The sequence below is a fragment of the Dermacentor silvarum genome, chromosome 1 (assembly GCF_013339745.2).
Source record: "Dermacentor silvarum isolate Dsil-2018 chromosome 1, BIME_Dsil_1.4, whole genome shotgun sequence".
Classification (NCBI taxonomy): Eukaryota; Metazoa; Arthropoda; class Arachnida; order Ixodida; family Ixodidae; genus Dermacentor; species Dermacentor silvarum.
In genome coordinates, this window is record NC_051154.1 from 269,111,182 (window position 1) to 269,183,270 (window position 72,089).

Here is a 72,089-nt window from a genome sequence, read left to right on the forward strand (position 1 = left end):
GGAAGCACGCAAAGAATGAGCACTGCTGAGTTGGGGCGCTTGTTTGCCCGTCTCGTCGTTGTCGGGCACTGTCGCCATCTGGGCGACGCTGATGAAAGGGCCTGCCTCGATGGGAAACAATCAAAGAATGCGCCCGGCCGATTCAGGACGCAACGCGCCCTTGAGAACAAAATGACGTCACTTCTGTTTTTAACGGATATGACCTCAAATTATTTTTTTCTTCCGCGGGAAGGGTTCCCTCCTCATACAGATGGCGCTAAGCCCCATGAACCACCGATGAACCGCCATGTTCGTATGGGCTTCTTGGAAGCTTCGCGTCCAGGTATATTTACCTTGCCCTTGCCACGGCGCCTTTATATCTTTCCTCCGCAATGCATTCCATCTGTCTTTTCACTTCTTTCATTTCTTTTCTAAACAATCAGGGCATCGTACTATCTGCATTTAAAATATACTCAAATTTGACTTGTAGCTCGTTCTTTGTTGTTTTTTTATTTTTTTTTTTGTACAGTATGATGCTTGACCTCTGAATTGCAGACATTATACCTTCACTTTCAAAATTCTCCCAAACCACGTTAAAACTTGTGGTATCATTAAGCAGAAACTCTTTACACTTTTGGCTCACCAGTTTAACAAACGTTTCGTCTTTCAACTGGTTTCCATTTAATTTCCATATATCCCAATTAAATGTGCTTGTTTTTCTTTTATTTCCTATTTGGAACACATCAAGACTATGGTCACTGAAGCTAACGTGTTTCACTATGTAGTTGCTGCATAAAGGCAGAATACTTCCGGACATGTACACGGGGTCTAATCTAGCGTTGCTTTGAAGCTGAAAGCAAGGTCGATCCGAATAGGTCGCGACGCTTCGGGCGAAAGGCGGTTCAGAACGAATTGTCACAGACATCAGCAAGGGTGGTTATGGCAGCAGCGATTGAAGCGCGGCTATGTTTGAAGGGAACACAGGGAAAGAAAGAAAAGGGAGACGTAGTTAGATTCATTCGACGAAAGTAAAATGTCTAATAAATTTTATGCACGCATGGCGAGAAAAGAAAGGACAACTGTATTTCACTTGATCCTTACAATAAATACCTTTTCTCACCGCCCACCGTAAGAGCGTCCACCGATAGCAGCGGGCGTTGACGCCGCTATGGCCATTATCACTTGCATTGCAATGCAGCTCTTGGAATGTGCGGAAAGACGCGCTCGTAAAGTTCACCTGTTACAATACGCCGCCCTCACATGTATTGTTTTGCTTGTCAACGTTTGTCTGTATTTGGTGACGCGGGTAGTTCTATTGTTTCTTAACCTATGCAGTGAAAAGTAGTGAGTTGCGACCGCCAGATACTTGTTTACTTTCGTTGTTTTCGCGCGACAGCGCTGGCCGACGGGCTTGGCGTCCTACGAAAGGACAAGCACTCTATGCAATCTACGCCCAAACGAGTTCGTCGGCCTCCAATGAAAGTATGTTCTGTGCAATGATGCGATCTCGACACCCGTACGGCTGACCTTTTTCTATCGCTTTCCGCGCTGAATGAAAGCTCGGGCATAGAGAAAGAAATTCAACAAGAGGGGACACTCGGCCAAAACTGGCAACAGGAAACACGTCACCATACGTCACGCTATAGTATTTATGCCGAACGTTAGCTGCCGCGAGCATCGAAAAAATGAAAGTGAAATTATATTCACAGACATTGATTTACTTCTTAAACTCTTTGCCGTGAAAACTAAAACGTTTTGCGTATAAATGAACTTAACCCTTTGTGGGACAGTGGTACAAATATGTACCACTTTTTTACCTTGATTAAAACGCCTATAACAAATAAATGGTTTGAATTGGCGCCACTGTTACAAGTGCTTCCATATACAGAAGTATTTTAGAAGCTTGTTTTGTGTTTTTTCTTCACTACGTCATGTGGCGCACATACTGAGTCTCTTTTCCGAAGTGCATTGTTGAATATTCACTACCAACTGTTCTGGCCTCAAGGAAACTCTCGAGAACGCTGCGTAAACATGCCTGGTAACTGTTTTATTGTACCGGCTTACTAAGTGAACCCCCGTGATTCGTTTGCAACCATTAACATAGAGTTTTGTTCCCCTATTTAGTCAGTGCTTTCAACGAACCTTTCTCAGGCTTGATTTGCTAGGCCTCGCTGTGTGGCTTTCGCACCGATTATGTCACCCAGGTTGAGTTTACGTGCGTGCCAACTCTCCCCAATTTTCCGGGAGACTCCTGATTGTTTACACCCCCCCCCCCCCCTGATCACACAGGCCCGGTTCGGTGCGTTATCGTTATCTCGACGAGGAACTTGTGATAACATCACACTGCGGTGCACACAGCTTCTCCGTCGTACAGCAGTGTTATGCGGTGAAACGTGTCAGGTGACAGAAGTGACACTTGCTATCGCGGGTTATAGCACATTTTGTCCTGCGTGCATGTGTAGTCAATTCCACAAGCGCACTATAATAACGAGTACCAGTATGATATCCCATGTCCAAAAGCTTTACTTATCATGCAGTGCCCTGTATGACGAGAGGCAGCCCTGAAAAGCAAGAAATAAAAACGTGCGCGAGTTTTCTTACGCGTCTTTTTTCGCGTTGAATGCTTCGGACCATACAAGTGAAGAGCACAATTGATTTGTAAATATTATGTCAGTTACACCTTTTTTTATTGTTACCGCCAGAGGACAGCGGTACAAATGTGTACCACTTTTCATACCCTGCAATAAAGACAGTGGTACATATATGTACCACTTTTTTTACGAGAACTGCCGTGCAGAATTTATTAAAAATTGTGTCAAACAATTTCTTAAGTCATCCTGAGTGTCGTTTTGCAGGTTTTAGGCGAAAAAAATGTAATGAAAAAATAGCGCCTCACAAAGGGTTAAACTTTGCGACTCATTTTTCTTGCCTTACCTAGCGACAGGCCAATGACGCGCCAGTTGCATGCGTCATCCTCCAGACACTCCCCCGAAGCCAGCGAGGACGGCTGCGCGCGGGTTTGAGCGCTCGCGCGCGGCGACCCGTCTGTCTCTCTCTCTTTCTCTCTTATTGCGATAGCAATTATATGGACACTTGAACCAGATTTCTGCCGTCGGCGTCGTCGTCGTCGTCGCCGTCGCCGTGAGGTTCCCTATAGATAAAATCTTCGCCGCGCGCCGTGTGCCCGAGAGGAAGCGTGCGGAGACGCGCGTTATCACGGAGAGCGAACGCACTCAATCTCCCACGCGCAAGCAAGGAAGCAGGAAGCCAGCGCCGGAGGGAGCAAGGGGGGGGGGGGGGGGGGGGGGCGCACTTCTCTGCCAACAACCGCGCTCGTCGCTCGCTCGCACCGTCTCTTATCTCCACACGGCTCTGACCTTTAAGTGCATTCGCCGCTCAGTTTCCGTTGAAGCGATAGACCGCACGTACCTTCGCCCGCTGCGGCGTATGCTTGCTGCCAGCGTTTTGACAGTCGTTGTCTGCTGTCATTCAGTGTGATCTCTTCGTGTTTGTGCGCGCTCACACCACGCTTGTTCATTCAGTTCGTAATAGTCGGGCCACATTTTCCAACGCACGCTACACACGCAATGCTGCCCGGATCGGCAGTGCAGCGCTACAGGTGTGTCCTTTCGCACGCGCTGCCCACGGCCGGGAAGCGCTTCTCATCAACATCACGGTTTCACACGCGCCTTCTCGTGGTCATCGAGTCTCTCTTCATGTCGGTCTACTTACGCCGCATCACACCTGCTTACTTAATCAGCTCATGTTTACTACAATTCATATTGCTACCAAAGCCGCTCACCTTACTTCGTATGACATTGCTGTGTTGCTATCGCATTCATTGCTTCGCCCTTAGGGCGAAACTGTGACATTTTTTTAATCTAACCCGGTTTATTGGGCTCTCGGCGTATTCTTGCGTTCCTTCTGCACTGGGACAAGACACTACTGGACTACGGCAAGGTGAGAAATCTTGTTTCACAGTCTACGACGCAATTAGGCTTACGGCACGGGACCGAGACTTAAGACGCAGTTAGCGAAAAACAGCTCGGCCATCCTGGCGCAGTTAATTTGAGTTAATGAATCGTGCTGGGACATGTTTCCGACGCTTCCTAGGGGATAATTGTAACTTATTTCGGTTTTTGAGCCACACTGGCCGCACAGGTCGCCGCGTCGCAGTTAGCGAGAACTAACTCGGCCGTGGTGCGCAGTCTAGTGCATCTTGCAGGAGAAGTTTGTGCCGCTTTCTCTGACGCCAGACATATTACTGAAAAGTAATTTCGTTACTTTCTGGGATACTTTTGAGGCACGCTGGCCGCACAGCGCGCTGTGACGCAATTAGCGATAAGCAGCTCGGCCGTGGTGATAAGTTAGTGTGGTGTGTAATGAATCTTAGAGGGTCAAGATTGTGACGTTTTTTGTGGCCCCGCAACAACATATACGTTCTTGCGGTAGTCACGCCTGTTGAAAACGCGATGGGCGATTGCCACGAGTGACAACATATGGTAGTGTGTTGCTGGCGCCGGACTACCCGCCGCGGTTGCTCAGTTAGCTAAGGCGTTGCGCTGCTGAGCACGAGGTCGCGGGATCGAATCCCGGCCGCGGCGGCCGCATTTCGATGGAGGTGAAATACAAAAACGCCCGTGTGCTTGCGTTGTAGTGCACGTTAAACAACCCCAGATGGTCATAATTATTCCGGAGCCCTCCACTACGGCGTGCCTCATAATCAGAACTGGTTTTAGAATAGAAGGTATTCTGCGAACGTCTAGCATGGTCCGGCTGGGAGCCTCTGTTGCGTCCGTCTCTGTGTATGTAGCGTAGCGTCGCGTCGCCCGTGGCCACGTTTTGGAAACGCGAAGTCGCCCGTGTATTTGTGCTGCCAAAGTGTAGGTAATGCCCGGAAATGGGGAAAGGCTTGGAAATCAGATGTTCTCAAATTTTATGGTATTGTTTGGGATGAGTCGGGTATTTTCTACGCCATGTATGTAAAAGCGAATTGCTTTTGTTTGTAATGCGGCCCATTCACCGCTTTCGCACATTTCACCTCTACACGCAGTATTCCTATGTTTAAATACCCAAATTACACATGCTTGTAACATGCTGTTACGTGCTTGTAAATGTAACGTGCTTCTAATTTACTTTTTTTTTCAACTGGTGCCGTCCGGTGGAGCTTCATACGGGAACTATACTGCTTACCTGGTGTTACAACGTTGGATGAAAGCACAAAGCACGGAACGAGCTTTTATATAGAGCAAAATAAATATTCCCACATTTCGCAAAAGTCTTGCGTCTACCTTGGCACAGATTCGATGGGACTTGACGAGATCGTTCGCAATCATTTTTACCAAATAATAAACCGATTCTGCACGAAGATGAAAAGGGGGGGGGGGGCGCTGCCGGCGTGCTAGCATGCTTCTGAGAATTCCGTCTGCGAAGCACCTTCTTAAAATCCGACACTACTTCGCCAAGTGCTGATGCCGTTTCACCCAGGGCGACCCGCTTAGGCCGTACTTACTCTGCCGCTAGCTAGGACAGTGACAATATGAGTCTCATATTTTCGGCTTCAAACTTTTTAAGCGCCGATTGATCACATTCAATAAAATGTTGCTGTGTAAATGCAACATTTGACAGTGATCATGCATGTGCACAGTGCTGTTGCCTTCAAGCGGTAAAAAAACATTTGAAGATTTTGGACAATAAAGGCCGCCTGCAGGAACTGAAAGTTGGGCGAGTTTGTACGAATGCATGATTGGACCTAACAGAGGTAGGAATACGAATACGGGCTGGTCGCAAGCAAGACGAATACGGTCCTGCTTCCAAAGCGGCATTTCTTCGGCTAAGTAGGGGAAGGCAAGAGGCGTTCCACAAGGGGCAGTGCTTTCTGCAGTCATATTTAATATTCTAAGGAACTCCATCCCATGTCATCACGACGTACATACTTACATGTATGCCGATGACATAGCAATTTTCTGGTCGGCAAATGACACCAGAAAACATCACAGTGTTGCGCGACTGCACGCTTGTGACGAGTGTAACCGTCAGCTACAAAGACATAACAGGGAAATTTTAACCGCGGCCCGAGGGCTTTTGCCCTCGGGCCCTAGTTTCTCTGGACCAAAATAAAGTTCTTGCTATGCCATGCCAGACAAACAAATGTACTATTGCCCATTCAGTTACCTACAAAAAAGAGTCGCAGTTTCTCTCTAAAGGTGAAGCATCTATTGCGATTGCAAATAAGTAGACAGCTATACGAAGTAGGGGTACTATTTTTATCTGCCATATAAACTTATTTGCAAGCATTCGCTTACTAAGTAAATTAACAAGCACGGTGTCACGTGCGCACGGGTAAACATGAACACATTTCGCTCGATGACTGCGGAAACTCGCTGTCAAAACCCTGGAGGGAGGAAGCACAGCAGCAGCAGCGAGCGAATTGACCTTCGTGCTATCTAGCGCATACGAAGCTACTGCCACTCCGCGTACTTTTTCCGCATCGCAGATCGCTTTGAAGATGAGGCCCGCGTGGGCGCGCGAAGTACTTCGTCCACGTCGCAGATCCCTTTCAAGGTACGGCGGCCGCGCCGTAAGCAGCAGCCGCCGGAGTCGAACGCCCCTCTCCCCTCCCTCGTCTCCCCGCTCCCGTACCTGGCGCGTCACAGAAGACGGCGTGCTTCCGCCCCGTCTTCCTCATTGGCGCGCGAGATTGAGCCGCGATCGCCGGCCGACCCTCGCAAGCTCTTACTCGCACATAAAGCGTACGGCGCGCGGCGACGATGTTGTCGTGTTTGTGCTTTATACGGAACATCGCGGCGACGGCGACGGCGATGGCAGAAATGCACTGGCACTGTCCATATAATTGCTATCACAATAAAATTACCGGAAATAACTCGGTAGGGTCTACAGGAGCTGTAAGCATGGTGGTTCAGCCGGCGTAGCAGTGATTAGTACACTGATTGCTCAAACTTCGTCCTTGTGGCTTCATGTGGCGTTGCCACTTTGGAAATTGATCATCTTCAACAACGTATTTCGTTGTAAATGACACAATTCATTGTGATTACGCGTGTGTGCGGAGACTGGTTGCCCTGCGGTGTTTATAGTAGTGCTAGGAAATTCAGACAGAAAGCGTTATAAATAACGTTACAAAAAGGTGTGAAGCCACAAGCAAGATGAGTAGACAAATCTATGTGCTGAGCACTCATGGTCCCCGAATGATCGCTGCGCCAATGTTCCCTCTAGTAACCTTTGTAAGAATATTAGATGATATTACCCGGTAGCGGAACCGCCATGCTTGAAGGTCCCATAAACACTTGCGCAAGATTTCTTTTGTAAATGTGGTAGGTTACAGGCAAGCAGAGACTCATCTTGCGAACGGTGAAACGTATCAGGGCACAGTGGAATGAAATATAAAAACTAATTGGAAAAAGAGAGTCTAAAAAAACGACTTTCGAAAATCAGTGGCGGCGGGGCATGTAGCCGACGCCACCTACACCAGCACACTCGAGGAGCCATCCGAAGCTGTTATGTAGGCAACCTTCACACGCAAGCCGAGACCCTCGACCGTGTGTGTATGAATACTTTGTATTGCTAGGTAATTGAAAGCACTATACACACCACACCTTGCGGAAGATAGTAACCAACAAGCCGGCAGAGCTGAGTAAAATTTTCGTCACAAAACAGCAATAATGAACAGCACACAAAGTAAAAAAATTCTCGGCCATGTGGTAACTGCTGGCGTTCCACGATCAGTAGTCCTCAACATCCAAGAGGCTGAGATATTTTCTGACTTCCAGCCAGCAATACTCGTTCAGGTTGACAAGTTGTGCCTTGCCGTCGCGCCGAGGAAAGCATTCAACTCCGTGCTTAACGACGCCGGCCATCTTCATGAATTCGTCAAGGCTGTTGTAGGTCTTAGTTGCGCGGCTGATCATCGCGGCTGCTTCGGCGCCGCCTACCCTTGCTTTGTTCTGGATCAACTCAGCGAAGTTCAGGTGGTCAGAGACTAGCGCCAGAGCGCGTGCACACTGCGGATCCCTGTGTCCCATAACAAAACGCGCTGCTCGGCTGAAGATGCTGTAGTTCCTTCTTGCGATGTTCCGTATGGCCACAGTAAGAGTCTCGTACCCTGGGATTCCGGGGAACTCAATGCGAAGCAAGGTGTAGTTTCTTGACATTCTCGGCGAAAGGTAGTATAAAAAGGCGATGTTGAAGTGGTGGCGACTGACCGGGAAAGAAAGCTCGCTAAGCAGTGTGCTGATCGAAACCGCCCCCGCTAGCCACTGGCAGTCTACCTTGCTGAGGCGCATATGTAGACTAACGCTTCTCAAACTGCAGTTTGAAGACAGAGCCATAATAACGGGACTCGCAGTTTCCCCGGGGTAAATCCCCAGTGAATCGTAGAATCGGCCTTGGAGAGAAAGCCTCAGATTCCGGAGTGTTCGTGACCGCATTATGTAAACGGCCATGGTCAACATCACAGTCTCGTCCATCACATCGAGGTGGTCTTTCACGTTAAGCGACGTGACGTGAGGGCACTCGGAGAGTACTATGAATGCGTGGTTTAACATTTCCCTGTTTGATATGTCTTCGTAGCTAACGGTTACACTCGTCACAAGCGTGCAGTCGCGCAACACTGTGATATTTCCGGGACTTAAGTGGTGGTCCTCAATGATGACCCTGTGCGTCATTCCTCCATCCTGGATCACGCTACAAGCCTCCCTAAGGCCATTCTCTGCCGGAATATTACAAAGGGAGACACATTGAAGCGACTTGTTTCGTCCCACTGCCCGGAGAAGTGCGCAACACTCTTCTGTTCCTAACCCTGACAGGTTCATCGACAGCGTCAGCATGGATAAGTTTTCCGCGATGACCGAGAGCCAAGGTCGTACTATTCTTCCACGTTGCTGTCTCAGGAGTACGGCTGTGCGTGGCTGCAGAAAACGTTCAGAGAATTTAACCCGTGCAATGTCAACTCTGCGCAGGCTCGCGTTCTTTAGTGTTTTGGCTAATAAAGACATGTCTTCTGGGAACACAAGCTCCAATTCCGCGGTCAAGTCTTCAAGTGTGTCCGCGGCCGAGATGGCTTCGACCAAGTTGGTCAAAGCGTTCCTGCCGACGAGTCCAAACGCCCTGAGGGTCAGGCTCTGTAGAGCAGAATTTTTCTTTACCAAATACTTTGCGAAGGCTTCTGCAGAGTTTGTAGGCCCGCAAGTGAAAATGCAAGAACTCACGGCAAGGGAAGTGATGCTAGTGTTCTCGATGAGGGCCTGTGTAAGCATCAGTGAGTAACTTTTGTTTGTCTCCAAGTGTCCAATGTCAAGACTGGTGAGAGTTGTACTGAGCCTTAATAAGGTCTGGACCGACCGCAACTCTAAGTACACCTCGTGACCTTTGTTGGCGATCTTCAGTTCTCTAATCTGTTTTAGGGATGCGACTGCGTCGCAGACGAGCTGCACGTCTGAAGTCTTAGTAGCTGACTGTCTGCTAACGCTTAGTCTCTTCAGTGCAGGCATGTTCTGAAGCACTACGCCCAGTGCACTAGCAGCGATGTAGTCAACATCGACGATCACAATGCATCTATGAGACTCAAGAATACTGATCAAGAAAGCGAGGGTGAAGCTCACCCCCGAGGCGCTCCATCCGTCCTCTTCAGCTCCGAAAAACTCTCCCGGAACACTCACTAGCTGCAGATTTCCTTGATCTCCATCGTCCTGCTCCTCAATCTGGATACCTAGCTCATAAAGGAGTATGTTACAAGTCGAAAGATGTCGCACCAATCGGCAAACGCGATTGTCCGTAGTTCTTGTACAAGGAAGATAGAAGTGTTCAGGAATGAGGCTCTCGATGACGGGCTCTCGCATCCAAGAATTCCCCATGACTCGATTCACGCCAGGGTCAAGTCCTCGTCTGGTCTGTGTACCACTGCCTGTAGAAATCTCACTTCGAACACGGCCGCTTGACTTGTGTTACTGATGTCCACTTGAAAGCCGTTGTAGACGGTCTTCCGGGGCGGGCAAAATTCCGGCTCGGAATGATAGTCGCATCACCATAAGCCTCATAAGCCGTTGAGCGGGACGCTTTCCAGCATGGAACGCTTAGATTCTGTCCGGCCTGGCAAAAGAAGAAGAAGCGACATGATGATGATGATGATGATGATGATGATGCCCATGCCGATGCCTTATTTAACGGCACAGACCGACTGTAGGGGATATGCCACGAACCGGGTTGTAATTTGATTTTTTTAAAATTCATGAGCCATTCCACTCTGTGAAGGTGGATGACCAGCGAAGCTGTTTAGCGCACGACACAGAGGTGACACAGAATTTTGAACAAAGGTGCGAACATATTTATTGTCCTTATCGGTGGTCATCATGACGATAAGTACGCACACACGTTCGCCTATGACCTCTGTTGTAAATCTGTCCGTCACGTTAGACAATTAATGGCTCCTACGGCCCCTTAAGCGATGGCTCATACCCCCGTAAACGCGGCCTCCATATTACGACGACAGAAGAGAAGTGACATTCTGCGCTGGAATGATAAGCGGCAACGGAGCCAGCTGTGGAAGAAGACGACGACGACGAAAGTGAAAGCAGGGGCACGAGCGCTTGCGCGCGGTTGAGCCCAGGGGCGCCAACGAGGCAGCTGTGGAAGAAGTACGATGACGCTCGAGCCATTGCTGATGATGATAGTTTCTGCGAACAGACACTGACGTTCAGGCTAGACATAAACAAGCTTCGCTTGTAAAAAATTCCCGCAGAACCCATCTCACGATGAGAATAACGACGTTATTGCAATTAGCTATAAAGCAATGCAGCGGTACAGTTCCTCGTCCTCCACCGCGGTGGGTATGCGTCAATTGGTGAGGTCAGCCGCAGCAGCAGCAGCACCAGCAACCAGGCGTACGAGCCTTCTTTAGCCTCCAAGCACCTTCAGACATTCTACACCCCGTCAACCAAGGAACACAGAGGCCATCTTCGTCAGCGAGCGGAACGCGGTGGAGGTTCCTCAATGTTGGCAAACAAGAAGGACAACATCCAGGCCCGGTCTCAGAGTGTGCGCCAGCCGCCATGGATGATCGACGCTTCGATACCGGCCGTGCCTCCCGCGCCTGCCGTCCCGGACCTGCAGCTGCCGCCGCTAATGCGCTCCTTCCCGGCCTTCAACGTTGAGAACGAGTACCGCGACTAGTCGCCTCTTCAACCTCAGCCTCCGCTGAACGTGGCGCCGACGCCCGAGTACCAGCTACCGGACAGACACGTTGACTTGAACGAAACAGGCAGATCAGTATACCGAATGTATGGCATAAAGCTGGGCTAGTTCGATTTCTGATAACTAATACATTTCTGGCGTTTCGAAAAAAATATAACCACCGCTTCCACTCTGTGAAGATGGTCTAATTAACAGCGAAGCTGCAGAAGGCGCTACTTGCAGGGGATGGGACACGTCAGCGTCCATGGGTGACGGCGTTCCTAGTGCGCTCCTGAGGCTTTCTTTAAGGCGTTCCCAGACAAGAGTCCTTGACCAAAGGTACGTATATACAACCAACGCTAACGCGAACTCTTCTCACCTCACTCCTCCGTTGACCTACTACTTTCCTGCACCGCCACTGGTTGGCACGCCTCACGCTCTCCCCCTCTAACGCAAATATTGGATGGCGCGACTTACGTCAACCCCCTTCCTCTTCAAGGTTACCAGACTAGCTTCAGTTGTAAAACTCGGCGGCGTTGCCCGGAACCGCAACCCGCCCGCGCCTTCATGGCGCTGCCGTCGCACCCACCTTCACTTCCCCTCTTGCCGGCTACGCGAACTGGCCGGACGGAACACGCAGTGCAGCGTTGGTGTATTCTGTGGTTGGTTGTTGACGGCGGATTTCAGGAAGCATGTCATCCGCGAAACTGTAGCCTTCACCGCGTTTGTTAAAAATATTAGCAGACGATGCCGACGTGCTGCGTTCCTTACTGCAACAAGCGGCTATCGAACGATGTAGCCGCCGCGGTTGCTTAGTGGCTATGGTGTTGGGCTGCTAAGCACGAAGTTGCGGGATCGAATCCCGGCCACGGCGGCCGCATTTCGATGGGGGCGAAATGCGAAAACACCCGTGTGCTAAGATTTAGGTGCACGCTAAAGAACCCCAGGTGGTCCAAATTACCGGAGTCCCCCACTACGGCGTGCCTCATAATCAGATCGTGTTTTTGGCGCGCGAAAACCCCATAATTTTTTTTATCGAACGATGTCGACAGTTTGGCGCGCCACATCTTGTGTGCTCCCAGCAATGCGATTCGCTCGGCGTTCAACAGAGCGATTTCTCATGCCGACCGGGAACTCTCTGCGAAATCCATCGTGTGCGATTTACACTTTTATGAGCAGGACACCTTAAAGTGTTTGTGCACATTATCAATAGACAGACGGTTGAGGTGCCATGCGACGAGTGGACACTTGCCGAGGGTGCGGTGCCGAAAGTGTTCCCGAACCTTCCCTCGTATCTGTCGAACCAACAGGGGCAAAAAAAAAAAAAAACGCAAACGAAGAGAGATGTTCGCTGACCTGTTCTGGGCCATTTTATAAGAGCTCTCAGAGAATACGCTGAGTCGTGTTGGGTGCCCCTTGCGCTTTCAGGAACTGAGTGCACGCATCATTAAATTTTTAACAGCGCAGCTGTTTAATCTTTTTGCTTCCCCGCGTAATGTTCGCAAAAACTCGCCTATCGAAGACTTCACTGCGCACACCTGCGCCTTGCATCACCTTGCGATAGCCAATCAATACATTATCGATCAATAAACAATAAATTCTGGAGAACGCCGGGGATGACTTGCTAGTGCTTAGTCTAGCCCAAATACGTGGCCAATACCTTGTGATAGCCTATCAATAGATAATCGATCAATAATCAAGAAATGCCGGGGATGACTTGGTATTGATTAGCCTAGCCCAAATACGTGGCCAACACTTCGCCATAGCCAATTAATAGGTAATCGATAATCGATCAATAATCAATAAATTCCGAAAAAGCACTACTCGTAAGGCCAGGACCAGCTACGTACCGATCAGCTCTGCTGTTTATTTATCCTTGCGCTGCTTGTGCAAGCTACGCTAATTTTTATTTAGTCATGCGCAAGCATACACGCATACCTTGCAGGAACCTTGCATAAAAATGCATTATTAGGCAAGGTTCCTGGAGCAGCGGCGGGGATCCAGTCTTGAAGTAAAGGCAGCGAGGAAACGTGCCAAGCTGCTGTAAGTGAGTTGGTTTCCGCGTAGGCCCAAATCATTTTCTAGATTATGTCCCTTCTGACAGTTTAAGTCTTAGCTATATATAGGGTCATACAGTTGTTTTTTACTTCGTTTTCTTTAACAGAGCATTCATTGGTTTACAAGAAAGTTGTGCTGTTGTTTTGTCGATAACAAATTGGGTCTCACTAGCTGGCGTAAACTGCCCCAGACCAAATGTTAAGCGAGTATGAATGAATGAACAACTTTATTTGTCAGGATTAAAACCTTGCAGGATCTGCGGGTGTGGGCGGCGACAGAGACATCTACTCGTGGTAGAGCCCCATCACCTCCACGGCCCAGCGCAGGACGTCGTCCTGCAGACCAGGCTCGGAGCTACCTAGGGCCCACAGCTCCACACTCTTAAGGCGGGGAGGAGGGGGGTGGTCGGGGCATTCTAGAAGTATGTGGTTATAGTTAGCATAAGGGGCTGTGCAATAATAGCAGCTGGGATCGAGACATTGATCGGGGTATAGTTTATTCAGCAGTGACGGAGTAGTGATGGCGTGTGTCTGCCAGTTGTCTCCATAAGATTTTCAATTACCTCGAGTGGGGACGAGTGAGAGGGGGTAAAGTGCGTCGAGATGACGTGTAGTGTTGGCAGATGTCGTGATATGTTATGAGTCTTTCACGCGAGGCGCCGACCTCAGCCTCCCCTTGTGTTGTCTGTGTCCGGTTCGTGAAACCTCGGGCACAGGCATGGGCGGCTTCGTTGCCTGGCAGGCCCTCGTGTGCAGGAGCCCAAACGAGTGTAACTTCTGATTGAACTAATGATTTGCATGCAATGATTTCAGCCAGTCTGCCGATACACCCGGCTCCATAGTCGTACACGGCTGATTTAGAATCGCTGATGACAGTGGCGGCTGAGGGGATAGTGAGAGCCAGCGCTATGGCGGCCTCTTCTGCCTCCTCTGAGAAAGGGGTGCATACAGATGCCGCAGCCACCAGCTGGCCTTGTGGAGTGACTGCCGTGATAGCGAATTTATGGGTGTTTGAGGGGTATTCTGCGGCGTCTACGTATAGTGTGCCGGGTAGTTTATCGTAGTGGCGGTGGAACGCTCGCACACGAGCCACTCTCCGCATGTGGTTATATTGTGGGTGCATGTTCCAGATAAGCGGTGGTACATACACTTTGGCTCGGAGCTCACTCCGCAGAGGAATTTTGCGTGTACATTGGAAGGGGGGGTTAATATTGTTACGAGACTGCACGCAATGGGACAAAGATGACGTTGACCATTTGGGTGAAGAAGACGACGGTTGAAGAGATTGTCTTTCGGCCATCTTGACAGTGCTACAGCTCGCTGTATATATTTTGTAAATATATTTTCAGTTATACTGTTTCCCGTGACATTTTGGTGGAAGTGCTCGGGTACTACTCAAGACGGAACTCCTTGGCGGACGTGTCCTGGCAAGTTCCACCATGTCAACAGGCGGGGATATTGCGTCAACCGCAACACCGGTACCCCAGCCAGTGATCTTGATCCAACCCCGCGACCCAGGATCTTTTTGCGGCACCGACAACGTCGACGTTGATGACTGGATTAGGAATTACGAGCACGTCGCAACCAACAATCGGTGGGACCCGACAGTGACACTCGCTAATGTCGGTTTCTACCTGAGTGGGACAGCACCCGTCTGGTTTCACACTCATGAAACGGAGCTGACCAGCTGGGATCTATGTAAGCAGAAGCTTCGTGACCTATTTGACAAACCAATTGGCCGCCAGAGCACCGCTTCGAAAGATCTCTCCGGTCGCGCCCAATCTCCCACGGGGTCGTACGTGTCGTACATCCTTGACGTTATCGCCCTTTGCCGCCGAGTTGATGCCACCATGACCGAGGCGGACAAAGTAGGTCACGTCCTAAAAGGCATTGCTGATGATGCTTTCAACTTGCTGGTCTTTAAGGACTGCTCGACCATTGAAGACATTATCAAGGAATGCCGGCGTTTTGAGGCACTGAAGAGTCGCCGCATCGCCCAACAATTCATGCGGCTTCCAAACACGGCCGCTACATCGTCCTGCGCGGACGTTCAGCCGCCCAATCAGCAACCGACCACCGATAGCCTTGTCCGCATCGTCCGTCGTGAAATTGAGGCGGCGTCGCCACCTTCCTATTTCGCACGCCCTCCCGACGATTCCCGACCGACAGCCTCTTTAATCCAAGCCGTCGTGAGGGAAGAGCTGGCTAACCCAGGACTCCAGCCTGTTGCATCCCTGCCTCACCCTCGGGTCAGTTCTGTTCTTCCGCCTTCCAGAAATGCAGCAACGTTGCGCCGCTATTGTGATCCGGCCCTGTGGAGAACCCAGGACGATAAGCCCATGTTTTCATTGCCACGGCGTTGGACATATTTCCCGTCACTGCCGGTATCGCCAACCTTCCTCCCCTCGCTCATTTTTTGACATTCGCCGCGACGACAATCAACCCCTGCAGTTTCCCGCTCGTAACGACTCACCGCTCCGAGACGCTCCTGTACCATCCCGCAGCTCCAGCCGTTCACCTTCTCCGCACGATCGTCGTTCCCGGTCCCCTCTGCCCCGCCGCTATTCATCGCTGCGCCCCTCTGGCCACTCTTCCCAGGAAAACTGAGCAATGCAGCTCCCGGAGGTGACGCTGCATTGGACCCACGACCTGCAAAGCCTCTTTTAACCTTGCCCACGCACGAGAACCAACTTGCCGTAGAAGTGGATGGCCTACCCGTTACTGCCCTTGTCGACACCGGTGCACATATTTGTATCATGAGCTCTGATCTCCGTGAACACTTACACAAAGTGCTCACACCTGCGGAGTCCCGCGTTGTGCGTGTCGCTGACGGCGGAACTCCGGCCGTGCTTGGAATGTGCACCGCACGCGTGAGCGTCGCTGGCCGCCACACTTCCGTGTTTCATGTTCTTCGCCACTGCCCTCATGACGTAATCCTTGGACTTCATTTCTTGACTGACCACTCCGCTGTAATTGACTGCTCGGCCGGTGTCGTTGAACTTGACTTCCCGGCTTCACTAGACGCTCCTGATGTAGTCCAGAGCCAGCTCTCTTGTGCCGAGTTTGTTCGTTTGCCGCCCCAAGCACTCACCTGTATTGTCGCTGTACCTTGCCCCAGTGTACTGGATGGTGACTATGTGGTTACTCCGTCCACCAGTGTCCTTTTGTCGCACATTTCCTTTCCCCACACTGTTGTAACTGTTGCGACAAACCAGACTTGTCTGCCCCTCTTGAACTTCGGACTCTGTCCTCAAGTTCTTCCCCAAGGCATAGTTTTGACCACCCTATCACCATCAGATGAGTGCCATATTTCATCAATGTCACCTGATCCTACGTCAGCAATTTTGTCCGCCGACGCGCCCACTTCTCCGTCGGTACAGAGCACTATCACAACGATGATTGCCCCGGACCTTTTGCCCTCCCAAGTCGACGACCTCCGTCATTTGCTCGTCACATACTCCGCCATCTTCGACTTTGACGGCCGTTCCTTAGGTCAAACCTCTCTCGTCAAACATCGCATACATACTGGCGATGCGCCTCCGATTCACCGGCGACCTTATCGCGTGTCACCATCCGAGCGCCAAGTTATTCAACAAGAGGTTGACAAGATGCTTTCAAAAGGCATTATTGAGCCGTCCGCGAGTCCATGGGCTTCCCCTGTTGTCTTAGTTAAAAAGAAAGACAACAGTTGGCAATTTTGCGTTGATTATCGGCATCTCAATGAGATCACCAAGAAGGATGTATATCCTCTTCCACGAATTGATGACGCTCTGGATTGCCTTCACGGCGCGACTTATTTTTCATCCGTCGACCTGCGCTCTGGTTACTGGCAGATCGCTGTGGACGACAGGGACCGTGAAAAGACAGCATTTGTTACAGCTGACGGCCTTTACCAGTTCAAAGTTATGCCATTTGGCTTGTGCAATGCCCCGGCCACATTCGAGCGAATAATGGACACGCTGTTGCACAGCTTTATATGGTCTATCTGCCTGTGCTACCTGGACGGCGTGATCGTGTTCTCCCCGACATTTGCCACACACCTCACACGTCTTTCATCAATCCTGTCGGTGTTTCGTTCGGCTGGGCTACAACTTAATTCTTCGAAATGCCACTTCGGTCGCCGCCAAATTACCATCCTGGGGCATCTCGTCGATTCAACTGGCGTCCGTCCCGACCCCGCCAAGTTTCGTGCTGTCATCGAGTTCCCTGTACCAACTTGTGCCAAGGATGTTCGGAGCTTTGTGGGCTTGTGCTCGTATTTCCGACGATTTGTCAGAAATTTTGCAGACATAACCCGTCCACTAACAGATCTTCTCAGGAAAGACGCTCCGTTTTCGTGGGGTTTCGCTCAAGCAACAGCCTTTTCACACCTTATCACGCTACTCCCCTTACGAAAATGTCAGATATGGACTGATATGAAAAAGGCCATATATGAGCATATTAAAAATTGGGCAGATATGGCCATATATGGCATATATGGCCATATCTGCCAAATTTTGAATATCCCCATATATGGCCCCCTTATATGCTATATATGGCCGTATCTGCCCAATTTTTAATATGCCCATATATGGGACCTTTCTATATAAGGCCACTTCTAAAATTAAGTTTTAGTATGTCCATATATGGCACTCTTATATACTATATATGGTCACATATCCCTGTGAACCACGAACCTCTCTTCAACGTCTATAATTGATCCAAACGTCAACGTCTTGAGGTGACGTACATATTACGTCTCGAGTACGTACCTTTTTTATAAGGAAATGCATGGATGTCTATAAGATGTACTATCTACATGAATGTTAGACTACCAGATAACGTACTATGGATGTACATAGGATATCATTCAGGCACCATAAAATAATTGGTACACATAGCACTTGAACCATACCTCCTACGTTTCGAAGGCGTGCAGGATGTATGTATGAATGTATGTATGTATGCACTTACATGGTGTGTACTGTTATTGTTATTGTTGGGTTTTTATTATTATTATTATTATTATTATTATTATTATTATTATTATTATTATTATTTAACTCACCCGAAGTTAGGGATATGACATTACCGATAGATTTACCCCGACATTAGGAAGTGCTATGAATGCATGAGATGTTTGAGTAATTAAGAACTACATTGAAATCTCGGGCAGCAAAAAAAAATATGGAGGTCGCTTAAGCTTCGCCGTTAAGAGTGGAACGCGATAGAGTTATCGGGCCCCGTTAGCATCGCATTTTTCTTTACGACTAGGCTTCACTGCAACACAGAATGTTGGAAATCCAGCTTAAAAGACCAAACTTACACCAATCCCCTTAAAGTGGGCTTCACTTTTAAACAGAAATGGGTTGCTGGGAAGACGTTTTTACAGGGGCAATATAAGTCGTCTTATATTAAAATGTGAAGGCCCTGGGACCTTTTTAATTATTTTATTAATTGTTTGCTATTTCCCCGACGCGCAAGCGTGTCCGATACGCATTAGGCAGGCTAAGTCCCAATTTGACCTTGTCGAGGATGCGAGCGACATCAGGATAGAATTTTCGCAAGTAAACTACCCGAGCGCACCACTGTTGGTATGGTAGAAATGCTGGAAAAGGGGTTTGTGTTTGCGTTTCCTCGTAACAGAATTGTTTTCTCGTACATTCAAATTACAATCCGATGCCACCATGGCTGTAGGCTGTGGTTTTTCTGACGGATTTTACTGTGAGAAATGCAATTTTTTGTTCACTAACACCTTGCGCCACACGGAGGGCCTGCGCGGTCGGGGTGGTTCGGGATCATTTTCTCCGCCACGGACGCCGACGCCTACGCCGCATTTTCTGCGACACGGGGCTCTTAACGCTGTCGTGTTAATAAATATAATTGACCTTCAAGGCTTATGTGCAATCCACTCCACAATGTAAGTATATTCCCAGTGCAGCCTCGTAATATTGCACACGACATTGTCTAAATCTCAATTATATAATTGCTGTGCTATTTTATTTTATTATTTTAATATCTCATGCACTATTTTAATATGATTGTGTTGGTTATTTTGTTGTTTTTGTATTGTTTAAATAATCTCAAGAAGTGACAGTTCCCTGAAATATAAACAATATTACATATTTGCAATCTTTTTGTTTCGACGCCCTATAAATCATTGCGTCCAAAGTTCGCCTTTATCTCTTGCCTACCCCAATTCGATAATTTTTGGTTGGTGCACGTGTAGGTATAGCAATCGGTATTAGTATTGTGCTAATTGCTTGTTTCTAAGAAATAACTTTTTCTAGCAAATGAACGTAAAATTTCAAATTTCGCGCCTACATCCTGAAAATTGTCCTTAACAAAATGGCGCCTACAGTTATCAACGGCCTTTTGTTTGTACTTTAAAGATAAACCCTTGTGAACGTTGCGTTTTTGTATAATTATTGTTACATATTATAACATTTAATATTATAAAATAATAACGTAAATATAGTAGTAATTTTAAAGAAGAATTGGCAAGAAGCAGTTTGGCGCAACGTCTCGGGTTTTCATTCTGCCTGCTTTGGCGGCGTAGTTGCGTTGCGATTGCATCATTCTTCTCGGAGCCGGAGTGAACTTGAAGTCGCGTGTTTGCATTAGTTTTTTGAAGTGCTGTTGGGGCTGGGGCTGCGTGATCGTCACTGGCGTCCTCCAGAGTGCCCACCGATCAGAAAGTCGTACGAACCGCAAGCTTTGAACGTCTGTTTATCGCACCATCGAAAGCGGCGGTACAGAAGGCGCGATGTGAGCTCCGGTGGGAACAGCAGCCCTTTGTCTCGTAACGGTAAGTAAACTTTTGTTAGCGTAGCCAGCATGCTTTTGTGTATTGATTATGAACAGTATGTTGAGAGATGTCAATAGCAGAGCACGCCGCGAGGTTGCCGAATTGTTTGAAGCGCTTGGCCAGCCTGTCGAGGCAGGCGACAGCCTTGCACACCGGCAGCTCAGTAAGCGTTCGCGACGGGCTAGCAGTAGCGTGCCCAAAAGTGAACCGCAAGTGAGCTACTCCGAAAGCGAGTATCCTAGCTTCAATGCAGTAAGTGCAATGCCTGTTAGCAGTAGCGCGGCTACAGGCCATTGTTCAGGGCTGGTATTTTGTAGCGATGCCTTTCCGATGCTAATGCCTCTTCGCGCTTTTCGCGCTTGGTCAGTGGTCAGAGCGACGGTCCGCTCACGTTATCCACGGTATCAGCCGTCGTGAGTGGTGGATGATAAGACTAGTAAATAAAGCATAAGGCATCGCTACAAAATACTGGCCCAGATTGGACAGTAAGCAGCTCAGATTGTTCAGATCGTAATGCGGCGGTTTTCGGTGACTCGTGTCTATCCGGAGCCAGTGAGGATTCAGAAGAACGGTTGTCCGATGTATTTAACGCTGACGTGCAGGAAACCGCAGAACGGGCAGGAAGCCAAAGCACTAGCAGCTAAAATTTCGCAGCTTCGCTTTCAAAGTGGGCTCTCCCATGTAACATTACCCACAGGTCCCTGATAACATTACCCACCGCTTCTCCGACTTCTAAGAGCACAGGGGTGTTTCCGGAATCTTCCAAAAGATGCTAGAACATTTCTGAAGACCCCCCGTGGGGCTGTCGAAGTATGTGCATGTGTAGCCTTAAACTAGCTTAAATTTCGTTGATGAATTTAAAGGAAGTTAGAGCACGCTTCCACTTCAAATTTACCTGCTACGTGTTTTGCATCTGCTGTTTGATAATGACAAGAGCAAATGTAGGTGGAACGTGGTTGGAGTGGCAGCATGCGTATTTTGCACATTGTATACATCAGAGCATTTGGAGCACCGCCAAAATTTTTTGTGATCTTTTTATTGGCTGAGTTGTTGAGGTGATAAAATAGTTTTGCTTCGAGGAAGTTCGAGATGTAGTAATTTGCTTACTGTGTCAATAAATAAATATGTTTGATTTGGAATGCTTTTTTTTTCATATAATGACAAAATCTTTATTTAACATAGGTGCCGTCCAGACTGGCCATGAGACCAGCGAGTTTGCTGTAGAAACAGCCATTTGGGAGTGGCTGCGTCACGCTTCTGCCAGGCACAGAACTGCCATTGCCAAGGTAATGCGTCTTCATATGTTTCGCAATGGTTTAAACATAATTCAAATTTGAAACCAGCTATGAAAGGCACTCCTAGGATACGAAAGCAGATTGGAAAAAAACGAGCCTTTCTGCATGTTCACTGCAGCAGCAATGGGGTATTTTTTTCTAACTGAGCAACATAGCATGAGTGAGGCTCACACTCGAGCTCTCCTGTATTGAAGAGGAAGCAACTGTCATACAATGAGGTAGGCAGGTAGGTGGTAAACTTCATTGATACAATTGGGTAACAGTAATTTTTTCTAGTTATAACAAAATAACTGTGTGAGCTTCTTAGCAAAATGTACACTTATTATCATTTACACTAGGCACTGTCGAGTGTAGCCGTGCATTTGAAGCACCTATTTACTATATTCTTTCACCGTAAACTTGAAGCGTAGGGAAAAATTTAAAGGGGGCTAAGTATCGTGCATTAAGCTGGGGAATGGACGAGTTTAGTGTGATGACATAGAAAGATCGCTTCACTATATATGCCAAGGTACGTTATATTTCAGTTTGGCAAGATGACTATAGAAGATTACGTGAAGTCATAAGTTGAAATATTAGCAAGCTGTACGGTGTGGATTCATTTAGAGCAACAATGATGCTAAAGATCATTAGGATAAATATTTGTCTAGCAGTGAACTGAGAGGTACGAGATTTCTGGCTTTGTATTTTCTGCTTTAGATGGAGGTTGTGGACATTTAAACCCTAAAAAAAGAACTCGTAAGCATCGTGGTGTCCTAAATAATATACTGCATAGGTTTTGTGTCAACCAGCCTACCAGAAACCAAGACTGGTTCTAGATAACCTCTATAGTGCATTATTCAGGGTGGTCTGTGGTCCAAGTCACCAAGTGCTCCAGTACTGTGTTAGGTGTTCCGCCGCTGTGCCGAGTGCTCTCAGTTTCTTCAGTATACCAAGTGCTCCTTTGCGTCTCCATTTTACCAAGTACTCCAATATTGTCAAATGCTTGACCACGTCTGCAATGTGCCATATTAATTTTCAGTGTCCTACGAAATGCATGGGCATTCTAGTTAACTTTGCTTCAGTGCATAAAACAGCATTTTCCTTTAAAAGTTCACTCAAACGCCCATGCATTTCGTAGGACACTTTGAAAATTAATATCTCAAGACTGGTTCAGTCCTGAGAATTCGTTCCAAGTGCATACGCCTTGCGAACTCAGCGGCTGTAATTTGTAGATTGAAAGATGTGCTGTAAAACAATTAAAAGGTTTATTAGAATAATTGTTAATTATTCACTTAGGCGTATTTCTTGCGAAAGTAATGGCCGCCTCCTCGAGTAGGTTAGATCAAGGATTATAATTGGGCTATTTGACACAGGCAATTTAAAAAAAATTTGTGCAGCTAAATTACAGGAAACTGCAGGACTGTGCCACTGAAGAGCCCGGATATGTGTGACATGGTTCCCTCAGCCTGTTGTACCTTTACCTATCACCCGCGGCATCTAGCTGCCAGTGTGATCTTGCTTTCTTCAGCGCTGTGCCACTGAACAGCCCGGACACGTCTGACATGGTCTCCTAGGCCTGCTGTACTTTCACCCATCACCCGTGGCGTCTAGATCCAGTGTGCCGAGTTGTCCAATACTGCCAAGTGCTTTATGATGTCACCAATGTGCCAAATGCTCTAGTACTGTTATATGCTCCGCCACTCTGCCATGCCCTCTCCACATCTCCAGTATATAAAGTGTCCCATGGCGTCTGCATTTGCGAACTGCATTACCAAGTCTCCAAGTGCTCCAGTACTGTGTTATGTGCTCCGCTGCTGTGCCGAGTGCTCTCCGTTTATGCAGTATACCGAGTGCCCATTGCGTCTCCGCATTTTACCAAGTGCTCCGATATTGTCGAATGCTTGACCACGTCTGGAATATGCCATGTGCTCCACTGCTGTGCCAAGTGTATACTTTGTAAATGATATACATGTCTTAAGTTCATCCAACACCTCTATTGCATAACTTATCCATACAGTTGGTCTTCACATAGACTTCTATGTCAGTATGTACACATATTGTAGAGTCGTGTTACTGTTTCTGTAGAGTAGATGTTGTCAACATGTTTTTTTTCTTCATAGAAGGCGACAGCGCGGAACCAACAAAGACAAGGAACACAGACACAGTGCTGACTTTCAACAAGAATCAGCTTTCTGAAAGTCAGTGCTGTGTCTCTTCTTTGTGTGCCTCTCCTGTCTTCGTCGGTTTCGTGCCATGGCCTTCTACGATGTTCAACCAACAAGCCCAACTGGTTACTCTGCTCAAATGTATTTTCTACCACTGTTGGCACCTTTGTGCTGTTTCCTATATCAAGTGCCCAGCTTGCTGCTGCCATTGATGTCATCATTGCCAAAACAGCTTTCATAAATAACAGCATAAATTTGGACAGCACAATATTATTTTTAAATTTTCATTTCATTCTTATAAAGAAGATTGTACTTATTTGTTTATTTCTACTCACATTCTACAGATATCACAAGGACCATGGATTGCGTTTAATGTTTTACTCCCAGAAGATGTGTGCATCACTCCTGGAAGTTTGTAGTTTGTGTATTTCTAGTCAGGTTTTGTGGATTTTGCTTCGACCAACTTTCTAGTCACATTTCGCAGATTTTACTTGCACATCTATTGATTTTATTGTTTTACTTGCACATCAATTGTCTGCATTTTGACAAGGTCACAAATATATCTGAGAAAATATTGAGCTTTATGCTGCCAGATGTAAGAGTTGCGTGTTCAAAGGAACTCTTGTTAAAGTTCACGCTATTCATCGCTTCGACATTTCAGGTCTTTCTGTTCATCTTACTATTTTTTTATGCAATATTGTCTTAGCTGCGTTTTGTGTATGGTATAACAAGGATTCCTCAGCGAGAGCTTGTGGTATACTTTGCAAGGGCATGATTTAGGGATTTATTGCTCTGGTTTAGTTCTATATTTTCTAAGCAACAATATCCTAAGATTCAGTATGATATAGGTTTCATTTTTGCTGTTCAACATAGCTTTCATTTTGTTAAACATATCCTGAATAAAAGCTTGAGATACATTTTTGAGGATGTACACGTGAGTTTATTTGAGTTCTATTTTTCTATGAAAGAATACTTTATTATGTGTAATGTTTGTTCTAAAATAAAGCTTTGCTGTGGAACCAATGTTTGAAGGCTGGTATCATTTTTCTATCAGGTGAAAAAGACACTACACGATTGCCGCACATGCTGGGGAATGTATAAAATTACATCTTGGGCACGTATTTATAACGTATTTCGGCTCAAAACTAATATCCAAATAATGTAACAAATGTCCAGCAATTACATCCATATAACATCTTTTCGACGTAAAAAAAGAGGACTTTTGACAGTACCACCTACGTACATTTTACGTAAACTAGATCTATTTGAACCTCTAATAGAGGTATTGAATGTCCAACTGAAATATCTAATGGACATCCAGGCAATGTTTATGGTTTATAGATATTTGGAAATTCAATAAATTAAAATCTGGGTTTTTACATGCCAAAACCACAGTTTTATGATGAGGCACACGCTGGTGATCGAGGCATTCCGAATTATTTTAACTCCCTGTGGTTTTTTAATGTGCACCCAATGCATATGGCACACAGGCATCTAGTGCATTTCACTCCCATCGAAATGCCGCCGCGCCCGGGATTCAATCCTGAGCTTTCAGTTCAGTAGAGCAACGTACGTACGCCTTAGCCACTACGGCGGGTCTGGAATTTTATATGAATATCTCCAGTAAAAAATTCCAACCAGCTATCAGCTTACATTTTATTTATTTATTTAAGTACTGCCGGCCTGTAGTTCAGGCCTTAGGCAGGAGTGGGTATCAAATACATTTCAGAGTAGTGTAACAAAAGAAAGAAAAAGATTGCGTGACAGAACATACGTGAAAATCCAATACAAGCATAAGAACACAAGAATTTCTGTTGGCTAACCCTAATTTCAGACCTTGATGCTCTACTAGCCAATCGGCATACAAGTTTTCAGGTCTACAAGCCTACAAGTCTACTACTTATTCTACTGTTTGTCGGTATGCCATTGTACCGGAGACCACTGTTAAAATGTGTATTGTTTATTGAATTGATGAATTCTGACTGATTGCATTACAGTCTTGCAGTCTTAATTAGAATATATTCAGTGCCTTTGAACACTCGAATATGCCAGTCGGCACTTATGATGGCTCACTGCATAAGTATGCTCACCATTCCATCCAAAACTTCAGGTCATGGTATGTGTGTGATGTGGAAATCACATTTATAACATCTGAAAGCAATATGAACAGAGAAAACTTTATTGCAAAGTTCACTACTACAGCACATTACCCAATTGCTACAAGGGGTACCAGTGCACTGCTTTCAATCTCTTTTCCATAACTTCCTTTGACACGGTGTCATCTGCGTTCTGAAAACAGCTGCAGCAACAAATGAACCATTATTGCCATACAACAGAAAACTAAGTACAATACTTGTTATGTTGATTAATACACTAAGAAACAAGGAATTAAGCATAAACATTATTAAAAGACCAACAAGTGGTGAAAGCAGTACAAGTAATATTTATGACTGTTTTGAAGCCAGCTTTGTGGCTGGTGAAGGGTCAATTGGAAGCAAATGCATATCTTCAAGTAATTGTAGGCCAGGCACACCAAGCTGTTTTCATTACACAGATTCCTATTGAATAGCAGCAAGCAGCAATAATCCCAACATAGGCCTTACTGCATACCTGCTTGGTTAATTAATAATAGTACACACCGTAAGTATGCACATTATGAAAATTCACATATTTTCCCCCCCTCCCACACAATGACCCCACGCAACTCAGCACTGCAACCGGTGGCCTGGTTTTGACTTCGACTGATGATAATGGCCAGCTGCGGATGCCAGTGGCAGTACCAGCACTGGAGCTATCTAGTGCTATATGCACAAAGCTAGTATTTTTCCGTTTTTTTGGTCAGTCTAGACAGGTCATGCCACGCATGCATGGAGTGATCAGACTGCTAGCGCACGTGCCACATAAGGTCGCAAGCTAGCTACAGCACCCACTTGAAGCTCAAAGCATTTCAACATGCTTTGTAGAATGGCAGTCGTTAATTGAGAAGGCACTTGAGCGTCAGCAAAGTACACATCTGCTGTTAGAGACGGCCGCACGAAAAGCTGAATGCTACCAGCAAGGCAAACAGGAATTTCCGCTGACCCAAGACTGATTTTTACCCCCAAGTTGAAGTAGCAGTGCTTTATAGCTCAGAAGCCTCTGGACAGCTGTGCTGTGTAAATTTAAATGATACAGAAGGAGGCTCGCCGACTTACAAGGAAGCAGGGCATTCCAACTACAAACTTCAACACAAGCAGCGACTGGATGATGTGCTTCATGTGTCGGCATGGGCTTCATGAGAACATGTCAGCAGCTGCCTTCTACATACAAAGAATCACAGACTTTCACTATTTGTGATCATTCCCTGACACCAGGAGGCAAGTTAAAAAGGCTGCCAGTGGAACTGTTGTGTCCATTGGTCCTAGAGGCATAGAACACGATTTCTGATGACACTGTCATCAAAAGCTTAAAGAGAACTGGCATCTGAAGCTCAACTGACACCACTGAGGACCACCTACTATGGGACGACATTACTGAAGTTTAAGAAACTGGACGGCCAGCCAGAAGTGCAGATTTCTCAAGCTTAAATTCTTACTTGAAATATGTTTTCAAGGTTCGAAAATAAGACTTGTCCATTCTTGTAAGTTACACCTTTGTTTGATTCTTTGGTAGCTGGCTTTTCGACACAATCTTAGTGCGCCGTAGATTAGGCTGAACTAGGTGGCTGTGGAAATTAACTTAAGATTTTACCCTTCATATAACATAGCCTCCCACTTTGTGTCATTTTCTTAAGTGTTTAAAATATTAATAAACAAACGCATAAAAAATACCTATTGCATATGCTAGTTCCACAAGAAGTATGCTGCAAAGTATCAGCAGGACTGGTATACTGTAGTGATTCCTTTCCCTTCATTCTATATTCCATTCTTATCATCCACTGCACATAGCCAGCCAATCATGATAACGTAGGCAGAATGCTACCCTTACAATGCACAAGACAATTGCAATAGAATAGTTACACTATCCCAGCCCTAGATGCTTTCATAAAGTGTTCATGTAGCAAATGGGCATCATACATGAGCTAAATATTCATATATCTGTCCACAATATTTTATAAATGCTGTAACCACAAGGAAGTTTTAACATATACTGAAAAGTTTTCACAGCTGAAGTCACGATAATGTTAAATTTGTTTAAATACATTGGTACCTCTGACCAAATATTAATGGATTTCAATAATACTTTAGAGGGAATGTGGATGGCCAGCTTCAAACTTTAGCGCCATGCGACATTAGCATAACTGCAGCATGAGTGCATCCTGTGATGTATCCAAGTTTTTGATTGAGCCTACTTCAGCAAGTTGTCTGGGGGGATGTATGAGCTGAAGCAAGAGGCCAGAACAGGGACTGCTTGCACGAAGCCATTTACTGATGGGCAATCTTACCAAGCAGTAGAAAGGTACTTCAGGCTTCTAAGTTCGTTGCGCTGTGTCTGGCAGCGCCTGAGGCAAACGTATAGTCGAGCTTTCAAGCGACCTTTTACTATTGGCCTATTCATTCACATAGGGTCACAACACAATTACCTGCCTGTCTCCAGTGGGTGAAACTTTCCCAAGAGAATTTTTTGCCCTGCTACTTTGGTGAGTGCATCAGCTCACAGTTTGCCTTGTGAAAATGGTGCCCGCTACTTCACATGTAGACTGTATTTGTTTGATTGCCCTTGTTGTAGATTGCCCGCCTTGGCCGCAGGAGGTCGTAGGTTCAATTTCTACCACCGCACGGCGCCCACTGATTCAAATGGACACAAGTGTAACCCAGCATGGCATTCGGCTTTCTTTAGGGAGAGGAGCCTGTGCTTTAAATACTAGTCAAAACCCTCATGAGCACAAAAAGAAGTAGGTCTGGGCCATTGCCGTATATAGCGGCAATTTCCCATGTGGTGCCCCAGATTCCCTTTCCAAGCGCTGAGGTCCAATAATGGCCAAGCGCCAGGTGTAGTGCAAGGACCTTATGAGTGTTGTTTATGTGTGTGGACTGTTTGAAAACTCTTGAGGACTGTGAATGAAGGAAGAAGAAGCAGAAGAAGGCAAGCCAGGTGCAGCTTGCGTGCTTGGCAGTGTTCAGAAAAGAAACAACAGAGAAGGAAGAAGAGAGGTGGGTGCCAAACGGGCAGAGGAGGCTAGCGACTTGTAAGACGCAGGACCAGTGCGCAGTTTCGGGAGCTCCTGCCGCGGTACCTGAGGCAGCCCTGAGGACAACGCGCCTGCCTGTCGGTGCAGACGCAAAGTGGCGCCTGGCGTGACGCCGTTTGGAGCAGGCCTGGCTGTAGCCTGCTCGTAGCCGCCTGTTGGAGCATCTTTAGGCTGTGTCCGGGGTGAGGACTAATCGAGGCCTTTGCTTTGAAGCCGCCTCTTGCTCGAGGTGGCTCGTGAAGTTGTGGTGGTGAAAGCAACCCACCCAACAGCCGTTCGAGTCCTCGGGCCATGGTAATCGCCCGTCTCATCTGATGACCATTGCCATCATCCTGCCTTGGCTGGCCTTCCACGAGGATCATCGTGCCTTGGCTCGCCTCCAACGGAAATCGTTGTGACAGCTCAGACGATCTACCACTGATCGACGACACCATCAGGAATGTAGCCGTGAGACGTACTTGCTCTTTTCTTGAACGCTGCGCATAGGACTTAGTGTAGACGTGTTTGTTTTAGGGACCTTTGCTATGTATTCTGTGTTTAGTGCTTGTCTTGTTACAGTCCTATCTTAAATTTTGGTTCACATCGGTTCGCGCGTCTCCGACGTTCATTACTGCTTCACTGCACAGAGACATATGTGCCAAACAACTATCCATCACACCAGACCGGGAGCATGCTTGTACCTATTTCACCTGTAGGTACCTAGCGGCTGCACTTGCCTCAAGGCAGCCGAGGCGGATGCTCTTCAACAAGGCCATCTGTGGTTGGACAATAGGTGCCCAGAGAGCACGCATGAAATCTCTTTCAAGATGTGAACCCTCACAATAGCCGAACATTAGGCCAAGGGACATCTCTACCCATCAGAAAGAAACGAAGGGTTTCTGGCGGCACGGGGATTAGAACTTAGTACCTCCCACATACAAGGCGGATACTCTACTGCTATACCACTACTGCGGTAGATTCATCCAGTTGAAATGGTTAGTCATGAGGATCTGACACCGCTTTAGCATCTAAGAGAACCAAAATTTGGGCAAGCTGTTATGTATTCATGGTTGAAATGTTGAAAGCGGCATGGGCAAACGCGCAGACAAAGGAGTGCTTGCATTCTCTTCATTTCTGTGCCCCTCAGTCTGCATTTGTTTTTTAACTGCTTTAAACATTCTAATCGCTTTAGCTTTACCCATGACAGTCTTATTTTCATTGTCGACCTATTACAGCACCTGGCATTGCGTATATAGCACAGCATGACTAACATGGGAGTGCCAATGTTGCTATAAGTGATTGCCATGTACTTAACAGAAAAATTTATGGGGGCGGAATGGAATAAGATGAGCGTCTACAGCCCCAACAGTATCCCATATTAATATTATTATGCCCTTGTCTTCAAGGAGCCTACTGGATAATTATTAGGATAGGAACTTTTCCTTGTGTGTGTTGAGGGCTTTACTAAATGCATTAGGAGAAAGTTTGAATTTTTTTGAGGCTACAGCACCAAGTAGTTCACAAGAAAGTTTCTCACTATTAAGCAACAATGGGAAAGAAGCATCGTTGCTAATATTCAGTAACAGTGACGCACGCTGTTTGCTGCCGTATGCATGAGGACACAGTTCCCTTTCTTTTTGCTTTTTAGTTTCGCAAGTTTGAATTTGACTGCAGCACGCTGATGCCTACAAGATGAAAAGAAGACAGAATAAGGCATGCTCAGAGTCAGTTACTTTAGCGAGCCCTGCTCAGATTCTGATCGAGATGTATGAAGTTATGTATGGACTAAATGTACTATCACATATGTCTACTACTAGCACTAAACTTAGTACTGTAAAGAAACAGAAAGATACTAAAGAACTCTTCCCCGATACCCAACAAGAAACAGCGTGCTTGTGTGTGCATCACTGATGCAGAATGTAACTAACAATTTAATTGTGTTGCCTCAAAAATGAACTTTTTTGAGAACTACCCAATGCTGTGTCCCCAAAAGAGGTACGAAAAAAGCAACCTCCTCCCACAGTGGCAAGTAAGGCTGCAGCTAAGCCCCTAACGCATACAATGAAAAGCATGCAAGTTATCAATTGGCTAGATTGCCATGCAGCGCATAATACAGGATGCCATTGACCCATGGACGAAAGCCGTATCCCTTGCCGCGATGAGTGCTATAGGTGCTGCAAAATGACATCGCAAGCAATTATAACACTGACACTGCCATCCTAGACATGCTGTTCTGCGTAAGTAGTTGAAGGGCCTCCTGCAACAACTTGGCATATAAAACAATGCCATCACTGTGGAAGACAAATTGACGTCAGATCTATCATCAAACTTGTCAAATGGGTGAATATGGTCTCAAAACAAGCAATGGCGTTGCAGTTTTGAGGCAAACCCTGAATGCACACAGGTTTCTCAGCAGCAGAAAGTTAGCAAAACTGAATTGGTAAACTTGATTCAGGGTATCAAGGTAAGAATATGCCACCGACACTCAAGGCAGGCAGATGGATTTGTTTTGTGCCCATGTGATTGAGCGAGCCTGATGCACAAGATCGCATTAAATGCTCGACCAATTCTGTTGCCTCAGATGCTGCTGGACGCAGTGCCGCGACAAATAAAGACCTGAAGTGCCTTCAGAAAACCATCTTACTTGGTTGGTTTTGTTTTCTCATTTTTTGATCTGCTATGTACTCCTTCCGAGTCATCATTGTAGATGCAGCATCTGCTTTTTAAGTCTTGTTTTTTTAGGTTATTATTTGCTGGGCCAGCGCACATGCTTCAACCTACCTTCACATATTTTTAGAGGCAAGCGTCATGCTGTGCGATAATCTGGATTGTCTCTTATCACCTCTGGTATACTAGGCCGTACCAATCTGTCATGGCATATGGCTATGATGTGGTTGTATTAGGGGGTCCTGGTGACTCCAATATTTGGTTGCTTTATCATTCATGTGATGCCCCATGATGGTCTTGTTCAGTACTTATTTTATATCACATTTCTTCAGTAAACTGCAGTTGAAAGTAAGCGCCAAACCCGCATTTACGCAAACCAATCTCTGCTCTACCATTTTCCAGTGATTATGCTCTCAGTAACGTGCTTAAATAGATTCTCATTTTCTACGGAAATTGTTCATGTGTGTCACAATGGCTCATAGAGAGATTCAGCTGTACCTTTGCAATCCTCCACCTTGAAATCCCTATTCATCGGCTAACAGTAACAGTCTTAAAATCGATTTCGCTCCTTTACACACTTTTGCCCATATTTTCACTGCACATGCTTTCGCTCTTCCCTTATTCCTCACAATTTTCTATTTGCCCCATGATCTTTGAAGCACTCTACAAGTGAAACAACTTATTTCATGCTCAGTAATTTCACTTCTGTAAGTTCTGTACTAGACATTAGCTAATTCTTTTATTCCTTAAAAATTTAATTTCTCTTTCATAGCAATTACTGCTGCTGCTATTAGAAAATATCAAAACATAATTTTTATGATGCCTTCAATGAATCAACATATTTATGATTTAGCCTGCATATCATGCATGCAGCTCTTCTGCAATGTTTCACCTTAATCCAAAATTTAGCTATCTCGATCTAGATGCAGATGCTTGCTATGCATTGCCCTTCTTGTGATTACTTTTATATGTGCACCTATGATTCATTGCAGTGTTCTTAGAGTATCACGGATGAACATCAGTTCTTCCTATTTTGGAGGTGGTGTTATGCAGGCAGTGTCTGACAAATTGAACATCTTTCCTAAAGTTCGGAAAGCAGACACAATTCTATATGAAGGAAGAATAGAACCTGATCACCTTTCTTTCTCATACAATCACCCAATGAATATATAAACAAAAGAAAAACTAAATTTTCTTGTAATATGTAACCTAAGAGTAACTCACTACTCATTAGTTTGCTGAGCTATCCACAACTGAAACGGTTGCAGCATGTCAGAAATGCTACAGTGGGTTGCACATTATGTTTATCATCAGTAAATGAGCATTTTCAGGCATCAAGCTCAGCATATGAAAGATATGATGTTGGCCTTTGGGAGGTTAAAATGTCCACAATTTTGGCCATCAATTCCATCCCGTATGATATAGGCCACATGACAACACAAAAGCATCCAAATAAGCTAACATGTTGCCATCTTCAATGCCTAAAAAATCGTCAGCAACGTTCCATTTGTCGTTGCTTATATGAAGACCAAATTTACATGTCCCTTGCATGTCCTTATGGCAAGAATATCATGATCACAAGTATTAATTTCTATAATTATGACTTCAACTCACTCTAAAACGTATTCTAATAAACGTAGCACTGACATATATGCATACCTGACCAAAATATACCCAGAGCCTAACTACAGTGTTGGCCAATTAAACGAGGAAATATAACTTATTTCACTTCTTAAAATATAGTCTGTAGTATTTACCCAAATATGACTTGAAGGAAACTGCACAAATCTGAGTGGCGATGTGGGCTTGTTGGTTGTTCAGGTTGAAATGAGCGAGTTGTAGCGTGAACAGGGAACAAAGATATGAGAAGGCACAATGAAGTGCTACGTGTGTGTATTCTTTGTGCCTTCTCGTGTATTTTTCACTGTGCGCGCTACAATTCGCTCGTTGCACAAATCTGTTACCAAGCTTCTTATCGTCATTTATTTCACTTTTTAAGGGCCTCTGTCAGGGCATTACGTTAGGGGCGGCATATCCATGCAGTCTCTAGCATTCACTCAAACCATTACCAAATGTTCACACCCTAAATGTATAATTGATTTTAATGATGAACAAGTCTGCAATTCTGCTGTGTAAGAGCATCGACAATACATATCCTGACCTCTGCAGTGACTCATCCGCTACAAATTATCTTTGAGGTTCTTAAGCTGCGTGCTTTTATACTTTTATGTTTAATAATGCACTATGTGAGACCATGAGTACAGTTTATATGGCTTCGTTTTCAAATTTAAGTAACTTCAGGGTGATGAACACACACACACACACACTTATGGAAACATGGAAATGAGAACCAGTGGGGGTTTGAATTTACCATGTTTTTTTTTTCATTTCCTGTGGATAGCCAGGAGGTGCTCCAGCAATGACACTCCCCTGTCTGCACCGCCCCATGGAGGCCCGCTGCCACTGAGAAAACACGAATTATTATTATTACCAGATATTAGCTAGCAGCATCACATATGCAAGCCGACTTGTGCAGAACAGTGCAAGACAGTTGAAGTGACAGTACATTAGGTGAATATTCATTTAAGACACATGTTACTGCAGTCATCCGTGTTGCTGACTGCATGTCTCTTTGCAGAGTAATGCAAATAGGCGTGCAGCTTACATGATATATGAAGCTCAAGTGCACTGTGTAAGTTATCAAGTTAGGTGTTGTCTAGAGGCCTTTGTGATCAGTACACATGATGGCATTTGCACTGAAATGTCATGGTAAAGAACCGAGTGCTCCCAGTCATTCCATGAACTCATACTATTACTGCAGCTACGTGATAGCAGAAGGCTGTATGCACTAGTTCAAAGAGCTACCTAAAACAGGGTGCATGCCATAATTGATTACATGAATCAGTGGGAAAATGTCACTTGGTGGCTGCCACTAGACATGGGAATGGTTAAGTAGCATGTGTGTTAAGTAGTGCTGCAAAGTGCTACTCACTGCTGGTTCCTAATTCCTTACATAACATTCACTACGTCAAAGAACAATGCCACTAAGTCCTGACCTGTCTCCCATGCAGATAAAGGTTACGCATTGCTGAAGTTGTGCTTGCAGGATGTGAAAAAAAGCTGTCCTAAAGAGAATTTAGCACATGGACAAGAATGTCAAAACAAAATCTAACGTCACTAAAGTTGTGGTATAGTGGCGACATGTCACCCAGAATAATTCATTAGAACCATGAAAATTTCTCTTAAATTGAAAGCTTGCCTATATTGTTGTGTTGTACCCATGTATTAGTGCTATGACAAATGAAGGCTCTAAGTTGACACATGAAACGACAAACTTAAAATGTCCACGTGCATACATGCTAAAAGGGAGTTTCCCTGTTTCATTACATTTTCCAAACTCTTCCAGAGCTGTTGTATACTCTACGAGTACAAAGCATGGCTCGATAATAGAATAAACTGCACAGTATGTGCTGCCAAATTGGCAAAAGAAAAACAAGGAAAGCTTCTGCTGTCATGATTTTACCATTAAGTGGGCTCAAATACTACACGAACACTTATATTGAGAAAAAAATGGTTTCAACAAATGCAAGCAACGTGTGGAGTCAGCCTTATAACAGTTACCAACTCATGTGAGCAGAAAAGCAGGTGAGAGCACACTGGCTCAGGCTGAGCCATTTGCCTTTCCTGTAAATAAATCCTCACACTCTGAAGCTCATATTGATACCCCCTTCAGTCACGGTGTACACATTTGTGTGCGCGACTTATTTTTGCCATTTCTGTGCAGCTGTGTCAAGGAAATGACCACAAAAACTAATCTTAGGGTAAATTAAACATTATGGTTACCTCAAGCACCTTCATTTCACTTCTGAGGGAAATGTATTGCTACCGAAGATAGCTTTGGAGAAGGCACTACAGTGTTTGACGGGAGCTGTGATGTGGGACATTTCTGTAGCAATTGCAAAATAATTTTCTTCTTTCTAGTAAAGCTTGCAACCAATAATTAATTTGTGCAGGTAACTCACACTAGTGATTCAGTAATTTTTTATGAAGAAACCCATCATTACAGCGTGCACAACAATTAGATACTTAATCACTCTGTAATTATGGTGACTCATCATAATATGCAGTCATTCTACCACCTTGACATGCTCTTAATGGAGTCTGCAGCACCTTGGCATATATTTATGTAAATTTCATACATTTATCGACAGTCGATCATACTTCGTCACTGAAGGGGTTAAGTGTAATCGGGCAATTTTTTCATGCCAGTGTGATAATCGGGAATGCAGAACAACTTCAACGAGTTCCACTGAACGCAGTCTAAAGAAGGTAAGAGCAAATCACAACATTAAAAAAACACAATGACATGCCACAAAATATTTGCTGCAAAACCAGAAAAATGTTGGCTGGTATCAAAGTGGAGCCAATGCACACTAACATGCTTGATAATAATATACTGGTAAGAGTTTGTGCAATTTCTTAGTCCCGATGATAGATTGATGATGATGATAAATAATAATTTAGCCTATAAACACATCCATGTAAGTCCCGAACAACTTGAGATATCCGTGAATCTAGCTTCCTGGATCTTGAGTTTGACTCATCTATACCAAATGGATACGCCACATAAAAGAAATACCTGCATGTATGCCGGCATCTCTATGATACGAGCACTTGTCAGTTAAATAATAAATCACACAGCTATAATTCCAGTCAATACAGAAAACAAATCAAGGTAAACACGGTTTCTTCAATGAATTGTCCCAGACTGACCAAGGTGTTGTGTACTAATGATAAGCATTGGTGCACACGCTTCTCGGACAGCCCTGGGCAGTCCGGGGTAGCCAATCGAAGAGCCTAGTACACATATTGAAAATCAGTCTGCACTCCAGTGAGCTATACATCCAGAGAGAAAAAGATCTCCATTTGTCTTCTCCCTATTGACTGCTCCAACTTTCTCGGCAGCTAAATCTTCGTACACCTTGCTGGTTTGGCACATCCCATTTGCTTAGCTCACTGAGGAAAGACACTGCATTAGAACGTTTTCCTTGTCGTTTGAACTTTGCCCTAGATCAGCTTATTGCTGCACATCTATGCAGCCGACATCACATGAAAACAATTTACCACTTTATCAGTGACAATCTCTCATTTTTGGAATGTTGTAGTAATTTTACAGTTCAATGCAAGGAACGGCGTAAAAGTTCCTTCACTGCTAAGAATGACTGTTGGCTAATTTTACGCATAGCAGTTATATCCACTAGAGAAGAAAAAAAAACTCATGATGCAAACAGCCGCAGCTATGCTGTGTAAACATTTGTATAGCCTTTCATATGAAAGTACCGCACAGTTGAGGCCACCTAAAAATACTGTCAAGGAAGCTGTGCTGGACAGCTCTCTAGCTAGCGGCATCAGCAACAGCAACACCAATAGTAACAACGAAAGTTGATAATAATTGCATTTAGTAATGTCACCAGGGTGATTTGGAGGTCCGCCAGCATGACAAAGCCCACTAATATAAACGAAGTTGGTTAAAATTCGGCTAGACGAATCGCCTAGCAGCCAGCCAGCACTCCGTCTCTGCAAAGAATATTACAAGGTGCCGCGCACACCACATTGAAATAAATGCAAATGATATAGCTACATCTAGCTCCAAAATTACAACGCTGAATTCAAACACATAAAATAATACAAGATATTTCATAGCGTGTAGCATAGCATGACTCGAAACAAGGACGATCGATCGAATAACGCAGACCTTCAATCAAATTAATATGACAGTCAGCCTCTGTGCTAGTAGATCAATCGTACTTGTAATTGGGTTGACAGCGTCCGATGTACATACGCCACGAACTCCAAGGCAAACATAACAGTAATAGGGACTGTAGACGAAACTGAAGGAGCGGATTCGCCCGCTTGTGTTTTACGCGGTATCGCAACACGCACTGCTTCAAAATTATGCAAATACCACATAACAAGAGGGGGGGGGGGGGGGGGATTGTACGTACCTTTGCAAAAGTTGCGACTGCAAGTGACAATCGCCAGGCGCGCATTCTCTTCAGAAAAGGTCTTCTCGGGCGCCGCCGTGTACGTACGTGGCAGCTCCATCAGTAGAGACGCGGTTTGTGCAGTTTCACGATGAGCACTGGCATATAATCATCATTGCACTGCGACAACGCGCAACCACGGTAATCAAAAGTTTAACCGTGCGCGCGACATATACAAACAAAGCGATCGCCGAGGGCCGCACCGGTGAAGGCGCCCGCTGCTTCCCTTTACTTACAGTCGCGTTAAACTGCGTTGATGAGGACTCGATCCGATTGCGTTCACGAATAACACACATACCGCGGAGAACATTGCGTTAACACGGATGCACGAACGAAATTTACACAAGAAAACAGGCCTATGAATATGCTTTGGTATCTGCCAGCTGCCGGCCATGTTAGCCATGTGCTGCCCGCACAGTAGAGTGTACTAGAATATGGTCGAGTGGGACGAGCGGCTGGGGCGGCGCATGCTTTGCAGTGAGGCGCCCGACGTGGAAAAATACTGTGGCGGCGCTGCGATCGAACTGGATTGGGCCGCATCAAGGCCGCGCCGTTGGAAACTGCTGGCGATACTGCTCGGCAGGGTCAATCGCACTACTTCGCGCGCTGGTATTTGCGTTCAGACCTCTCAAATGGTGTTCATAATCGAATATGACATGTATATATGTCTTAAGCACAAATGCCTTTCTTTCTCTTCATTTTATTTTTTAATGCCGCTCGGTGATTGCCCGTGCATTGCGGCCGCAGTGTCGGCTTTCATTCTACTATGTTATTGTACGGTTCCCTTTGGAGAACAAATATTTTTCTCGTTCTTCAAGCAGCATGTATCTCTCGCGTGTATTGTTCCGCATATAGTTTTCGATCAGTAGGTCTTGCGGAACGCAAACGGAGAAACATATGTAACCTTCCTGCTTGCCGCTTCAAACAAGTAAAGCATATCGGCCCCATCCGGCACCTTGTACTCAGATTTCTTTCTTCTTTGGGGGTTTTTTACGTGCCAAAACCAGTTCTGATTATAAGGCACGCCGTAGTGCAGGGATCCGGATTAATTTTGACCACCTGGGGTTCATTAACGTTCACTACAACGCAAGCACACGGGCTTCTTGCATTTCGCCTCCATCGAAATGCGGCCGCCGCGGCCGGGATTCGATTCCGCGAACTCGTCCTCAGCAGCGCAACGCCTTAGCTAACTGAGCCCCCGCGGCGGGTACTCAGATTTACGGGAAGAATTGTTATTGAAAAAAAAAAAACTGCAGCGCAACATTCTATTCAAGTTTCCGCCTTACTCGCGTAACAGAATGCGGAGTAATGGGTACGGGGTCATTTATCGCGGTCGGTGTCATTCTGGTGTCATTCTGGAAATTCATTTCAAGTGGATGCGTTTTGCAACCTCACCGGCTACAATTCGTAAATTGCAATATGTGTCGTAAAGTAATTAACTAAGAAGTTCATTAATCAATTTTGTTAATAAGTTGAATAGGTGTTTAGATTCTCGTGCTACTAATGTCCGCCTCTTCGAATAACCCAGCTCATCAATGAGAATTGTGCTAACTGCCACAGGAGATTTTTAAAAATCCCCTAAACCTTAATTTCGAACAACCGGTATAGTGGATATATGGCGTTGCGCTGCTAAACTGGAGCTCGCGGGTTCAATCCGTCGCGGAATTCGATGGGAACAAATGGAAAACACTCGTGTACTTCTATTTAGGTGCACGTTCAAAAGCCCCAGGTGAGGAAATCCAAACCGGGTGCCTCATACTCATATCGTGGTTTTGCCACGTAAAACCCACAAATTTGTTTGAACTATAAAAAAAAGAAGACAGGTGGCTGCGTTCTTCGTCTTTTTGCAAGGAGTGTAAACACAATAAATTATTCTCGAGTCTGATTTCCGAGAAAAACATGTTACGCTTATCCTATATTTCATACATAAATGTAATGCCATTCCCAAATGTCTGTCCGCTCAACTAAGCAGCTTGTATATTATAAACGGCTGCTTTCAGTTATTCGACGCACTATCATAACGACAATAATGAAGCAATTAGAGAAACGGCATACCTCACATACACGTACAGATATGTGTAGATCTGCTGCGTTCGTTCAAGATAAGTTTGGTACCACATGGGGCACCCAGTTTTAATGGGTTGCAAAGATGGTGAGACTGTCAAAAAAAAAGTTTTCCAATTGCCTGAATCAAGTTAGCAGATTTACAGGCTGCCCCAAAACGGGGCATTTATATTGAATGACAACTTATTACACTTATTAGCAGGGCTTATTAGCAGCTTATTAGCCGGACTTATTAACACCCCTGCGTTAATTTTCTCAAGAACTGCGCCTCTGCGCAACAGCCACAACTCTCCGGCAGCACAATCATTCGGATTAACAGTCCGCACTTGCATCGGTCTCTCACCTTTGAGACTGCAATAGTGCGGTTATGCGTTACAATCGTACGGAAACGACTGTTCGGCGTCGTACAGCATGTCAATAACACTTTCATATATATATATATATCACTTCATATATATATCACTTCATATATATATATATATATATATATATATATATATAGTTTTAATTGCCTGCTATGAATATTATTTCTGCGAATGAGAGTTTTATATGCAGTATTCACTAATACGTGTGTTTCGTATGCAAACGTGCACGGTCGGGAGTTCTCACTGTACCATTTGTACCATTCTCAATGTACCCTTTGATTTAATTACGTAGAAATACATCGGTCATTCTTCGCGCCACGCAGCTAATAAACCTGGTTTATTTCACTTTAATATTGTTTTCTTCGATCATTGTTCCTGATCAATATCCACCGACAAGAAGCGCGCGTAAAATGACACGCTATCAATAATAAAATTTTCGTACGTAGCTTCATGTTGCAGAGATGTCAGTTGCTTTTAGAAGACAGTGTTAAAAACAATGGTTCACTTGACTGAAACTACCTTTGGTACCCGCCGTCAAGAGTCATGAGCGCACCAAAGCAACTAAAACATAAAAACAAATGTACTACACAGACGTTCTGCGAGAAAAACTGGGCGCCGCCAGCGTCCGCGTAGCGAACGCGCGCTCGCTAGCAGACGACGCGCTTGACAACGACAGCAAAACTGAAGACGACGCGTTGTATAATCCATGCCTCAAATATATATGTTTGGCAAGATGGTGTAAACATAAATTTGCAGTTGAAATAAAGCACTATTTTAAGAGCGTACTATGCGCAATCGGCCTCGGCGCCCGCAGCGAAAGTGCGTTGAATATGCCGCGGAGCGCGTCTCCGCCCCAATCCAGTTCGCTCGCAGCGCCCTCGCAAAATTTTTCCACATGCGGCGCCTCAGCGGGAGAGCGCCGTTCGGCCCACTCGACCATTATCTAGTACACTCTACCACACAGCAAGCTTACCAGTGTTGCCAAGCGATACAATGCATTGGCCATTCCACGTTTGGTTTCGGTTTGGATTTCACTGAATGTGTCAAAACTTTAGCTTGGTGGTAATTTTTTGCAGTATTTCATTTAATGGGGCTTGAATAAAGTATCTAGATTGACTGATGTAGCAAACTTTTTTGTTTGTGCTTGCGCAGTAGCTGATATAACGAATAGGAATTCGTGCAGCAGGTTTCCTAACTCATGCGTTAATATACCCAGGCTGCTTTACATAGGCCGGTATATATGATTGCAAAAGTATATGTTCATGTTCTCTCTCAAAAAGCAGACATAATCATCAGGTGTGGTTGTGAGCCAACGTGCAAAACAATGAGTTCATTGTGTGTGTTTCTGCGATAAAATTCACTTCAACTCGTTACTACCTGCTCGGTGCAAGCACATTCATTTCGATCGAGATGCTTTGCCTATAGCTGCAGTGCAAAGCATCGCATTGGTTACTTGCAGTAGCTACATCTCGTAAATAAGGCCATGCTGTCCGGCAGTCGCGGTGCTAATCACCCATACTCCATACTAGACGGCTGTAGCGCACCCAGGATCTCTGCCAGGGGGGGGGGGGGGGAGGAAGCAAACACTTTGCATAATATGTAATTACCTTGCTTTAGCCAGAGGAATCCAACAGCAACTCAAATGCCTAATAATTATAACATAATAAAATATTTATAATAAATAATTGTTATAATAATTATAATTATAATATATAAGGATGATGACAATGTTTATTTCTTCAGCGTTTTACTCAAAGTAATCTAAGAGTGAATGAGTAAATAGAAGACAGTAGATGATAGAGTGTTTTTGTTAATCAGGAAAATTCGACCTCAAGCCATCTCCTGAATGGTAATGACAATGTGCACAGAGCGCTCAACGTGCACGTTGGACTGGTGGGGCTGGACGCGTGAGTGGAGGGGGAGGGGGGTTACAACTGCAATTTAGGTATACTTTTAAATCCTTATATGGCAATATAAGGCGCTTACTTGCAACCATATATGGCAGTAGAACGCCTATTTGTACCCTTATATGACGTTATAAAGCCTTACTTGCAGTCATATATGGCAGTATTAGGCAATATCTGGACCATTATATGGCAGTATAAGGCCATATCTGGACCATTATATGGCAGTATAAGACCATATCTGGACCCTTATATGGCAGTATAAGGCCATATCTGGACCCTTATATGGCAGTATAAGTCCTTACATGGATCCTTATATGGCAGTATAAGGCCATATCTGGACCATTATATGGCAGTATAAGACCATATCTGGACCCTTATATGGCAGTATAAGGCCATATCTGGACCCTTATATGGCAGTATAAGACCATATCTGGACTATTATATGGCAGTATAAGGCCATATCTGGACCATTATATGGCAGTATAAGACCATATCTGGACCATTATATGGCAGTATAAGGCCATATCTGGACCATTATATGGCAGTATAAGACCATATCTGGACCCTTATATGGCAGTATAAGGCCATATCTGGACCCTTATATGGCAGTATAAAGGCCAAACCCCATATGCGCGAAAATGCACGCGACAGCGACGAGCGACGCGACGTAGATCGCCTTCGCGCAAGCTGTCGCTTGCAAGGGCAAACCCCATTCACGCGAACTTCACGCGACTGCTTCAGCGAGCGATCTCCATTGTTGCTGGCATGAGGGCGTCTACTTGTACCAAATGTGGCGCGTTGTCAGCGGTATGCAGTGTAAAATAAGATGTTTTGTTGCACATGAATACATAAAATTTTTATCATTGTCTTGCAGTATTTTTTTTATATGCACGTGCATAAACATTACTTTATTTGCTCGCTGAGTGCACGTGACTCGGGCGTGGAGGAGGAGAGGAGGTCGTGGCAATCGACGAAAACCGCGCGAACTGAGCTGCTGGCTGCTGTGTGCGTGTGTTGTTGGCGACGTCCTGCTCGTTTCCTACGTCGTAGAATGGAACGACAAAGGAAGTTAGCTGCACTGAAGCTGCTGCTCATTCTAAAGAGAAGGCGGGCTTTCTCGAGAAAGTACTGGGTGCGGCCGACATGGACGAAGCGATCGGACGAGAGCGAGTTTTTCACGGCGGTAAGTGCGGCAAGACACGTGTTTGTCTCGTTACTCGTCGTTTGGTCCTGTGTATATTCTGGCGCTGTCTATTACTCGACGAAGACAACCACGTCACAATGCTGAAACTGAATACACGTTCGCTGCATTTTACAGATGAAACTCATGAAGAACGGCGATGAATCGCTTTTCTACATGTTCTACAGAATGTCACCGGAGACTTTCGACATGCTGCACAGCTTGGTGCGGGAGGATCTTACGAAGGAGCAATGCCCCTCGAGGGCGCCCATTTCTTCTGGAGAGCGCCTCGCGCTGACGTTGCGGTACGACCATTTTGACTGCGTAACCGTGCTTGCACAGCTTTTCATTTGTGAGGATGGGACTGTTCGTGATGTGTGCTCGTTATACTTCGAAATATTGTGTTGCGCATGCATGGATTGTACGTTAGCGACATCGCGTTGCGTTTCTTGACACGCTCGTTTGCGCATTCATTTGTATTTCAGGTTTCTGTCATCTGGTATGCTGGTGAGGGACGCAGCCATGGCATTCCGTGTGGGCATCGAGACGGCACGAAATGTGATCCGTGAAACCTGCAGTGTGCTGTGGAAGGTTTTGGTCCCTCTATATATGAAGGTAAACATATGGCATATTCACAGCATAGATCAGGTATATATAGCGATGGGTAAATTTTAATGCACGTTATTTCATGCTTACCCTTACCAAAGGTGTTCATAATAGCTTTTGTAGGGTGTCTAGAAAGCAGGTCTAGTTAATGTCAGCAAACATAGCAGAAACACAACAGCTGTGTTTACGCTTGTGGCACTTTCAAATTCATTTACCTACTACTTCTCTGAGTTTGTTGAAAGGGAGTTTTATTTGTGCCACTGGGTTGTATGTTTCATGCAAAGTTAAATGACAGAAGTTTGAAATGGTTGAGTAAATAACAGCGCCTGCCACCTTGAACATGTTATGGAGTTTGTGCCACTAGGTGGTGTAATACCATAGCAGATGCACATGCACAGAAAGGAGTGGCCCATAATGTTAAAAAAGCATGAGTAAGTTTACCGTGTGATGGTTGCACAACGTGGTATGTCAAACTTGAAATTGCTTTTTATGCAGACACCAACAGAAGAAGAGTGGCGAGAAATTGCCACTGGGTTTTGAAACTGTTGGCAGTTCCCGAATTGCCTTGGAGCAGTCGACGGCAAGCATGTGCAGCTGAAATGTCCACGTAATGCTGGAAGTATGTACTTCAATTACAAGGTATGTAACAAGAAATTGCATCATTGCCTATGGCATGTTTGCTGCTATAGGGTCATCTATTTCTTATTCATAGAAGGGATAGGGTGAGACTTAAGGACAAGAGGATATCAAATTTGCACGTAATGCATGCAAAGTAGGTTACAGACCAAAATGTTCACCTGATTTTATGGATGCTGATCACTAATGCAGCTGAGTGCTATGTAATATAAGTCGCTATTATGACAAGTACTTTTGTGACAGTTGTTTCATTGCTTTCAGGGAACCCATTCCATTGTATTGATGGCTGTGGTTGACAGCCAGTACCTTTTCCGGCTAGTTGATGTGGGTGCACCTGGGAGGTTCAGTGATGGGGGAATTTTCAAAGATTCCCTTATCGGCAAGCGAATGCATGAGGGCAAGCTTAATCTACCACGAGCAGCCACGCTCCCAAGGTCGGAAAGGGTTTGTCCTCATGTGTTTGTTGGCGATGAGGCCTTCCAGCTGCGCCCAGATTTCATGAGGCCACTGCCAGGGAGCCGGACTGCACCTGAGGAGGTGATCTTCAACTACCGCCTCAGTCGTGCAAGGTCTGTACCCGGCACATAAAGAACTCTTTCTTATTAAGTTTAACTGTAAGCTCAATTATGTTCTCTGCCACAACTTTCACAGGTGTTTAGGGTAGAGCGAGTGAGGCGTGGTAAACAAATTTATTTTAGCCGTGTTTCTTATGCTCTTTTTCTGTGCAATGTTGCAATTGCTGCAGCAAGGAAGGTGCCTTGTTACAAGTTGAGGATAACGTGCAAATCTTCCCCTAAGTTCTGTTTAGGTTATCACTGGCAGGGACTGAATAATGCCACCATCTGTGCATACTACACCAAAGCGATGGCTCCTTACTTTTCGGATGAGTAGTATGCACTAAAGCCAAAATTACCCTTTTAAATAAATGTGCTATTCATTTTTCAATAATGTACAATCCTTCTTTGTATGCCATCTTGTGAAACATTTGCTTTGCTGACAATTACTGTGACTATAGGTGCAATCCAACAACAGAAATCATGTTTCTTTTGTTTTTTGACAGACGCTGCGTGGAAAATGCCTTCGGCATTCTTGTATCTCGCTGGCGGATATACGAGAGGCAGATCAACATGGAGCCCAAAAATGCAGACATCATTGTGAAGGCGACATGCGTGCTGCACAACTTCCTTTCTTCAAATGCTGCATCTACGTACTGTCCTCCTGGCTACGCGGATTTCCAAGACATGTTTGGAACTGTGAGCAGTGGCACCTGGAGACAAGGACCAGAAAGCACTGCAGTGTTCGGTTTGGAGAAATCAAAGGCCCATAACTGTACTAGAGTGGCCAATGCGGTGCGACAGGAGTTCCTGAAGTACTTCAATGATGAAGGCCAAGTGCCTTGGCAATGGAAGCTGCCAGGAGTCGCCGCGCAACGTGATGATGCAAACAAACAAGCAACGAGTGGCTAACTCGAGCCAATTCACCATCAGAAGCTAAACATTTCGACAGAATTACCTGTCTGGTTGGGAAAATTGATAAAGACTTAGAGATTGACTCCAACCAAATAAGGAAATTTACTAGCCCGACGTTTCGGAACCAATTCGGCTCCTTCTTCAGGGGGTATTCTTCGAAGGTGGCGGTGTGCCGCTTTTAAAAGGTCCGTCGTAACAAAGGAGAGGAAGGGAGAGAGAGCCTAAGGTGCGGAGACACTTGTCCGGGCACCTGTTCTAGACAGACAAAACGGTGGTGGGGTGGGGTGGAGGGGGGGGGGGGCTTCGGCGTCGCTGGTCGGCTGGGATGACCGGTGCCGGGCGCCCTTTAGTCGCGGGAATTCGTTGACGAGGGACGGGGGGGGGGGGGGGGGGAGGACGAGTTGTTTTGGTGTTGCTGACCTAGAGCGGGGGGTCCTTTCTTCCCTTCGTCGCGTCTGCCAGGCCATGAACATACAAAGAAGGAAGAATGCCCTTCACGCGGTTTATATTACCCGCCGTGTTCTGAATGTGCCAAGACTCCAGTAGCAGCCTTTTTCGCCAGTTTGTCTCTGTTTGAAGGATTTGGGTGTCTTGGAAAGAAATCTTGTGGTTGGCGTCTTCGGAATGTTCGGCGACGGCGCTGCGTATTCGGTTGAATGTTCTGACGTCGTTTTCATGTTGTCTGATTCTTTCTTTTAGATTTTTGGTTTCCCCGATGTACGACGCCGGACAGTCGGCACAGCTGATTTTATAGACGACGCCTTGAGCTTTTTCTTTTGGTGGACGGTCTTTTGGTTTAGGAATGAGGATATTCAAAGTGTTCATCGGTTTATGCGCGACTTTGAGGCCTTCTTTTTTCAGTATTCGGCTGAGAGCTTCGCTGGCACCTTTGACGTATGGGATGGACACTCGTTTCTGTGGTCGAGGGGGAGTCAACGGTTGTAGGTCTTGTAGTTTGTTTTTTCTTTTTTGTTGTCGGGTTGTTTTTCGAATGAATTCTGTTGTATAGCCGTTCCTTTTGAGTTCGTTGAGAACCGTTCTCCTTTCTTTCTTTTGATCTGATTCCAATGTGCAATGAGTTTCGACTCTTCTCAATAAAGAATTTACGACCGATGCCTTGTGGTTTGCCGGATGGTTGGATGAGAAGTGTAGGTAGCGGCCTGTGTGGGTTGGTTTTCGGTAGACTGAGAATTTTAGATTGCCGTTGGTTCGTGTAACTTGTACATCTAGGAATGGTAGCGATCCGTTTTGTTCACGCTCCGACGTGAACTGTATATCCGGGTCTATGGAATTTAAATGGCTCTGCAGGTTTTCGACTTGCGACTCCTTCACGATACAGAAGCAATCATCCATGTACCTGAGGAAAACTTTTGGCTTCGGGGAAAAAGTACTCAGAGCTCTGTCTTCGATATTTTCCATAGTTAGGTTAGCCATGGTGACGGAAATTGAGGCCCCCATGGGAGTTCCTTTTACCTGCTTGTAGTAGCTGCCTCGGAAGGTGAAGTAGGTATTTGATAGGCATAGCTCGAGAAGGTGGCAGATCTCGTCTACACTCAAGGGGGTTCTCTCGTCGAGTGTGTCGTCGCGTTCCAGGGCATCCCTTGTTGCGGATATAGCTAACTGAATGGGTACTCTGGTGAACAAAGAGATCACATCAAAAGAGACCAGGCATTCATCATCTTCGAGGCGTACATTTGATATGACTCATATCATATCAAATACAGTGAGGCGTGAGTACATTTGAATACAGTGAGGCAGTGAGTACATTTGATATGACTCATATCATATCAAATACAAATGTACGCCTCGAAGATGATGAATGCCTGGTCTCTTTTGATGTGATCTCTTTGTTCACCAGAGTACCCATTCAGTTAGCTATATCCGCAACAAGGGATGCCCTGGAACGCGACGACACACTCGACGAGAGAACCCCCTTGAGTGTAGACGAGATCTGCCGCCTTCTCGAGCTATGCCTATCAAATACCTACTTCACCTTCCGAGGCAGCTACTACAAGCAGGTAAAAGGAACTCCCATGGGGGCCTCAATTTCCGTCACCATGGCTAACCTAACTATGGAAAATATCGAAGACAGAGCTCTGAGTACTTTTTCCCCGAAGCCAAAAGTTTTCCTCAGGTACATGGATGAATGCTTCTGTATCGTGAAGGAGTCGCAAGTCGAAAACCTGCAGAGCCATTTAAATTCCATAGACCCGGATATACAGTTCACGTCGGAGCGCGAACAAAACGGATAGCTACCATTCCTAGATGTACAAGTTACACGAACCAACGGCAATCTAAAATTCTCAGTCTACCGAAAACCAACCCACACAGGCCGCTACCTACACTTCTCATCCAACCATCCGGCAAACCACAAGGCATCGGTCGTAAATTCTTTATTGAGAAGAGTCGAAACTCATTGCACATTGGAATCAGATCAAAAGAAAGAAAGGAGAACGGTTCTCAACGAACTCAAAAGGAACGGCTATACAACGGAATTCATTCGAAAAACAACCCGACAACAAAAAAGAAAAAACAAACTACAAGACCTACAACCGTTGACTCCCCCTCGACCACAGAAACGAGTGTCCATCCCATACGTCAAAGGTGCCAGCGAAGCTCTCAGTCGAATACTGAAAAAAGAAGGCCTCAAAGTCGCGCATAAACCGATGAACACTTTGAATATCCTCATTCCTAAACCAAAAGACCGTCCACCAAAAGAAAAAGCTCAAGGCGTCGTCTATAAAATCAGCTGTGCCGACTGTCCGGCGTCGTACATCGGGGAAACCAAAAATCTAAAAGAAAAAATCAGACAACATGAAAACGACGTCAGAACATTCAACCGAATACGCAGCGCCGTCGCCGAACATTCCGAAGACGCCAACCACAAGATTTCTTTCCAAGACACCCAAATCCTTCAAACAGAGACAAACTGGCGAAAAAGGCTGCTACTGGAGTCTTGGCACATTCAGAACACGGCGGGTAATATAAACCGCGTGAAGGGCATTCTTCCTTCTTTGTATGTTCATGGCCTGGCAGACGCGACGAAGGGAAGAAAGGACCCCCCCCCCGCTCTAGGTCAGCAACACCAAAACAACTCGTCCTCCCCCCCCCCCCCCCCGTCCCTCGTCAACGAATTCCCGCGACTAAAGGGCGCCCGGCACCGGTCATCCCAGCCGACCAGCGACGCCGAAGCCCCCCCCCCCCCCCTCCACCCCACCCCACCACCGTTTTGTCTGTCTAGAACAGGTGCCCGGACAAGTGTCTCCGCACCTTAGGCTCTCTCTCCCTTCCTCTCCTTTGTTACGACGGACCTTTTAAAAGCGGCACACCGCCACCTTCGAAGAATACCCCCTGAAGAAGGAGCCGAATTGGTTCCGAAACGTCGGGCTAGTAAATTTTCTTATTTGGTTGGAGTCAATCTCTAAGTCTTTACCTTAATTCACCATCAGACAACGCCATCAATACAAACAGCCCTTTTCAGGGCTACCCACTTGATGCTTTGGCGGTGAGGCACCGAAATTGCGATATCCTCCTCCATAACCCCTCTTTACAAGTCAATATATATCATGCTTTGTGTTGGACTGTGGGAGCATTGACTACAGTTGCACCGATACGTAGTTCATGCAAGCTTGTTTAGGAGGATTGAAGTGCACAGCTACAAGGCAAAACTTTATTGCACGTTTCCTTCTGTAATACCATTGCTTTAACAACTGTGACAACTTTCTGAAATGCACCAAGGAAGATATGCTCAACATTGCATAACGGCACACAGGAATAAAATATTTGTACAAATTCAGTTATGAATATTACGACAGAATTGAGTACTTGCACTCCTGCAACGTATAGCGACATAAAAAAAATATCTGAACACATTAAACATCACAGGCTTCTTTAAATGAACACATCCGGCCACATTTCGATGGGGGCGAAAGGCGAGAACACCCGTGCGCTTAGATTTAGGTTTTTAAAGATTCCCAGGTGGTAGAAATTTCTGGAGTCCCCCACTACGGCGTGCCTCATAATCAAATCGTGGTTTTGGCACGTAAAACCCAATAAAAAAATGAACACGTCAGTGACATTATCACAGCATGACCAAATAGCATGAACTCGTTGAATGTCTTGAGCATACTAATATTTGTTCTAAGAAACAATACATTGATAATATCACAGACCTGTGAATATGACAACATGGACTTAAACAGTGATTCATAATAAATTAATGACATAATAAATAATTGACATGTTATGCACCAGTAGTAGCTTTCCTAGTGCATCATGATGTAAACAGCTGTTTGTACATATGACCACACCACTGACGTTATCACAGCATGGGAAAAATGACAGGGTGTACTCTTAAGAATTGAAGGAGTGTGTTGGTCTGGGCTGGTTGGTACATCATTAGGATGGGAACAAACAGCGCTAGGACGGGACGAAGTGAGTAGACAGACAAGGCGCTGAACTAACAACCACTGGTTTATTGCTGGGAAAGCAATATATACAAAGCACAGGATCAGCGCAAAAGGCCAGAAAAACAGTTTCTGCGCCGGGAAGGGAATAAAATCACCACATCACCCGTGTCGTCAAGGCAGGTTATCATGTTTTCAACAAGTAGTTAATCACGCACGTCGTCATAGCAGGTTATCACGTTTTTAACAAGCAGTTAATCTCGCAGCTATGCAGAGAAACAGAGGGTACGCTGACGCAGGAGTTTCCATGCGATTGAATGCAAATCGCTTACCAAATCTCGCGTGCTCTTTGGTCTTTATACCTACCTAGTATTGTGCAATCTTCAAAGAGAGGTTTGCAGCCGCATTCTTTGCAGTGCTGGGCTAAATACGCAACTGCACATGCGCACTCAACATGAGGTTTTCTGTGTTGTTTCTTACAGATTGCTTTTTTGGGGCCTTCCTTGTTTACCTTGCGACATAGCGCCGACAGCTTGTCCCTTGTACTGAACAAAATGCGTGTGCATATTTTTCCGGCGACTTTTTGTAAACTATGTGAGACCCCATGGACGTAGGCTACGACGGTGGTATGACTGTGGTGCTGGTGTTTCGGAAAATCTTTTGGTGATCCTCACCATAGGGAGGGCAGGACGTGACGCCCAGGACAAGGGACCTCATGTGAGCACCACCGCCATACCCTATGTCCATGGGGTCTCACATAGTTTACAAAAAGTCGCCGGAAAAATATGCACACGCATTTTGTTCAGTACAAGGGACAAGTTGTCGGCGCTATGCCGCAAGGTAAACAAGGAAGGCCCCAAAAAAGCAATCTATGAGAAACAACAGAAAACCTCATGTTGAGTGCGCATGTGCAGTTGTGTATTTAGCCCAGCACTGCAAAGAATGCGGCTGCAAACCTCTCTTTGAAGATTGTACAATACTAGGTAGGTATAAAGACCAAAGAGCACGCGAGATTTGGTAAGCGATTTGCATTCAATCGCATGGAAACTCCTGCGTCAGCGTACCCTCTGTTTCTCTGCATAGCGCGATTTCGACCACGCGACACGTCGCGCGAACGGCCCGTTTCGTCGCTCATACCGTCGCTCGTCGCTGTCGCGTGCATTTTCGCGCATATGGGGTTTGGCCTTAAGTCCTTACATGGATCCTTATATGGCAGTATAAGGCCTTATTTGGGCACTTATATGTCCAAATATGGCCATATATAAAACATATAAGGGCCATATCTGACATTTTCGTGTAAGTAGGGTAGTGAACTACCCCGCCTATTCTCGCCCACTTTGATCCCAATGCTCCAACTGAAGTACGCACAGACGCGAGTGGATATGGCATTGGTGCTGTTTTAGCCCAATCCCAACGTGGTTGTGATCGAGTTATTGCGTATGCCAGCCGGATTCTTTCCCCTGCCGAGCGCAATTATTCCATTACCGAGCGCGAGTGCCTCGCTCTTATTTGGGCAGTTAGCAAATTTCGCCCCTACTTATACGGGCGGCCTTTTACTGTTACCAAGGACCACCACGCTCTGTGCTGGCTTTCGAGCCTCAAGGACCCACTGGGCGTCTAGGTCATTGGGCTCTACGTCTCCAGGAATTCACGTACACTGTGGTTCAAAAGTCTGGCCGACTACACCAGGATGCCAACTGCTTGTCTCGGCACCCTGTTGATTCCCCTCGAAGCTACCACGGAGGATACACCACCTGGCCTTTTCTTGCTCTCCGCTTTCAGTCACATTGGTGACGAGCAGCGGCGGGACACGTCTCTAAATGATCTCATCAACGGCCTGCAGTCTGGCTCGTCGGACCGGTCCCTTCGCCTGTTTGTCATTGTAAATGGCACATTATATCGCCGTAACATGCACCCCGAGGGACAGGAACTACTACTCGTCGTTCCCGCACACCTTCGGGCGACCGTACTCGAGCAACTGCATGACGTCGCAACAGCCGGCCACTTTGGTGTTTCCAGGACGTATGACCATGTACGGCGGCGCTTTTTCTGGCCCGGTCTCTACCGTTCTGTTCAACGTTATGTCGCTGCCTGCGCGTCGTGCCAACGCCGGAAAAGGCCATGTCTTCCTCCACCTGGGCTACTCCAGCCTATTGACATACCCGCCGAGCCATTTTTTCGTGTTGGCCTCGACCTTCTCGGCCCCTTCCCTCTCTCCACCGCTGGCAATAAATGGATTGCCGTTGCTACGGATTATGCGACCCGCTACGCTATCACAAGACCTCTCCCGACCAGTTGCGCTACAGACGTCGCTGAATTCTTGATGCAAGACGTAATTTTACATCACGGCGCTCCTCGTCAGCTTCTCACCGACCGGGGTCGCTACTTCTTATCTAAAGTCATTGAAGACTTACTTCGTTCTTGTGCGACCAAACACAAACTTACGACTGCGTACTAACCCCAAACGAACGGTCTTACTGAACGTCTGAATCGCACTATCACTGATATGCTTTTTATGTATGTTTCGTCTGATCACCATGACTGGGACACTGCGCTACCTTTTGTCACCTTTGCATATAACTCCTCACGCCATGACACCGCCGGCTACTCTCCCTTCTATCTTCTATACGGACGAGAACCAACGCTCCCTTTTGACACACTTATTTCAAACCCTGCCGCACTGATTGAATACGTGCGCGACGCCATTGCTCTAAGAAAAAAAGGACGAAATGGGGTATCGAGGTTAGTCCTTTTGGGGAGTAACTGACTTGCCACAACCATTCGGACGAACTGTTACTCCCCATGCGGTTGCTAACTAACAGTTGCTCTTTTCCGATGCCCCTCAAGGGAGTAACGGTCATTTTTTTTCGATGTTCGCAAGGATGCAATTGACGAAATTAGCCATTTACACGCTGATAACCAAAAAAAAAGCTATTGCGGTTGAAAAAAAAATTTGCGCTTACAATCAGGATTCGAACTCACGTACTCTCGCTCACAAGTCGGGAACCCTAACCACTATAACACGGCAACTCGCTTGACGAGACAGGATACTGAGACGAGGTTATGGATCGAAACGCAGGTGTGGCAATGCAAGAGACTGCATTTTGTGTATGCTATGCGGGAAGAGTCTAACGCTGTGTGTACTTGCAACCATGCGACTGCAAAAAGAAAGTTGCCCGATTACGCTATGAGACATTACGCGGTGTACGTACGTACCTGTAGCTATCGTATACGGGGCCCGCAAGACGACAGAGAAGGCGAACTTATCTGTCACTTAGCGTGCCCAGTTTGAGCTACATATCGCTTCACTTAAGTTCGTAATCTCCTTGGAACGGTTGGAACTATAGGTACTATTGACCAAGAACATGTGGCAGTCCATCAATGACTTGCGCGTTTAATGTGTATCGTTCACTTATGGCTTAATTGCACATGACTTGCATGTGTCTTCACACTCCACATTTTAAATTTCACACAATTTTCTCTTGAAGAGAAAGTGCTGCTTTGCATGTAATTCAATAGACAGTGCACGAACTTCAAAATATTCACGATTTATAGACAATACGGTTTTCGGCGCACCACTCCACGAGACGGACGAAAACAGCGAAATGCTTGGGGAGTAACTGTTGTCGTTCGTCCTGCCGTTGCTCTCTTTTCGACCAGGGACTAAACACTTACTCCCCAAAATTTGCACACGACACGCACACTCCTGCGGTTAGTCCTTTGAGGGACGAAAGCACCTTTTTAGGACTAACAGCCCAGTTACTCCCGTTTTCCCCGGGATTTTTCTTAGAGTGTATACAGCAGAAAAGGCACGTCACATTGCCCGTCTTCGCCTCTCTGCGTCGCAGTCACGGCAGAAGTTGTTGTACGATGCCTACCACCGGGACGCTCGCTTCAATGCGGGTGATCTTGTCTGGTCCCCGTCTCGGCGCGTTGGCCTTTCTGAAAAACTCCTTTGGAGATACTCTGGCCCCTATCGCGTCCTGCGGCAAGTGACAGATGTCACTTACGAAATAGCCCCGCTCGATCCTACCACGCCTTCTCCTTCCTCAGACGTCGTGCACGTGGCCCACCTCAAGCCATACCTCGCGCCAACCACCCTGTCTTAGGCGCCTGGTCGGCGTTTTTTCGGCCGGAGGTTAATGTTACGAGACTGCGCGCAATGGGAAAAAGGTGACGTTGACCATTTAGCTGAAGAAGACGATGGTAGAAGAGATTGTCTTTCCGCCGTCTTGGCAGTGCTACAGCTCGCTGTATATATTTTGTAAATATCTTTTCAGTTATACCGTTTCCCGTGACTGTCAAGTATGCATCTTCCGGTAGTGGATTTCGCGAGTCTGTAATACTGTGCATTGAGGTGGGCTTCAATTAACTCTGAGACTGTGTTATGTGCCCCAGTGACAAGAAATCGTTCCGTAGATGTTCTCATGGGTAACCCTAGGGCCAATTTGTGAACCTTGCGGATAAGTGTATTGATTTCCTCCTCCTCCCGTTTAGTGAGAGTGAGGTAGGGCACAGTATATGTAATGTGAGGGATTATGAATGCTTGAACGAGTTGGAGTAGTCCTCTTTCTCGCAGGCCCCCTCTCTTGTTTGATACTCTGCCAATTAGTCTAATTGTCTGATCAACAGATTGCCTAAGCCTCTGAATTATAGTTGTGTTTTGCCTATTTTTCTGTATGGTGAGACCTAAGATCCGAACGTTATCAACGATAGGAATGGGAGTGCCAACTAGGGTGATATGAATTGGAGTCTTGTGTTTTTCGGCTCGTTTGTGTGAGGCGAGCAGGAGCTCTGATTTGGTTGGAGCGCACGTCAGGTTGAGCTGCCGCGCGCATTCGTTGACCCGGTCCGTGGCTTTCTGCAAGAGTTCCTGCAGCTCCGCGTCCGAACCGCCGCCCCTGGTCCATATGGTGATGTCGTCCGCATAGAGGGCAAAGGATATCTCTGGGATTGCCTGAAGTTCGCGAGCGATGTTTACCATCGCGACGTTAAAGAGGAAGGGGGATAGCACTGAACCTTGGGGCGTTCCAAAGCTGCTCATATTGAATTCCGAAGAGTGTTCTGTACCCATGTGAATCGTGGCTGTTCTATCTTTGAGAAAGTTGGAAATGTACTTATAAGTACGCTCTCCAATGTCTAGTCCATTAAGTTCCCTCAATATGGTTGCATGGCTAACGTTATTGAAGGCCCCACGAAGGTCAAGTGCGAGCACAGCTTTGGTGTCGAGACCTGGACTCTGCCTAATTATATCCTTCTGAAGTTGGAGCATGATATCCTGGGTAGATAAGTGCTTACGAAAGCCAATCATTTCGGTTGGAAAGATTCCTGCCTCCTCTACGTACGCCGTTAGTCGGTAGAGAATAACGTGTTCTAGCAAATTGCCTAGGCATGACGTAAGGGAGATGGGGCGTAAGTTATCGGGGTTAATGGGCTTGCCTGGTTTCGGAATAAAGATTACCCTGGCGTCTCGCCATTGCTTGGGGAGGGTTCCCGTCTCCAAGCATTCGTTAAAGTATTTTGTGAGTGCAGCAACCGCTTGCCTGTCGAGGTTACGAAGCATTTTATTAGAGACCTGATCCGGCCCTGACGCCGACGTTGTTTTGAGATTGGCCATAGCGTGTGCAACCTCAGCCTCCGTAATCGGGGCGTCCAGTTCTGGGTTGCGGGATCCTGTGTAATTTACGTGGGGAGCTTTTGTCTTTGAGGGGAGGTGCTTATCGCGTAACTCTTGGAAAAAGCTTGCAAGATCGTCTTTTCGGTCGTGCAGTATTTTATTGATCTGATGACCATGTACAGTTTTAGATTCAGTCGGATCAAGAAGATGCCTCAATAGTTGCCACGTCCGCTTATTGCCAAGTCTCCCACTAAGACTTTCACACTTTTTTCCCCATTGCTGTTGAGCCAATTGCTCAGCATAGTCCTGGATTTCCAGGTCCAGCTTCGCTATCCGGCGTCTGAGTTTCCTATTATAGCGTTGTCCTCTCCACCTTCGTAAGAGCGAGCTCTTCGCCGTCCACATGTGAAGGAGTTTCGCGGCAATTTCTTGCATCTGTGCCTCCTGAGGCAGGGTAGTGGTATATCTGAGCGCATCGTCCTTTAACTGCTCAACCCATTGTTCTATGTCAAGAATGTCGCCTGACATCTGCCCTCCCCTGTATTCACGGAATTTAGCCATCTGTGATACTGAGTTGTGTGCTACGAAATGGCTTGTGTTGAAAGCTAAGGGAGGTTTTAACAATATAATGGTCGCTACCTAGGTTCTCGTCTAATCTGAGCCAATCTACATTTCTGGCACGAAGGGAGAGCGTAAGGTCAGGTGTCGTATCCATGGCTTTACTATTACCTAGTCTCGTCGGTGTATCTATATTATTATGTACGGTAAGGTGCGAGTCTTGCATGAGTTCCCATAATTCCCTACCCTTGGGAGTGCTGGTTCTGTACCCCCAGGCCTGATGCGGTGCATTCAAGTCACCTACAATTACTAACGGGTGACGGCCAGCTCCCTTGCAGGCAGAAACAAAGAGAGTGTCAAATTTGTGTTTTTGTCTTTCGCTTTGCTGTAAACATTGAGAAGAGATTGTGGATGAATTTTAATAAAGTCGTGTTCTATGTCGACCCCGTCAAATTTGGCATGTGTTACTGTGAGGTGTCGTTGTGTAAGGAATGCCGTGTACGACCCTGCAGCGGAGTGATGCGAATGGTTAGTATTATATCCCGGTAGTTTCACTGCACAGTGACCTCCTTGTAATGCTATTACCGCCGGTGGGGTTGGGCCATTGGCTACATAGTGTTGGAAATTAGCTTTTATCTTTTTGTACCCCCGGCAGTTACATTGCCAGATAATTAAATCTTTACTTTTATTTGTTTTGGACATTATTCAGTGTTGGAATGAGGGGAATGATCGTAGCAATCATGTTTTTGAGTTCGTCAATTTTGCTCTCCATATTGGTCATGCGAGTCTCGAGGTGCGTAATGCGCGTCTCTAGGGCAAGGAATCTCTGACAAGTTTTGGTTTCAAGATCTGTGATTCTGTCGTTCAGATCCATGTAGGCGTCTCCGTCTAAGAGAATTTCGGCCTCGTCAGAGCTCCTGCGCTTGGCGGGTGGAGGTCTTGCCGTATTTCGAGGGGGAGGCGTCACCACAGGGCTCGCCTGTGTATTGTTAGAAACTTCCATGACTTCTGATGCATTGGACGTACTAGGGATAGGGGAGTTAAGCGATTGGATTTGAGCTTCGATCTGGGCTATTTTGGCTCTTAACATTGCGTTTTCTTGAGCTAGTGAGAAAAATTGATTGGTGTTTGTCAGGTTGGGAGGGAAGTTGGGAAGTGAGGAGCCGCGAGAAGCTACCCCAGCCCAGCTCACCTGGCTGTGCGCTGGTCCTGATGGTGAGGTTGATGGTGTCGGTAGCGCCGGCCAGTGTTCTTTCCCTTTCAGAGGTGGTGGCGGCTCCTTGCTTGATTTCTTGGTATCGGATTTCTTCTTCTTTGGAGGAGGAGGGGTCTTCTTGGGCTTGTAGCGCTGCGGACACTGCGCCGAGCCCGTGGCATGGTCTCCCGCACAGACCACACATTTATGATTGCAGGTATGGTTCGCGTCGGGGCTAACCTCCCCGGACTTCTCACAAGTTGGAACGCACACGACTGGGCACACATCCGGCCGATGTCCGATTTGCTTGCACTTGAAACAGGCTTCCACCTTCTGTCGAAAAGGGGTGCAGCGGAGCCAGCAGTGGCCGTATTGGACGTAGAACGGCACCTTCTTCCCGAGTAAAGTCACCAATATTGTTTCGGTCTTACCCATTCGGCAGGCGTGGAGCACCGCGGGTTCCGGGTTAGCTTGTCGAAGATGCGACAAGATTTCGGCTTCCTTAATGTCGACGGGTAAAGCAAAAATTCCTTTACACGAGTCTTGCGGAGAGGTGGGGCGCGCCACCACCTCGTGGGTCTTGCCAGGGATGGTGAGGCTTTTGACGCGAAGGTAGGCGTCAATACAATCCATACTGGTAGAGGTGATCAATAAAGTGTTATTTAGGGTATTTACCCGAGCACTGTCGATGTCTTCTGAAAGTTGGGCAGCCTCTTGCATCATACTCTTGAGGTAGATCGGATGGTATTTTGAACAATCTAGGCCGCCGCTTATTCGTACCACGGCAGCGTAGGAGTCATCCGGTGGCAGTGGCTGCCTGGGCCACGCCATCTTCCCAGGTCGTCTCGGCTGCGATGATAGTGCGATTGCGTTGGAGGGCTTACTGGCACGGAATATATATGTTGTTCTCACCAGCGCGCCATCTCCTCCGCAGTGAGCTCTTCTCCTTCAACTTCAATATCAGCTGCCATCGCCGCCTTGGCGCCGAACGCTGGCGCCGACACGGTGGAGTGGCCGCCAAGGCTTAAGCTTGGCGACGCAGAAAGTGGTGAATAAAACAATTTCAATACTTGCGAATGGTCGGATGTCTTGCTCAGCGGGTGTCGATCACCGTTTGAAATGTCCTTGCCAAAAATGGAAGGTCCAGCACCGCATAAACCAGGATAAATTGAAACCTATGCAGAGCTCGAGAGCGACGCGTCCGCTCCATGCGAACGCCGAGCAGCCTTAAGCGAGTAAAAACAGCAAGAAAATGTGCCAAGCTGCTGCATGGGAAAAGTAAACTGCGTGAAATGTTTAGGCGGCAGGAAGAAACACACGACACTTATAAACGCAGCTTCTGCGCTTCGTCGTATGCGTTTCTTCCTATTTTACCCTTCAGTTTACCCTTCTTTCAGTATGAACCAACTATAGCCCGATGTATCTTATTGCTGTAGGTGGATACCGCTTTCTCATGGTATCACTAATTCGAACTATAGACGAGGCAGCCTAAAGTTTGGCCACGCGGCACCAGCACCGATTGCTCCCCTGGCGGAAGGATGGAAGTGTCGAAGGTCGTCGCCGTGCCAGCGCGCTCGTGTTCTCTACGGCATGAGCGATCGTGCGCGTTCTTTTCGCGACGGGGAGCGCGACCTCATCAACTAAGAAAGGTGGCACACAATACTGCTGTGTTGTTGATTGCCAGAACAGCCTCGAAAGCTGGAAAGCCACTCGTGAAATCCTACAGAATTCGGGGGAGGAGGTACGAGAAGGACAGACAACAAGCGTGGATAACTGCAGTGCGCCGAGTCAAGTAAGTCACGTACTTTCGCATTCGCGTGCAATAACACGGCCGCTATATAATAGCAATATGCCTGTATTTAGCGCATGGCCGTTTGTTTAGTCGTGTCGCGTAGTTGAATCGTACAGTGGCATCCGTCGTGTTAGCTTAGCGGTAAATGCATACGTGTTGCGCCGCTAAGCTCGACGACGCGAGCTCGATTCCCGGCCACGGTGGCCGCATTTCGATGATACACTTGTTACCGTGTAGTTTGATTTTTGAGCAAGTTAAAGAACGCCCGGTAGTCAAAATTATTTCTGAGACCCTCCATTACAGCGTGTCTCGTAATGAAATCGTGGTTTTGGCACGTAAAACCGCCGAATTTAATTCATTGTACTGTTCGTTCACTCGCGATCGGCAAGGATGAGCTCAAGAGAATTATATCCCTTTTCCAAACGCTGCAACCCAAATTCCTAGTTGTGCAGGCAACAAAAGGGGCCACGCGCTACTTGTCTTTTGTGTGGTGGAAATCCGTATTTATTACTAGCTGCGGTCATCGCGTGCGTCGGTAAGCGGCAGATCGGAAAGCAGCTGCCCGAGACGTGCGCGTTATGTTTGTTGCTTGGCCATGCTTTCTAGGTTCACAATATCCAAGCATGCTTTAAAGTAATTGCCAGCTTGCACATTCTTCCTGATTCACTCTTCCTGCCAAGAATCTTCGTTTCGGGTAGTAGCCGGCCATCGGTGCGAGCTTACTTTAGCTGCGGCGCGTGGCATTCGCCCGACGAGAAAGCAGATTTGCTTTGATGAGGCATGTATCGCTCATTCTTGCTCTCGTGCTGCTGGTCCAAAGGTGATCGCTGGTTACCGTGATCGGGGTTCATTTCGCGGAGCAGGTTTTGCGAGCGATCTCTCATGAACAGTGAAAAGATACCTTGCTCATTAATGAAATGAGTTGCCATGACTCTAACATCTGTATTAAATAAGGCATGCTATACATTAAATATTTTTACAGCATGATATAAGGCATTATGCGCATATGTAGTACCTACATCGTTAAATATTTTATTGGCGTATTGGTGCCTAATGCATGTGTTCATTCTGTGCTGACACTGCTGATGCCACTCCCTGGGCGCCAAAATGAGAGCAGCCGTGTGTGTGCGCCCAGCGACCAACGAAACCAACCGCAATCGTCACCGTATCTGCACATCTCTGCAAGCATGCATGACCGCTTTGTGAGTGCACTATAGAGAAATAAAATTGACTAAATTACTGAACTCGGTGTATACCTCAAACTCGACGTCGTATACGATCTTGTCGGACACCTGCGACACGCACTTGGCTTTCACTGTCGCATCACCGCCCACAATTTGTTCAACGCCATACAGGTGTGGAATCAGACGCTCCCCTTTCTTGAGGTTGCCGCCACTGTTGGGCTGCTGAGCACGAGGTCGCGGGATCGAATCCCGGCCACGGCGGCCGCATTTCGATGGAGGCGAAATGCGAAAACACCCGTGTACTTAGATTTAGGTGCACGTTAAAGAACCCCAGGTGGTCCAAATTTCCGGAGTCCCCCACTACGGCGTGCCTCATAATCAGAACTGGTTTTGGCACGTAAAACCCCATAATTCAATTCGAGGTTGCCGCCACGAAAAAAGCTGTCGGCGTCGGCAACCTTCTTAAAACCACATTGCAGTCTTTGCGTCGCTGGTCAGCAAGCACGCGATCTGTCACCGTTCAAAACGGAGCACCGTAAGCACGAGCAGCGTAGGAAAGCGCGGGCGAAACAATGTAACCAAAGCGGAGACTGCACCACGGCGCGACGGCGCTGCTAGACATTTCCACATTGGGGGCGCTGTCAGGAGGCGCAGTAGCGCCTTCTGGCGATCGTTTTCTCGTCTATTGACCCTTTTCCCGGCGCTCTCGTAGGCGCTGCCATGTTTGATCACGTGGTGACGCGTCCATTGCTTGCCTCAGCTGCCTCCATTGCCTCCGTGTTTACAATGCAAGCGTGTGACGCCGGTGCAGCACAGCAAACCTCCGTTTCGACGCACATCGTAGGCGGTGACTATGTGGACGAGACGAAGCTTTGGCCACAGCTTTAGAGGCCATGTAAGTGCTTTCCGAGCTCATTACGCCTTGTTCAAACGGCGCGAGCAACGTATACGGTGTTTCTATTAAAGCGTCCTGGAAATGTATTCCAAGTGTCCACACTTTCCGCTTATGAATTAAATCAGGATTAGTGTGCTCTTCGTTATTTATTGTGAAATATCTTGAAGCAGCGGCTTGACATGTTTCTGACTCACTAAACTTCCTTGGTTCCTCGGTGCGGCCACTATTTCATTGTTTATATTCAGCCTAATCGCTCCCGGGTGTGCTCTGCTACGATAGATTTGTTCTTGCTGCGCACAAAGCTTAGAATGTAAATGTTCTGTACTTTGTGGTAGCTTGTAGCAAAGACGTATTATCGCTAGTCCCTCGCTTACTCTGTGTACCGTCACGAAACATTCAGGTTCCAACATTCGTGTCTTGTCGGTGTAGTCGCCGTCACTCGCGCTTCGGCACATCGGCACTTTGATTCAAGTGTGCGCCCATTCACTATTATTCATACGTTGGCGATAGGGTGAGCGTAAGTTTGCGTGCGAGTAGGCGTGGATGTGTGTAAATAACGTGCGAGAAGCTTACTATGCCAGTAAGTGGCACTACTTCCTTTTGTAACGAGCGGTACTCACTCTTTAAGTGCCGACGTTCCGGAGTTGAAGTCCTTTCTTTGGAGGTTAGCTCATATATCACTGGCGGATGAATTATCTTTTTTTTTATTCTCGAGGAAAGCCGTGCATCGCGAAAGCCGGCAGCACAGGCAGTCCTTATGTAGCAGCGGCGACACAGGTTGATTCCATTCCTTAATATGCGAATCACTATTTTTGCAGCCAACTACCGCACACGTCTTCCCTTTATCGTTACACATTTTGCAGCATGAATTGGGCAAAGAGCATTAGCGAACACCCAGTTGTATATCCGACAGCTGATCGCACAGTAGCAGGACAGAAGCAGTAATGGTTTCGTATTCGTGTGCATTCGCTGATGCAACGTATGGCGTGCCGCCGAAAGCGCCATCTCGTTCCTCTAGAGCAAACTGCTCCACGAAAAGGATCAATAGGGAGAACGCCAGCGAGCGTGAAACACGCGCAAGCTGCCCGTCCGCACGAGCTCGAGGCTGCGGCGAGGCGTCTGCAGTGGAGCGCGATGGAACGGCGCCGCCATCTGGCGGCTGCGCAAGGAGTGGCGACAGCGGCGGTAAGCGCACGGGCGGAGTTTTACAACTGAAGCTGGTCTAGTAACGTTGCTCCTCGTTCTCTTTTCATCTGCACCCTCTCATAGCATTCTCACCGGAGAAAGACGTCACTCAAACCCTCCTTGCCCCTGTTGAGCTCTTTTTTTCCTCTCCTCTCCCGCTAGGTCACGTGGCCCCTTTTTAGCACAACGACAACGACGACACAAAGTCCGCATATCAGCTTCGCTATAAAATTCTTACGACATATATCATGCGCGTGCCGTTCTTCGCAGCAGTTGTTCCGATACTGCCCTGTCAAAAAAAAAAAAAAAAAAAAAAAGAGGGACGCTTAAGCTTCGCCTTTAAGAGTAGAACGCGATAGCGTTATCGGGACCCGTTCGCATCGCATCGTTCGCATACGGCAAGTAAGCTTCATTCACTGCAATACAGAAGGTGGGAAAGGCAGCTTACAAGACCAAGCTTACACCGATCCCCTTAAAGTTGGCTTCACTTTTGAACTGAAATGCATTGCTGGAAACACGTTTTTCTAGGAGCAATATAAGTGGTCTTATATTAAATGTGAAGGCCCAAGCACCTTTTTTGTTATTTTATTATTTGTTCACTATTGCCCGGACGCGCGTAGGTCTGGTAGAAATGCTGGAAAAGGGGTTTGTGTTTGAGTTTCCTCGTAGTAGAGTTAGGTTTTCTCCTACATTCAAATTACAGTCCGACGCCGATTGGTAAACAATCCGACGACGAATCCGACACCGAATGGTAAAGTCGTACTTTACCATTTTTCTGACGGATTTCACTGTGAGAAATTCAATTTTGTTCACCGAAACCTTGGACCACGTGGAGGGCCTGCGCGGTTAATGTGATTGGATGATTATCTCCGCCACACGCGATCACACGCTGGTTGCCAACGCCGCATTTTCTGTGACACGAGGTGCTAAACGCTATCGCAATAAAAAGAAATACAATTCGGTTCTCAAAAATTAACAGCACGAACGATGGACGAAGGACAAATACGACGACAGGACTAGCGCTGGTATTTTGTTACCGAGTCATCGTTACCAAATGGCCCAACCACACACTTTACGATTTTAAAACCAATGACAGCGTAGTCGTTGCTGTTCTTACTTCGCTCCATATATTACTGGAGTTGTTTGTTGCATGGTGAACACGTCTAAAAATTCTCTATTTTCGCAATCAATATTGCCGTTACGCTGTTTGATAAGCCGAAAAAAAATGAATATCGTATGTCCTATAAAATTGGACCGCACCGTATTGTGTCGCGCTGTATCATGTTTCGTTGTGTCTTGACAAAACATCTGTCGTGCTCTGTGACATTCTGTTTTTGGGGTGCGGTACAGGGGGCTCGCTTATATACGACGACTTGCGGATGGTGCTGTCCATTTCGGAGCATCAAATGCAACACTTAGTTTGGTCTAGCTATGAAAAATACGTGCCGACTGGTTACCAGAACCAATGGTGTAAAATAAAATGACAAAAAATTACATAAAATAACGAACTTGGTGACACCTCTCGCGGTCCTCTTTAAAGGGCATTCTTTTAAAACTGGATACCCAACACTCTCATGGCTGATGTTATGAATACAGGGCTTATGGTCAAGTTCTAAGCTGCATGCCATAGCCCTAATAGGACTGCAGTGTGTAAAAATTTTAAATATATTCTTACCATCTCAAAGTTCACTCATTTTCATAGCTGAAAAGAGAAGACATCATGTGCATATAGGTATAGGTTGCGAGTGATGTCTAACGTATTTTTTATTTATTGGACTGGTAACTAGCCAGTTAGGTTATTCGTCTAATTATGCTGTATCATCATTACCTGTGTGAACCAGTAAAAGCGTCTGTCTGTCAAAAATGAATGATTACTGTAGGAAGCATAATGTGCGTTTTTTTAAGAGGTGCCGCAGACCGAGAAAAATAAAATCCACAATATGATAATTAAGAGCGCCAGCCACGCTCAAGTTACACAATTTATGCAGACTTCATGCCGCAGTCGTTTTTACTGCTTCTCACGACTTCCGGCAACTGCAGCTGATGTAACCATAATGTTTACCGGGAAACGCTGGCGGCGAACGCTATGCACGAACGGGAGCTTTCTGATATAGAAAGGCGGCTTCTTGCGTGCGCCAATCGTCCGTTATTGTTTGGCACGTTTAATATTTCAGTCTGGCAAGAGTTAAAATAAAAGGCATGCGCTGTCGGTGTTTTGTTTAATGACGATTATTTCTGTGCTGTGATTTTCAAATTCCTAGGAATAACTTTGGAAAAGAATGTACGTAAGACAAGGATATGAGCAACCTTTAGTGATGAAGAACTACTTTATTGCCGTATTGAATATATACGGAAATTTTCGCTCACGGGATGCCAACGCCGGCTTACGGCGCCGACGCCGGATTTTCGGCAACACGGGGCCCGTAACGCTATCGCGTTAAACTGATATCCATAATTCGACCTCATTAGTACAGCATCCGTGTCTCCATTTCTCCTCACAGGTAGGGCGACAAGGGTCCACCCGACGCTGTTGCCAGTTCCCCCGCTCCCGCCGCTGAGACGCCGACAAAGCCTTTCCCGCCGACGTCTGTGAAATGGCCGCTTCGTCCAGTGCTCAAGAACGCGCAGGCGTACCGGAAGAAGTCGGCAGACGCCGACAAGGGAGCACATCAACAGCTGCCGGGAAAAGCGCTGAAGTCCGGCCTGGTGGCGACAGCCTTCGCCGCAGGCGAGGACACCGTGGTAAGGTTCCTCTTGCTCAGGGCCACAACCTGGATCCCATAGACGACAGGAAGTCCTGCTACCTTTACATCGTTTTCAAGCGGGGCAACAAGAAGTACACCAACAAGGTAAGCCGTACCGTCGCGCGCTCGGCGTTGGCTGCCTCAGTGCGCAGGCGCACGCATCGGGGTAACCTAGCTCGAGTGTGAGGTCAAGTGCTACGTGTGGCCAGGTTCTAAGTAGACTGCAGCCTTTTCGGTCCAAACTTGATCAACACAACACGCACACCCTCCGGGCACTCCAATCCACCCTCGTCAGCACTCTCAGACTCCTTAGCCGCGTGTCCAACCGAGACGGAGGCAACTTGCGCACTCCCATACTAACACCTTTCCAGAAATGGAGACTGACCAGGTCAACACCCTCCTTCGTAAAACCTATAATTTCGCCCTATGCCTTACACTACGCACATCCACAGAACGGCTCATGGAGGCCGGTATCTTCAACACGCTCGACGAGCTCGTGAAAGCCCATCTCACCCTCCCAATACAACGCCTTTCCAAATTAAAAACCAGACGACACATTCTCAACTCCTTAGGCATTTCTCCCCTCTCTCTCACTCACCCCAAAACACACCATTCCATACCACATGCACGCGGATCTACACATACCACCACTCTCTGAAAACATGCACCACCCTATACATCACATCCCACGCAGAAGGCAAAGTAAATGGCCCTACACTGAAAATTCTCCTATTAAACCGACGTGCTCTGTGTCGACGCCGCCGAGTATAGCACTGGTTCCAAATACGCCCTCTCAGTAATCAGTTCATAGGGCCAGTTAGCTGTGGCCGCCTCTGTCCATGCTTCTTCTCCGGAGGACGCGGGGGAAGCGGCCATAGCCCAGGTTTTCCCTATTTGTAATGGGATTCGTTTGTGATGGGATTCGTTTGTAATGGGATTCGTTTATAATGCAAAGAAGTCAGTACAAACAAATCTACAAGTGAGCTGAGACGGCGATCGGCGTGAAGCTGCGAGTCATGTGAGTGATGCAAGCGGAGCCAGGCGAGGCCAGTGTCACGAGGCAACGTAGACACATCATCATGACTTGATAGACGCGTTCTAGGAACTTGGCAAACTTTTGTTAATTGTGCTTTAAAACACCATGGGTTATCCGACAGTGAGTCGCTTCAGAATTGTTAGGCATCATGATGAAACATGGTGAAAATAAAGTATGCCTTGAAAGCCATAATTGCTACAGACATTTCGAAGTTGTAACTGCTTTTTAGGCGCCGCAAAATAAAAAATTTGTGCTGATGAGGTATATGTGTCTCGTTGGCAAAAAAAGTGTGCTGTTCAGGCGTGTCGAAATGAAACATTACAGGGATAGTGTGTGCGTTCGAAGGAACATGTTGGAGAAATTCCTATGTTGCATACGCATACTTTTGGCGCCGCTGCAGGAAAATTTCTAATGGTCGTCGGAATATTTGAAACTCACATTCAGGCAGTAAACTAAATTTTTGAATTGAATTGTTGTTAGGCAAACGCCTTAACAATTCTGCTTGAAACTATGCGTATATGCAACTAGTTAGGTGAGTTGGTTGAGCCTTGCGAGCGTGTAAAGGTGCTTAGCAGACGTGGACAAAACAAAGGACGAGGCACTCGCAGCGCATGTGCGCCTTGTCCTTTGTTTTGTTAACGACCGTTAACTCTTTCCCTACCATGCGAAAAATTGGTGGTTTTTGTACGTAACGGCCGATGTTTTTTTTTCTGAAGGAACTACTACACTCAATATTTAATGTAATACAAAAACAGAAAGCAATATGAATGCACTTTTCATGCATGAATGTTTTCTTAACTAGATGTATGTCATAAAAGATATAAATTGTTGAAATCATGATTGTGCGATAAAATTGAACAAAGTTTGTAAAGACACGCTTGTACCTATTAAGAACAAAATGTTAGGTAAATTATGAGGTATTCAAAATCTATTGCCGTCTATTGGGTACTGTCTCCGAAAAAATCAAAATTTTTCATTGAACAGGTATTTCGCTACAAAAATTTAACTGCAAGCACTGCATTTGGGCATGCCGGGCTGCGGCCGCCAATGTTCCGGACTGGTTTGCGTCCTCGTCGCTTTCAGACTCAAAGTCCGATGAAAAGTCAGCGTCCTCTGACTCGCTGCTATTCGATGTATCGATAAGATCGGCCGCAGAGGCAGCGGAGTCGCGATATCTGCGATCTCCCGAAGCACGCGCGCCATTTCCAGAGCCGGACATTTCTGAGTTATCGGGGGAGGACCGCCAGGGGGCCGGAAGGTGCGGACGGTTAGGGAGGATGAGTGTGGGTTTAGGCTGAAGCCTCTACCCCGTCATCTAGTTGACGGGTGCAAATAAAGTCTCTTCTCTCTCTGAGTTATCCTTTGAGGATTGCGAAATTTCGGAGCGCGTTTAAAAATCGCTGCTTGGCGGAATAAAAGGGGATCTGGCGCCGCCATGGCTGCCGGAAACTTACGTCATGTATTTCTTCAGTTCATGCAGATCACGGCTATTGCTCAGGGCACCGCAGCGTCAATGTGTCCTGCTTTGGAGGACATTGCCGTAACACAAGACTTCTGCCAGAATTTTGTTCGCCTTCCCTGTGGCACGAATGCCGCTTGACATGACGGCGGCAACCGACACTGCATCTGGCAACACTGCAAACCCTGGGACAGCGAAAGACTACAAAAGCCCGCACACCGTTCGGTCACTTCGGGATCTGGCGCCGCATGGCTGCCGGAAACTTACGTCATGTATTTCTTCGGGTTAGTTATTTTTATCTCCCTATACAAGGTAGACCATTTAAAAAAACGGCGTCAGATCCCATTGCAGTACTGTGCATAATGTTTTGCTACATGTCTGCTCTGTGCACAAATGCTGCTGCGTGCGCTCATATGCTCAAAACACTTTTGTTGTTGTCTGGAGATGTAGAGCAAAATCCGGGCCCTCTAACGCCCCACCAAGAAAAGCAGATGTTTGACGTCATCATGACTATACCGTCAATGCAGCAATCTCAGTCTGCAATTCTTGATGAACTAAGCTCTATTCGAGCCAATCAGGAAGCTTTCCAGCAAAAAATAACAGAGGAAATCCACTCAGTACGAAAAGAGCAACAGGCTCTTGAGCGGCATTTGGCTGAAGTAAACGAGAGAATAACACGTGTAGAAAATAACGCATCGCAAGGTGTAGAAGGCAAGAATGTGAGCAGCTCACAGCCCAAACCGAAATACTTGTGGGCGTATGCAGGACAATACAGGATAGCCAGGATGACCTCGAAAGTAGGTCTCGCAGAATAATCTTATATTTTACGGCCTTCCAGACACTGAGAATGAAACCTGGGCGCAATCAGAGCAAAAACTAATTTCCTTCTGTTCTAGTAACTTAAAGCTTGATTTTGGCCCTGAGGCTATTGAACGTACTCACAGATTAGGTCGTTATGCAGCGATGAAAAAAAAAGACCCGTAATAGTGAAGTTTCTATCATTCACAAGGAACGTGTGTTGAAAACCTCTGGAAAGCTTAAGGGAACCGAGTTCGGAATAAACGAAGACTATTCGCCCAAAATCAGGCTAGAGAGGCAAAAATTGATAAAGTACGCCAGAGAGAAGGGCGGCGACTTTAGGCTTCGTTTCAACAAATTATTCATGAATGGCCAAACCTTCTTGTACAACAGCGCCACAGATATATCGTTGTGCCTATCCTTAGATAGCCACCATCGCGGAATGTCGTACCGCCTAAAAAAGAAGCTCGGAAATGTGAACTAACATCCATTGTAGTTAACTGTCGCAGTTTGAAAAACAAGAAACAGAGTTCGTCTCGTTATTGGAAATGACTAAACCACATATATTTTTGGCACTGAATCATGGCTCGATAACACCATCGCAGATCATCAATTTTTTCCGTTGACCTATACTGTGTATCGAAAGGACCGCACGACTCATGGCGGTGGTGTTTTCGTACTGATTCATAAAAGTCTTAGTAGCATCCACATCGATACTGATGGTGACTTGTGTGAAACTGTGTGGTGCTAGCTTATTCTGAGTAATGGCTCCACTGTGGCTGTTGGTTCGTTCTATAGGCCTCCTGGCAATGTAACACCACAACCATAGTTTACCTTAAGCAATATTTTGTCATCTCTCGACTCAACTTACGTAATGCTTGCTGGCGATTTTAACCTGCCAAATGTGGTGTGGAACTCATTCAAACCAGTAGTCCGCAGTGAGTCTTTGCTGCATAGAGCTATCAAGGAAATCACGAATGTTCACCAGCTATATCAGATCGTGACAGCCTCTACGAGGGTCTGCAGTAGTAGAGCAAATGTGTTAGACTTATTCTTTTGCAATGATCAAAGCCTTACATCTTCTGTTGTTACAGTGCCGGGAATTAGGGATCATGACGTTGTGGTTGTTAAAATGTGTTGTGATGTGGCGAAACAACAAGCTTAAGCGCCACGCAAAATGTTTTTTTTATGAAAGAGGGGACTATGCCTCCATTTCAAGAAATCTTGACGCTCAGTTTTCCGAGTTTCAAGAATTATGTTTGTGTTCTGACGTGAACACTATGTGGAATGTACTGAAGACAAAACTGTTATCGCTAACACAAACTTTCGCCCCATCACGAATCCTATCTGCCAACACCGAGATGATAAGCCTTGGCTGAACAAGGAAATTCGAACCCTCATAAATAAAAGAGATCGTCTATACCATAAATATCGCCAGACGACAGACGCTGAAGCGTACATACAGATGAAAAAAACTTGGAAAGAAGATAGCCAAAGATTTGCGCGAGGCAGAGGGTGCATATTTAAGTAACCTAAGTAATAAAGTGAAAACCAACCCTAAGCTTGTCTGGAAATCGTTAAAAGAAAGACTAAATCTCTCGGTGCTATACCAGATATAATTAATGGTAATAAATATATTTCAAATAATGCGAGCAAAGCTCATTGTTTTAACCGGTATTTTCAAACGGTGTTTTCAGTGTCGTCAGCTGTTCAAACTGCAACATACAATATAGGAGCGTTATCGGAAATGGCTGAGTTAGAGGTTTCTGAACAGGGTGTTGCATTCCTTTTAAAGAACCTTACAGCAACTTCAGCATCAGGTCCAGATCAGGTTTCGAACTTCATTCTCAAAAACTGTGCTGCTTCCATTAGCCCGTTTCTCACAGCTGTGTTCAGAAAATCTGATGACTGGAAACGAGCAAATGTCATTCCCATCTACAAGAATGGTGACAAAGCGAGCACTTGTAATTATCGGCCTATTTCTTTAACATGCGTGTCCTGTAAAACCCTTGAGCATATCATTTATACAAATTTAATAAACCACCTTCAGGCTAACAACTTTTTCTGTCCTACACAGCATGGTTTTAGAAAAGGATTTTCCTGTGACACGCAACTAATAGAATTTACACGTGACATCGCCGCAACGTTAAATCCATGAAGGCCGGACCCCGGCCGAAACGTCGAAATAAATGTTTTTGCTTTTCTACGTGCGCCAGCACTTCTTTTAATTTATTAAACACACAATCCGAAGAAATACTTCCTTCATATACAGGGTGTTGCCTTTAAACTGCACCGAATTTTTAAAAAATTGCCTATGGCAGATAGCACAATTGTAATCCTTGATCTAAACTGCTCGATGAGGTGGCCATTACTTCGACGAGAAATCAAAACGTCTAATTGGATTATTAACAAATATACGCTAATTAACTTTTTTAAATATTTATTTTGCGGCACATCTTTCAATCTACGAATTATAGCCGCTAAGTTCGAAAGGCGTATCAACTTGGAACGAATTCCCAGGACTGAATCAGTTTCGAGTATTTTTCAAATTGTCCAACGGGCCCCTTCGGTTCCCTTTCTTCTCGTTCATTACATAACGAGGGTCTCGAATCCGGCAACATTGATGCCTTCAGGTAGCATATGTGGGTTTATTCACTAGCTGCCTTCACCCAAAAAAAGATCACGTACTCGTGACGCCTGCGGCAGAAAGGATGTCCACCGCCAAGGTTTGTGATTGGTGGCGCTGGCTAACACTCCCAGGGTTAGTTGTAGTAGTAAAACATAAATAGGCCAGAAAGTGGATGGGAAAACGGCGCCGCGGTAGCTCAATAGTAAGAGCATCGCACGCGTAATGTGAAGGCTTGGGATCGTTCCCCACCCGCGGCCAGTTGTTTTTTCATCCATTTTTATTTCCATTAATTTATCATTTCTTCAATTCAGTTAGTCAGTACGCGTAATTTGCGCTATGTTGTCCTCGGTGTCTTTGTTTGTTGGCTTCTTATGATATGATTAATCAAAGCCGGGCCTCTCGGTTCCCTTTCTTCTCGTTCATATATATATATATATATATATATATATATATGAGGCAGTTAGTATATATATATATATATATATACTAACTGGATTTTTCAATGGGCCAAGCGTATTTCGAAAAATAAGAAGCACAACTTCGCGGTTATCTTAGGTTTATTTACCCAACAGTTTCGATTGGTGGACCGACCTTTTTCAAAGGATACAGGAAATTCTCGCAACCTACTTTTTATATCTTCAGGTAGAGAAAGAACACGTCAAAAAATGAGAGAAAGGAGAGAGAGAGAGAGAGAAAAGAAAAAAAAACATGAGGGAGAGAGTCGATGGCCAGATAGATTACTTGTTGGTAACGGAGACGACGATGCACGGTGCATTGCCGTCAACAGTGGCCGTGGACATGTCATTGCCACAGTCGCACTTACGCGTGCTTTGACAGGCATGATTGACGAGCACGCCTGCCATTTTGAGCTGAACGTGCAGAAAGATAAATAAATAGATTAAAAAATAAAAAGAACAGAATATAGATAACAGAAGATAACAGAATACATTGGAGAGAGCCAATGACCAGGGAGATTACTTGTTGGTAATGGGGTTCACGACGCGTACCTGTCATCATTGGCAGTGGTGAGGTGCTTGATACGGTCCCCATTATGCGTG

General features: G+C 46.2%; 1 protein-coding gene and 1 long non-coding RNA gene across 3 annotated transcripts; one reads left to right on the top strand and one right to left on the bottom strand.

The window, feature by feature from the left end:
* Nucleotides 1–26,649: 26,649 nt before the first annotated feature.
* LOC125942163 (uncharacterized) lies at nucleotides 26,650–37,644 on the bottom strand. Of its 2 annotated transcripts, XR_007464870.1 has the most exons (4): nucleotides 37,268–37,644; nucleotides 35,106–35,208; nucleotides 33,634–33,725; nucleotides 26,650–26,738 (listed from the first exon to the last, which is right to left on the bottom strand). It is a non-coding gene; the product is annotated as an uncharacterized LOC125942163 (long non-coding RNA). The 2 variants fall into 2 exon arrangements; XR_007464869.1 differs by lacking the exon at nucleotides 35,106–35,208.
* Nucleotides 37,645–44,112: 6,468 nt separating this feature from the next.
* LOC119452447 (uncharacterized) lies at nucleotides 44,113–45,530 on the top strand. The gene is made up of 2 exons (XM_037714599.2): nucleotides 44,113–44,633; nucleotides 45,125–45,530. Exons 1-2 carry the CDS (start codon nucleotides 44,347–44,349, stop codon nucleotides 45,528–45,530), a joined length of 693 nt encoding a protein of 230 aa, XP_037570527.2. The 5' UTR covers nucleotides 44,113–44,346.
* The last annotated feature ends 26,559 nt before the right edge of the window (nucleotides 45,531–72,089 follow it).

Bases quoted from the DNA above. Each gene is read 5' to 3' on its own strand.
- LOC119452447 (XM_037714599.2), top strand. From the start codon at position 44,347: ATGGCTGTGGTTGACAGCCAGTACCTTTTCCGGCTAGTTGATGTGGGT. The intron at 44,634-45,124 runs GTCTGTACCCGG...GTTTTTTGACAG, and splicing joins TACCGCCTCAGTCGTGCAAG to ACGCTGCGTGGAAAATGCCT.